This window comes from Cavia porcellus, unplaced genomic scaffold (assembly GCF_034190915.1).
Source record: "Cavia porcellus strain 051 isolate PalLab524CR breed Dunkin Hartley unplaced genomic scaffold, mCavPor4.1 scaffold_8, whole genome shotgun sequence".
Classification (NCBI taxonomy): Eukaryota; Metazoa; Chordata; class Mammalia; order Rodentia; family Caviidae; genus Cavia; species Cavia porcellus.
This window is the reverse complement of record NW_026947491.1, coordinates 48,173,522-48,245,610: the sequence shown is the minus strand read 5'-3', so window position 1 is coordinate 48,245,610 and position 72,089 is coordinate 48,173,522. Positions and strand designations below refer to the sequence as shown.

The following is a 72,089-nucleotide window of genomic DNA, read 5'->3' as shown; positions in this document are numbered from 1 at the left end:
ACTGTATCTTAAAGTTTTTGAAACATTGGTTGGAACACACTATATTGATAACATAGTCTCTAATGGATGGCAGTCCACAGTTGTGATTAGGGTTCCAGAACATACATGGAAGATGAGGATTTAGCTGAGGGGTGGAGTGCTTGCCTAGAATGCATGAGGCCCTGGGTTCAATTTCTAGCACAGAAAAACAAATTTAGCTGAAGATGTACCTCAGTGGTAGAGTGCCGTCTTAGTTGTATGAAGCCTTGGAGATCCTCACTGTTACCAAAGTTACACAGTGCCATAGATATCTACTGCTGTGGTTACCAACCTGGAGTCTTCAGAGAGTGGTTGATAATTCACATCTGCATCTGAGATCTTCAGGTGTCACAACCACAGAGAAGTAAATTCAGTGAAGTTGTGCACAGGGCACATACTTCCTCACTTGACTTCCCAAATTCTTAGAGTGAGATTTTAATCCAAAATATTTTTAGAGGTACATGAAAATTATAAGACCTCATAATGATAAAATAGTACAAAATTCATTCCACTTTTACATTGTCGGCCATGATAACCTGATTTGGGTTTCACAGAAACCCACAAAGTTTCAGGGCTTCTCTTGGTAAGGAGTCTTCCAATGGTCTGAGCTCAGTTTAGTTCTTAGTTTAATGAGAATTTGACATCTTTGGTTTTCAATTCATTCAGACTGGAGGTGACTAATAGTTTTTGGGCATGCTGCTTTTGAAAAGCAGAGTCATTAAGAAGAAGGCTAAACCCACTATGAGAAGCAGTGTAAATAGATTTTCCTAATCTAGGAGAAATGAAGCTGATGACCTCAAAAGACAGAACCACACGAACTCCCCTGTTCACCCTGGATTGTACTTCACTCAGAGTAACACAGGTTCCTATGTTCTAAGAAAATGCACTGGGGAATCAATTGTGAAAAAAACAACAACACAAGTTGCCTCAGGGACTTATTTAGAACAGACTAATGAATGTCCTTCGTTGGGAACACAAACAGCTAAGGCAAGAGGGTCCAGAGAGACTATGTTAGAGGTGGTTTAAGGATTAGGAGAGGCAGCAAGAGAGCAATAGGTGCAGAAAAGATGAAAAGTACAAGGTCATTATATTTTCTGTTCCCTGTGGGTAATCATAGCTTGTTTTAGCTATAGATGAGTGCATTAGGTGGAATAATTTGCCCATCATGAAAGTTCTGAAAAGCCACATTTTCTAAACTTCACCTGCATGATGTTAGTTGTCCACTCATGGACTACTAGTTAAAGGCCATAAGCAAGCATGGTGGCACATGTCTGTGATTCCAGCATTCAGGAGGCTGAAGCAGGAGAACCTCCTTAGGAGGTCAGTCTTTACTAGATAGAAGTTTAAGGTCAGCATGGATTACATAGTGAGACCTTGTCTCAAAAAAGGCCATAAGCAAGAGTTTTCACTGTTTTTGAAAGGTAAATGAACAAATTGGAGATAAAATGTAAAAGTAATATATTCACACTGAGCAAGGGAAAGGTCACATATTGTCCCGAGTTACTGATAAGAAATAATTAGCAAATCTCCATATCAGGCAGGAAAGAACTTGTCAAGACACACATATAATAACTAGAAGGCTGCCACATTGCAATATAAAGACATCATCATAGCAATTAATTGTTCAGGCTAATCACTAGCTTATTAATGGAACAAACATCATAAATCCAATGCCACCCTTGGAAATAAATGCATGAATTATGGAAAAAATATACACTGTAAAGATGTCTTACACATGACTTCCCAATATGATTTATTATAATTCTCACAAGGGAAACGCCAAGAGAAGGAACATAGTCAAACCAAATATAACCCAGGAATTAATCCCGTATTTTTAATTTAGAAATTAGTTTTACCTTGACACATAATACTTATAAATATAGATGATGTACCATGTGTTTTGATTTATGTATACATTGGGTAATGCTCAATTTAGGGAAACTGGTGTATATATCTCTTTAAACTTTTGTCCTTTCTATGTGGTAACTTTACATGTATTTTTTTCTGTACTTATTTTGAGATGCTGCATTGCCATAAACTATATTCACCCTGCTGTTTCATAGAATATCAGAACTTGCTCTTCCTGTCAAGTGCTTACTGTAACATTGTGTCTATTGCACAGATACTCCCTATCCTCACTTTGCCTACAGTCTCCAGGCTCTTGTACTCACTACCTCACACTCAGCTTCTTTAGGTCACTTTTTATAAACAAATTCATCTGAGGGTGTATTCATAATTTTGGATTGAGTCTTTGAATTTGGGGAATTTGATTTTTTTCAGTTCTTTAAATGTTCTATATTTAAATCCTTTGAGGGACAACTGGATATAATTTCCCCCCACTATGTGAGGTGTCTTTTCATGGGATTGATGGTTTATTTCTTTGTGCTAAAGATTTTTAATGACGTGAGAGCCCATGTGTTGATACTTTGCAGTCTGGATTTTCCTCATGAAATATCTGCCTATACCTACCTATTTTCTCTTCCAGTAAATTTAGTATTTCTATTTTTTTAAATGTTTGATTTATTTTGTCTTTATTTTTGTGCATGGTGATAGACATGGTTCTAGTTTTAGTCTTCAGCATTTGGAAATCCAGTTTTTCCAGCACCATTTATCTAAGAGCCTAACTTTCTTCCAGTGGACATGTTTGGCTCTTTTATCAAAGATAAGGTGGCTGAGTGTGTTGGGACTGAGTCATTAACATTTGCATTCTGCATTTTGACTTCATAGAACACTGTGCGCCAGTTTCCCAGGCCATGTTATCCTTATATAGCAGCAACAGCAACACTGTCCATTTTCAATGCAACCCCCCTTCCTTACAATGCAAGTTATATGCTGGGAATATAAGTTCACATTGAAATTATACAACTATTTTTCCTTCAATATACTTAAAAAATGAAGTAAAAAGGAATTATTTACAGAAAAATTCCTGACACAAGGTGAAATCATGTGGTTTTTAAAAATTCTGTGCTTGACATGTTTCACTTAATATGTGTTTCAGGTTCACTCATGCTTTCAAAAATGGTAAAACCTTGTGTCTATTTATGAAATGTAAACATATTGCATTTTATTCATTCATCCATTTATTGAAAGACCCTTGTGTTCATTCCATATCCTGCATCCTGAATGTTGTGATAGTTCTGAAAGAAACGTAGGAGTACACGTGTGTTTTTCATGTAATTTCAGTTTCTTTTTGTGTGTCCTGTTAGTAGTAGTGGAACTGTTAGAGCATATGATTTCAGTGTCATTCTGAATTGCACAAGAAACTTCACCTCTGTGAATCTCACTCCCTGTTCTGTAAAGTTGTTATCATAGTGTCCATTAAATAGAATTAGACTCGTTAACTGTGTTGGGCTGTACCTGAAACATAGTATATGTCGCATGAAATTTTCCTTTTTTCTCTTTTCTAGAGAGGGAACTACCATAAAACTGTATTTTGCAATACTACTTTGTTCTTTCAAATGTGTTTGTGTGGAAGAAAGTAAAAATTGTTACTAGAAACCATTTGATTCTGATTGTAAATTCTCTCTGCTTGCTTGAGGAAATGTCTTTACTTGTCTTTAATTCTTCATCTTTGATTCTTCCTAGGAAAAGGGAGGAAGGGATACCTAAGAACAAAATTGAGTTTTCTCATTTGAATTGATGGCTTGAATTAGTGCATCAGTCTCCAGCTACGTCTCTTCTGTAATAGAATCTTGGCAGAACAGAGTCTGCCCAGAATGTATACACACTTTAGGAAAAGAAAAATATCTTCAGATTTGGAGAGTCCTCTGCCATGGAACCTAACATGGAAGACATGAAGGTGGATGTTTGATATCACAAGTTTTACTTCTGCACCTGTAATGTAAGCCTATTTTCATTATTAACTTCATGATCCTAAATTCTCAAATCATTGTTTAATCTTGCTTGGGGTAAAATGGACAAGGAACAACTGTTTCCTTCTGCCTTTTTGTTGACACAAGATATACTGAAACGCTAATCTGTCCTTAAGAGTAGTGAGTGGAAGTATTTGTTAATATTTATTTAGCACTGCTCCTAAATAATGAGAGGTACTACTTCGAATAGTTGGTTGCTTGTTCTGTACTGTGTTGGAGACACTAATACACAGCTTTGGGGACCACAAATTCACAGTGACTGGTTTTGTGTATTTTCCTGTGTTATGGAAGGAAAGATTAGGATTGTTGATACCACCTATCTGGGATTTCCCATTGACTCTTTTAAGCATATGATCATATATGCCTTCTTAAATCATTACAAGATTATACTCAGGTCAAAATACTTCAAACATAAGATTATCTACACCCTCTGGACTAGGAGTCTTTGGATAAATTGTAACCCTTACTAGCCCCACCTATCACTATGTAGAATAAATAAATAATGGCTGTTTTGGGAATGGAGGGAGTCAGAATCAGAAACATTGACTTTCCAGCCATTGTTAAAATATGAGACCTGTCTCTGTTTCTTTTATTTTCATCACAATATTCTAGAGATAGATAATCTGGATTCTTGGCTGACTTTCCAATATTTACAATCAGGACTCTTGGCTGGCTTTTCAATATTGGCAATCATGACTCTTGACCAGCTCCCAAAACATAGCAAAGGCCAATAGGTACTGGTCCTTTACCTAAGCAAGGACTTGGTTGTTTGTCTCATCCTTCTTAACTTTCAATTTTCTGAACTAGAACAATTCTTATTTGAAGAAGTACTTTGGGGGCCACACCCAGTGAACCCCAAGCAGCAAGCAGGGCCCGGAATCCAGTCCCAGGCTCTGACCTCATGCATGGGTTGAAACCCAGTGCACAGGGAAACCTTGGAACTTTGCTCCCAGGTGGTAAGACCCACCCTGTGTCCGAAATCACCTTAAGATGCACTATACCTGTGGGCCTACTAGGGCCATGCCTAGTAAACTATAAGCATCAAGCAGGGCCAGAAATCCAGTCCTCAGCCCTGACAGTACATGGGTTGAATTTCAGTGCATCAGAAAGCCTTAGGTCTTTGCTCCCAGGCAATAAGACCATGCTCTTGTCTGAAATCACCAGAGGACACAGGGAGTCCCTGTGGGCCCAACTGGCCCACACCCAGTGAGTTCCAAGTGCCAAGCAGTTGCCAGCAGCCTTCCCTGGGAGCCAAAAGTGGGCCAGGTGACTCACAGTACACTGAGGAAGCTTTGAAGCATTGCTCTATAGTGCTTGTGTTGGCTGAGGCCCTACAGTGTCCCTATTGTGTGCCTGGAAATAGGTGCAACTCTAGCCTGCACTGAGGAATGCCACATTGCCCTGGGACTGTGGCCAATGCCGAACAGATGCCTGGACCAGGACATCTGCTGGCCCCCTGGGGACACTCCCTACCTCCTGGATCTTATAATGCGGTTGATCTTCAGTTCCTTACCTTTCTCCCAGGACACTGGGCTATAGTAGATTAACTGTGCTAGCTTAAAGGAAGATTCAGTAACTGACTCACCCAAACAGAGCATTTCAGCAGGCTCCAGTCAGTGTGGTAAGTATGCCCCTAAAATAGAGGTGTACAGTGGGTAAATAGGGCCAGCAGTAAAGCTCCCTCCAACTAACTGTAAGACCTTGGTGAGTCTGGCAAGAGTGTGGGTGACCCTTCCTGCACACAGAAAATATCAGAAAGGGTGAGGAGTGCACCAATAAGGACTCCCCCAACTTGGAGAAAATCAAAAGGGCTTATGAAACACACAGGCACACAATAGGGACACTGTAGGGCCTCAGCCAACACAAACACTATAGACAGGGATATTTGGTGACCTGGAATAACCTGAAGATAAAGTAATAGCAGGAACTAAAAGTTGACCTTCATCAATACTACTAGGCTTGTCAACCCGGGAAGAATACAGGACTCACCCAAAAGGCTCTGCAGGAGGAATTTAGGTGACTGGCCCACCTCTTCACTGTGGACCCTAGCAACTGGACAAACGTCAACCTTAAGTTAGGACCCTGAGATACACACTACCAACAGTTGACACTAGTCAGGGTTGAAGGACCAAATATTAACTTAAAAGGGGAAAATGGCAAAATGAAAAAAAAAAAACACAATCTCAAACATCTAGTCCACCAAGTGCAAGTACAGGAGACATTGAAACAGAGGCTTCAAAAGTAGCACTCTGAAAAGATAGTGAGTGAAATAAAAAACAATTCTATGAGGCCATAGAGGAAATCAAATTAGAAGTGCTCTCTCATGTAAACATAGAAATAACAATCTTAGTAAAGGAGTTGCTGAGCACAACTAAAGAAGAAATAGAGGAAAAAGTACAGGAGCATGGGAAACTTATTGAAGCCTTGAAATAACAACATAGAAAACAAGCAGAATTCATGAAACAAACTCAAAGAGACAAAAAGAAATAAAAAAATTCTATCCAAAGCTGGCAAAGCCATGTAAATAAAGCTGAGGATAGAATTTCTGACCTTGAGCACAGGATTGCAATTAGTGATCATGAAAGGACAGAACTTTTAAAAATAACAAAGCAGCATGAAATAACAACCCAGAAGCTTCATGATGATGCCAACAACAACAACAATTTAAGATTAATAGGCATCAGTGAAGATGCAGGAGTCAATGCAAATGACATAACTAAAATATTCACAGAAGTAATAGCAGAACATCTGCAAAACATGGGGAAAAATCTGATATGCAGATAAGTGAGGCATGTAGAACATCAAACATCACAACCAATGTAAGTCTACACCCAGACATATAATAACTCAGATCCCAGACATACAGCATAAAAACAGAATACTAAAAGCTGTTAGAGAAAATACACAACTCACCTATCAAGGAAAAGCCCATTAGAATCACAGCAGACTTTTCAGCACAAACTCTCAAGTCAAGATGAGCTTGGAATGAGGTATTTCAAGCCCAGAAAGAAAACAAATTTCAACCCAGACTGAGGCACCCAGAAAAACTGTCATTCAAACTTAATGAAGAAAGAAAATACTTCCATGACAAAGAACTGAAGAAATTGATGTCCCCAAATCAACCCTAGAAAGAATATTGAAAGACATACTACATAGAGATAAAAATGACCAAATCCCCAGAAAAACAACAGAAAGAAACCATCAGGTTGGACAAGCAATTATACAAGGGGGAAAAGCAGAAAACAAACAACTGGAACATAATGTGGCAAAGTCGATTCACTACATGTCAGTGATATCCATAAATGTAAATGGCTTCAATTCACCTATCAAAAGACATAGGTTGACAGAATGGATCAAGAAACAGGATCCCACAATATGCTGTATACAAGAAACACATCTGACTCAAAAGGAAAATCATAGATTAAAAGTCAAAGGATGGAAAACAGTATTCCATGCAACAGGAACCCAGAAAAAAGCAGGGGTAACTATTCTATTTGCATAGAACATGAACTTCAAATCTAAAAATGATTAAAAGAGATAAAAAATGTAACTACATACTCATTAGTGGAAAAATTCAAGAGGAAGAAGTAACAATCATAAATATATATGCACCAAATACAGGAGCACTCAACTATACAAGACAGATACTAATAGACACAAACCCCAAATACACATGAACATAATCATAACAGGGAACCTTAACAGCCTATTGTCACAATGAGATAGATCAACTAGACAAAAACTCAGCAAAGAAATAATAGAACTCTATCATACCTGTGAGCAATTGGACTTAGTATACATTTACACAGTGTTCCACCCAACCACATCAGAATACACATTCTTCTCAGCTGCACATGGGACATTCTCCAAAATAGACCATATATTATCCCATAAAACATTTGTAAGTATATGCACAGGCATTGAAATTATCCCACGCATGATATCTGGGCATAGGCCACTCAAATTGGAAATTAGTGGCAAAAGAAATAGCAAAACTTGCATAAATAATGGAACTTAAATAATAACCTCTGAACAATCAGTGAGCTGATATTCTAGAAGAAATAAAGAATACCTACAATTCAATGGAAATGCAGAAACGTAATACTGTAATCTGTGGGAGGTGGTGAAAATGGTCATATGGGGGATTGTGTAACAATAAATTTGTGATATCAAGAAAACAGGATGACCACAAACAAAAAACTTAATGCTTTATCTCAAGCTTCTAGAAAAAGAAAAAGTTAAACCCAAAGCTCATAGAAGGGATGATGTTGTAAAGATTAGAGCAGAAATCAAAGCAATGAAACTTAAAAAGCAGTACAAAGAATTAATGAACCAGAAAGCTGTTTTTATGAGAGAATAAACAAAATTGACAAACCTGTAGCTGACCTTATCAAGAAAAAGAAAGAAAAAACCCAAATTTAGGCAATAAGGACTGAAAAGAGAGAAATTACTACAGATCTTATTGAAATTCAAAAGATCATGAATACCTACTTTGAAAATCTCTACTAACACAGATTGGAAAACACAGAGGAAATGGACAGATTTCTAGAAACATATGAACTACCAAAGCTTAACCAAGAAGATATAGGAATTTTGAATAACCCAATATCAGCTATTGAAATTAAAAATGTAATTAAAAACATACCAACAAAGAAAAGCCCAGGTTCTGATGGACTCACAACAGTTCTACAAGAAATTTAGAGATTTATTGCCAATACTCCTTAAACTCTTCAATGAAATTGAAAAGGAGTCAATCCTCCCTAAATCATTCCTGAAGGCAAGTATTACTCGGATACCAAAACCAGAGAAAGACCCAACCAAAAAGGAAAATTACAGGCCAATCTCACTAATGAACATTGATGCAAAGGTTCTCAGTAAAATACTGGCAAATAGAATGTAGCAAATCACCCAGAAGATTATACATCATGACCAAGTGGGATTTATTCTGGTAATGCAGGGATGGTTTAACATATACATATCAATAAATGTAATACAACACATCAACAGAGCTAAAAACGAAAACCACATGGTCATCTCAAATAGATCCAGAAAAAGCTTTCTATAAAGTCCAACATATGTTCAAGATAAAAAACCTTCAGAAATTTGGAATACATGATGTCTATCTCAATCTTATAAAGGCCATCTATAACAAACCAGCAGCCAACATTATAGTATAAGGACAAAAACTGAAAACTTTCACTTTAAGATCAGGAACATGACAAGGATGTCCACTATTACCACTTGTATTAAATATAGCTCTGAAAACACTAGCTAGGGCAATCATATAAAAGAGAAATAAAAGAATAAAGATAGGAATGGAAAGAGTTAAATTATTACTATTTTCAGATGAAATGACACTCTATATAGAAGATCAAGGAGCTCCATTAAAAGACTACTAGGGCTAATAAACAAATTCAGCAGTGTAGTTGGATACTAAATCAACACTCACAAATCAATAGCATTCCCATACACAAACAACTCACTGAGAGAGAAATTATGTAAATATTACCCTTCACAATAGCATCTAAAAAAATAAAATACTTAGGAACCAACCTAAGAATGTAAAATACCTATATGATGAAAATTATGCTACCCTAAAAAAAGACATTGAAGAGGATATTAGAAAATGGAAGAATATTCCTTGATTTTGGCTAGGAAGAACTAACACTGTGAAAATAGCCATATTTTCTAAATTTTTATACAGATTTAACACAATCCCAATCAAAATGCTATTAACATACCTTGCAGATCTAGAGAAAATGCTCCTTAAATTCATTTGTAAACATGAATAGCAAAGGAATTCTGGGCAACAAAGGCAAAGCATGAGACTTCTCAATTCCTGACTTGAAACTTACTACAAAGGCACAGTGAGAAACTCAGCATAGTACTGGCAAAAAAAAAATAAACCTGAGGATCTATGAAACTGATTAGAAGATGCACACACAACTACAAAGACACTCAGCCACCTGGTATCTGACAAAAGGGCTAAACATGTTCACTGGAAGAAGGACAGCCTCTTTAATATTTGGTGTTGGAAAAATTGGCTCTCCACATCCTGAAGACTGAAACTAAGTCCATGCATATCACCGTGCACAAAACTAAAGTCAAAATGGATCAAAGACATAAATATTAAAACAGAAACACTAAATCTACAGGAATACATGGTAGGTAGAAGTCTTGGAGACATAGGTGTAGGCAGAGAATTCATGAATAAAATGCAAACTGTACTGGAAACATTTCACAGAATCAATACCTGGGACCTCATATTATTGAAAAGTTTCTGCACTTCAAAAGAAATCACCAACAGAGTGAAAAGAAAACCCACAGAATGGCAAAGGATTTTAGCCCAAAACCCCTCAGACAAAGGACTTATATTCAGAACATATAAAGAATTGAAAAATACGAAGCCCCCATACTCAAAGACCCTCTCCAAAAATGGGCATCTGAGATGAACACACAGTTTTCAGACAAAGATGCCAAATAAATACATGAAGAAATGATTACCATCACTGGTCAATCAAGAATTGCAAATTAATACAGCATTGAGATTTCACCTCACTCTGGAAAGATTAGCTGCCATCAAGAAATCAACTAATAACAAATGTTGGCAAGGCTGCAGGGAAAAAGGAACACTGCTCCACTGTTGTTGGTAGTGGTGTAGACTGGTGCAAGCACTATGGAAATCAGTATGGAGAATTCTCAGAAGACTAGGATTGGAAGTTCCATTCAACCTCATGGATTGAGAATTCTGCTCATGGATATTTTCCCAGAAAAACTGAAAATGTCATCTCACAGTGATATATGTGCACCCATGTTCATAGCAGCACAATTTGTAATAGCCAAATCTTAGAAATAACCAAGATGCCCATCAACTACAGAGTGGATGAGAGGTGGTATTTTTATACAATGGACTATTACTCAGTTATAAAAAGGATGATCTTTAGGCCTTTATAGGCAAATGGAGACAACTTGAGGTTATTCTCATTAGTGAAATAAATAAGAATCATATTTATAAATATCACATTGTGTTTGTAGTACAGAAAGTAATAAGGACTGTAAGAGTAATAAAACCCAAAATGTGTGATTGGTATTGGAAAAAAGATAGGAAAAGAAAGTGCTCTAAAGGATATAACTTCATGTATGTTTAAATGTGTAAGATTGGTAGCCATATTACTAAATTTTTGTTGGATCATTGAACAGAATTGTCACTTTAAATCTTCACTTTGTATGCTTTACTTTTGTGACTTGCACAACTATTTCTAAGAGGGCAATATGTATTTTATCAACTAGTGATTTCTTACTATTTTTTGAAGTTATGTATTATTTCTACCTTTTTCTGTTTTTTCTTTATAATTTTTTAATAAAGGATTTTATTTAAAGAGAAAAAAGCAAAACAGAAAAAAAGGGTAAAATACAGAATTTCAAAAAAACAGTAAGAAATCACTAGTTGATAGATTACATATTGTCATCTTAGAAGTCGCTGTTCAAGTTAAAAAATTAAAGCATACAAAGTGGACATTTAAACTGTAATACTGCAAACAGTTCTGTTCAATGATCCAACAAAAACAGTAATATGGTTATCTGTTTTACACACTGAAACATACATGCAGTTATATCCTTTAGAGCACTTTCTTTTCCTCTCTTTTTTATAATAACAATAACACATTTTAGTTTTATTACTCCTACCATTCTTATTACTTTGTTTGAAGAGAATAAAACCAAATGTGACAAATCAAAATGGAGTCAGTTGAAACAAGAATAGACATAGTATATGATGTCAAAACAAAGTACAAGGTGATTAACAATGGCTACTATAATGCCTCTTGCTATCTTCAAAAGAATTGCCCATATCTTAAAGAAGGTTAGATTAAACATACCAAAACAGAACAAAGCAGATCGTAAGGAAACAATTTTAAGAAACACTGTTTTAAAAGCAGGTCCACTGGAGATCTTCACTGTCTGTCTTACTGTCTCTAGTTTTCTTCCAAATAGTTTTCCCCATCTTCACACATAGTAAACACATACTGAATATTATAGAACTAATCTGATCATAACAGGGTAATGAAAGCTTTTTAGGTCTTCAAGACCTGACATTGGGGAAGTCAATAGTGACTGCCATAATGTCCCTCATTCTCTTCATAGTAGCTGTCCTTATGTTTACATATGCTGAAACTGAACATAAGAGACAAGACTAGTATCACTCTGAATAGTGAATAATAGTTTTTCTAGATTTTATATCATAATGTTACAAAATTAGCACTGGGTTTCTTAGTGTCTCTTCTTCTTCAGAGTATCTGTTCATTATATCATGCATTTTATAATCTGTTTCTATAAACTGTTTAGAAATTCTCCCCATGTGTGAATCTCTACATATCTATCTTTTCTGTATTATAGGGAAAAACAGATCATAACAAAACAAAAAACCAAATTCTTAGAAAAACATGAAATAAAAAAGACATATAAAACCACATTATTAGGTGATCTACAGTAGTTATTATGCTTTCTCTTGTTATTTTCAATAGAGTTGTCCACATCTCAGACATATAATTGAACATAGCATTACATAGTTATTTTAATAAAAACACAACTTTGGAGACATTGTAGGACTTCAAAAACAGTTAATAATCAAACCAGAATGGGTATGTTATTACATCTTGTCATCTGCAGAGTGGTTGCCTCTACTCTTAGACTTGATATTATCAAGCATACCAAGTTTGAATAAAATCAGTCAAGGCAAAACAGCAGTTTAACAAACCAGCTTCAAATAAGATCAGTCATGGTAAGACAATGTAAGTAATACACGTCTTCATTTTAAGTTGATAGGAAATTAAGGATAATTACCATGGTATAGCTTGCTATTTGGGGGATGGCTATCTATGCCCTCAAATCTAGTATGAGTAGACTGATCCAAACAAAATAAAACCAAACTAAGCAGAGTGATAAGATTACTGTGGCTTTTAAATCCTGATACACTATTAACAATGTTCTCTGCCTTCCTGTTTTAGGCAGTTCCTCACCTTTCCCTTTCTCAGGATGCTTTGTACATTTTGGGTTCCACTAACTCCTTTAGTTTTTAGATTAAGGGGGCAACCCGTTATCTAAGTGGTGTTAAACCTTTTTTACTCCTGAGCTTGATCTTGAGCTGTACTCTTTTACTTACCAAAGTCACAAGGTTTTCCTTCCTCCTAGCTTTGTTGTTCTACACTGCACAAAAGTGTCATAACTTTCCAACCTATCTGCGACTGCTGGAGGATTGTCCCTATTTGTCTCTGGTTCCCTGTCGCTTAGAGATTCCTTTTCTCATCTTTGACTTTCAGTTTATTAAGCCTCCTTGAGGTTGAGTATATTTCCTATTCAGAGCATCTCGATGGATCCTGCTTCCTAATCTACTCTGCCTTTGTTTTTGTTAGTGCATCAAGGCTATGTATGTTAAAAATTATAGCCCACTTTCTCTGCCTCAGCTCTGCTATTCTATTTTTCTGCTATTATTTGTCTATTTTTTTCCTTCATTCTACCGTCCTCCTTGTTCACTGAGGCCTTTCTGCCACTGTTGCTGGAATCCTGGTATTTTCTCTCTCTCTCTCTCTCTCTCTCTCTCTCTCTCTCTGTCTCTCTCTCTGTCTCTCTCTGTCTCTCTCTCGCTCATCCCCTTCAATATTTTCTGTAGGGTTGGGTTTGTGACCATGAACTCCCACAGTTCCTCTTTGTCTTGGAAATATCTTGTTTCTCCATTAATTTTGTGAGAGAGGTTTTCAGGGTACATTAATCTTGGTTGGAGTTTATTTTCTTTCAGGGCTTGGACTATTTCCACCCAGGCTCTTCTCGATTTAATAGTTTGTGTTGATAAGTCTGTCATTATTTTGATGATTTTTCCTTTGTAGGTGATTTGCTTCTTTTCTCTGGCCATTTAAAATATTTTGTTCTTGTGGTGGATTTCTGGAATCTTGATTATTATATGTCTCTGTGTAGATCTGTTTTGGTTGTAGTTGGCAGGAGTTCTGTATGCCTCATTAGAATTTCAGTTTGAAGTTTATCTATGATGTCACAAAGGTATTTCTTTATGTTCATTGGTTCTGTGTTCAGTATTGCATGTTTGCTGCCCTTAATCTCTTCTGTTTTTACCTCTCCTGCACTTATTTTCCCTGAGTCAGTGGCTGGAAGCTTTTTCTTGTTTCTGTCTCTTGTCATGTTTCTGGTTTCTTTCAGACAGGTGTGTGGTGGAGGTCTCAGGCCCTTTCCGTATTGCTTATATTTTTTTCTGAAGCATGTTGGCTAGGTAATTGCTGACTTCTCCAGGTTACTGTTGCTCTGTGAGATGCACACAGGATGATGTGGGCTGGCCCTTCTCCTCTGAGTGAGCCAACCAGTGAGTGCCTTCAGCACATTAGTCTGTGCTGTATGGATGTCACAGGTTAGGGATAGTTTCACCCCTGGCTATTGGGTCCTGACCAGGGGCATGCCCCAGCCCAAGCTGATCCCACCATTCTTCTTTGGGCCAGAGTCAATCAACTGATGCCACTGCAATTCCCGCTTCAGGCCCATCCTACCCAATTCCAATATGTCATCCAGTTTTGGTCACTCCCTCCATGGGACCAAATTCCTAGCACTCACCACAGGTTAGTGCAGCTCTCCACGTTGGTTCCACTTTCCATTGCACTGCATCCTCCTGCCAAGGGCTTTGGGGCTCACCAACCCCTGAGTTTGGTGCTTCTGTGACTTCAGCATAACCATGAGTCATCTGACTCCAAGGCATGTCCAGCACAGTGGGAGACCAGCTCCTGTGAGAGTGTGGCTGGTTCCAGCCTTTTGTCCATGTTTTTCCTTCCTTCCTTTTTTTTTCTTTTTCTTTTTCCTCAGTTTCTTCCTGGGTCATAAGAATCCCTCTCCTTTCATTTAGTCTTCTCCATGGTGTTAAATTCTAGTGTCTGAATTATTTTTCTCAGAGAGGCTCTCTATCCTTCTACCTGTCAATCCCTCATTTTCCTTGAGACTCATATTTATCCCTCTTGTATGATTGCTCTGGCTAATATTCCAGAACTACATTGAATAGGAGTGGTGATAGTAGACAACATTGTCGTGTTCCTGATTTTAGAGTTAAGGCTTTCATTTTTTTGTCCATTTAGTATAATGTTGGCTGCTAGTTTGTCATAGATGGCCTTTATGAGATCGAGGTACCTTCTGGTTGTTTTGAGTATCTGTAGGATTTTTATAATGAAAAGATGTTGGACTTTATCAAGAGCTTTTTCTGCATCTATTGAGATGATCATGTGATTTTTATTTTTGGCTCTGTTCATGTGGTGTATTACATTTATTGATTTGCATGTGTTGAACCATCTCTGCATTCCTGGAATAAATACCACTTGGTGAATAATCTTCTTGATCATTTGCTGAACTCTATTTGCCAATATTTTATTGAGAATTTTTGCATCTATGTTTATTATTGAGATTGGTCTATAGTTCTTTTTGGTATGGTCTTTCTCTGGTTTTGGTATCAGAGTAAGATTTGCCTCCCAGAATAAGTTAGGAAGGACTGCTTCTCCTTTAATGTCATTGAAGAGTTTAGGGAGTATTGGCATTAAATCTTCTCTAAATTTCTTATAGAATTCAGCCATGAATCCATCAGGACCTGGGCTTTTCTTTGTTGGTAAGTTTTTAGTCACATTTTTCATTTCAATAGCTGATAATTGGGTTGTTCAAAATTGCTATATCTTCTTTTGAGCTTTGGTAGTTCATATGTTCCTAGGAATCTGTCCATTTCCTCTGTGTTTTCCACCCTATGTGAGTAGAGATTTTCAAAGTAGGTGTTCATGATCTTTTGAATTTCCATGGAATCTGTAGTAATTTTCTTCTTTTCAGTCCTCAATGGGTGGATTTGGTTTTTCTTTCTTTTTCTTGATAAGGTTGGCCAGGGGTTTATCAATTTTGTTTATTCTCTCAGAAAACCAGCTCTTTGATTCATTAATTCTTTGTATTTTTCTTTTAGTTTCAATTGCATTAATTTCTGCTCTAATTTTGATAATTTCCTATCTTGTATGAACTTTGGGTTTGACTTGCTCTTCCTTTTCTAGAAGTTTGATATGTAGCATTAGGTTATTTATTTGTATTCATTGCATTTTCTTGATGTGACTATTTATTGGTATGTATTTGACTCTTAAGACTGCTTTCATTAAATCCGATGCATTACAGTATGTTTTATCTGCATTTTCACTGTATTGTAGGTACTGTTTTATTTCTTCTTTAAGGTCACCTGTAATTCACTGGTTATCCAGAAGGTTGTTATTTAATTTCTATATATTTATGCAAGTTTTGTAGGTTTTTTGCCATTGATTTCTAATTTTAGTGCACTATGATCACATATTATGCATTTAGTTAATAATGCTTTATAGGTTAATATATAATCTATTTTGGAGAATGTACCACGTGCAGAAGAATGAGTATTCTCACATGGTTGGGTGGAACACTAAACATTCACTAAATCCATTTGCTCAAAGATATAATTCAGTTCTGTTTTTACCTATCAATCTTATGTTTTTTCTTTGCATCATCTTACAGTTGTTGAATTGTTATTTCTGGATTCTTTGTTATCTTTAAGAGATCTTTATTTTCCTGTTCACTAGGTGCAATCTTGTCTTCAAGGTCTGAAATTCTATCTTCACTTTCATTGAGGCTGCTTTTACAGCTTTCATTGGAAGTTTTGATTTCCTATATATCTCTGTGCATCTGCTTTGTGTATTCTGTTTGTTTCTTATATTGCTCATCTAGGGATTCTATCTTTTTGTTTAGTTCCTCCAATTTTTAAACTGTGTTTTCATTAGGTATGTTCAGCTTCTCTTTCATTTTTTTAATCATTTCTTCTTTTACCTGTTAGATTATTTCTAGTTTGAATACCTTTGAAGCTTCCTGGAGTTGCTTGTTTATTTCAGTTGCTTTTATGCCCAATATTTGATGTGTACAGTATATATTTTCTTCTATATACATCACTCTTAAGGTTTCTTTGGATGGGCTTGAGGTTTGAGATTGTAATTTGGCCTTTCATTTTGTCATTTTCCTATATTTCTGTGTTCAAGTGTTTCAAGTGTTATTTGAAAGCTTCCTCAGGGTCTGTTGGAAATCTACGTGTATGCCTGCAGCTCCTGGGACTCTGGCACCCAGTTTTCCCCAGCTGTTGGGCCTCTGGAACTGGTGGCGCTCGCCTGCTTGCTTAGGACTCCACAGTCCCAAATAAGCTGGGCTCCCAGGAAAGTGGGCACCTGCCTGCTTGCCTAGAACTCCACAGTTTTCGAAGCACAGCCCAAACAGGGAGGTGGATGCAGCTGCCTCAGACCCAACTAGCTGTTCCAGTGCACCCAGAAAGCTTGAGGGCCCCAAACAAGCTGGGCTTGGGGAAAAGTGCACGGGGCACTTACATCAGGACTTTGGGCCTCTGGAACCAGTGTCGCTTGCCTGCTTGCTTAGAACTCCACAGTCCTCCAAGCACACGGGGAGGCGAATGCAGATGCACCAGACCCGCCTAGCTGTTCCACTGCACCCAGATGGTGTGAGGGTCCCAAACAAGCTGGGCTCTGGGGAAAGTGGGCACCTGCCTGCTTGCATAGAACTCCACAGTTCTCCAAGCACAGCCAGAATGGTGAGGCAGATACAGGCTCCTATTTCTGTCTTTTCGTAAGACATTATCACTAATTTGATTGCCTCTATAGCCTCATGCATTTGTTTTTACTTCATTTGCTATCTTTTCAGAGATTCTGGTGTATCCTTTTAAAGTCCTCTATTTCAATGTCACCTGTATTTACTCTTGATGGACTAGATGTTTGAGATTGCATTTTGCCTTTTCATTTTGTCATTTTCACATTTTGGGTAAATATTTTGTCTTTCAATCTCGACAGTCTCAACTTTCTGTAGTGTGAATTTTAGGGTCCTACTGTGTGGTTGATGTTTGTCCAGTTGCTGGTTACTACAGTGTAGAAGAGAGCCAGTCACCTGAATTCTACCTACAGGGCCTGTTGGTTGAGTCCTATATTCTTTCTGGGCTAACTAGCTAGAAGTATTGATGTAGGTCAACTCTGAGTTCATGCTGTTACTATGTCTTCAGGTTGTTGCAGAAATATTTTTCTCTAATTTTTATTGCTCTTCATTTCTTGGAAGTTTTGTACTCTAAAGTTCTGTTTGCATGTTATAGCTGGGGTCCTACTGTGTCACTGAGTGTCTCATAAGGTCTTTTAATTTTCTCCAAGTTGGTGGAGGCCTTATTGGTGCACTCCTCAACCTGTCTGATGTTCTCTGTATGGAGGAGGGGATTACCCATTCCCTTGCCAGGTTCCTCTAGATCTTACAATTGGAGGGAGTTTTACTTTTGAACCTATATACTCACTGCAGACCTCTGTTTTAGGGGCAAACTCACCACACTGACTGGAGCCTGCTGAGGTATTGTTTTGGTGAGGGCTTTCTGAGTCTCCCATCCAGCCAGCATGGTAATTCACTGTAGTCCAAGTTTCTTGGAGAAGGGATTGGATCCAAAGATTAACTGCAGTACTAGGTCTAGGAGGTGGGTGGCTACCCCAAGGGAAGGGCCCATGGCAACAGTCTGAGGTGTCTCAGTTGTGCTGCAGGTGTCCCAGGTGTTCCCATGGTGGGGCAAGTCCAGTGGTGGCAGTCTGAGGTGGCTAGATTGTGCCGGGGCATCCCAGGTGTTCAATGCCAAGGGGTGGGCCCAGCAGCTGCAGTCTTAGGTGACCTAGGCCTCCTGGGCAGCCTACATGTTCCTGCAGTGGAGTGGGTCCAGTGGTGGCAGTGCCTGGTGGCTAGGTCATGCTGGAGTGGCTCTGGTGTTCCTGTGGAAAGGCAGGCCCAGCAGTCAGAGGCAGCTACGTCATGCTGGGGTGTCCCAGGTGTTCACAGATGAGGGCAAGAAATATTTTCCTCTAATTTTTACTGCTCTTCATTTCTTGGAATTTTTGTACTCTAACATTCTCTTTGCATGTCATAGGATTGTCAAAGCCACAGGTGATTTCTTGGTTATTAGAAGGGAGTGACTATCTTCATTTTTTGTGTTTTTACACATTTCTCTGCACCATCTCATGGCATCACTGCTTAAATACAACTATTGTTAAGCAAAGTAAGATTGACATTGTGGGAAAGATCTTGATCCAGAAGTTCCTGGGTTAAAATTTACCTTTTGAGCTCTATCTATGCAGGCGGCAGTTTCTCTACTCCTACTTATCACTTTTTATGATGCAAACATTTTAAGTGTACTTGTTGATCTGAAATGTATAAAAAGCTATTAAGAATACTCATTACTCTGTCCAATAGATCTGAAAAGAAATCTCATTCTTCCTGTCTGTCCATAGGTTTGTTCCCTTAGACCAACACCTCTTTGGCATGCTCCACTCTCTCATAACCAGCATCTTATTTTGTGCTTCTGTGATTTCTATTTTTTTTTTAAAACAGGGTTGCACTATGTACTTCAGGCTGGCCTTGAGCTCATTTTGTAGGTCAAACTGGTCTCGAACTCACAACAATCTATTGTTTTAGATTCTATGTATGAGAACATGCAGCATTTGTCTTTCTGGGTCTGCCTTATTTTACTTAATGTAGAGTTCCACAGTTTCATAGACATTGTCACAAATGATGTAATTGCTCTTACTGAGTGCAGAACATTTTCTGTGGTGTGTGTATATAGAACATTTTCTTCATTCATTTATCTATGGTGGACACAGGTTGAATCTATAACTTGGCTATTGCAAGAGTGCTGCAATGAATGCAGGTGTACAAGGTTTACTTTAGCACATTGGTTTTGTATCTTTTTTAAAAAATAAGTTTATTGGTACATTTATATATACATAATGATCATACTCATCATAGGAAAGTTGTACTTGGATATTAAACATTTTGATTCATATTTTAAATGCAATCCCTTCTCCCCATCAACTCATCTTTTCCTCCCTATTTACAAAGCTTTGTTTTCATTTTAACCTTTTTCCTTTTAATTGTTTTTTCTTTTTCCCTTCCTTCCTTTTCCCATTTACCCATCCTATTTCTTTTATCCTTTTGAACAATTTCTTTTCATTTCACAATATCTATCATACATTTTGGCCCTTATTTATTCAGTTTTTCTCATTAGGGAAACAATGTGATATTTACAGATGTGAGCTGATTTATTTCACTTATAAGTATGGTCTCAAGGTGCATCTATTTACCTAGAAATACCTCAAATTTCCTTTTAATGGCAGAATAGCACTCCATTGTGCAAAAAAAAAAAAACCCCACATTATCTTTATCCATTCCTTAGTTGATGGGCATTTCTAAGATTTAGCTGTTACAAATTATGCTACAATAAACTTGGGTGTGCATATATCACTCTGTGTGTTGTTTTTGATTCTTTTGGGAAGATACCCAGAAGGGGAATAGCTGGGTCAAATGGGATCTCTGATCCTAGTTTTTGAGGAATCTTCATAATCATATCCTTGGCGATTGTACAAGCCTACATTTTTGTCAATAGTGGAGAAAAATTTCTTTTTCCCTATAGCTTTACTGGTATTTTCTATTGGTTGATTTCTTGATTATAACCATTCTTTTTGGAGTGAGATGGAATCTGTTGTTTAATTTTCATTTCTCCAATAACCAGTTATTTTGAACTTTTTTTTGCTTATATATAAGTATATCTAGGTCTTATGATAATTCTACTTTTAGTTTTCCATGGAAAGTCCAGATTGCTTTCTACAATGGATGTGCTAATTTACATTCCTAAAAAATAGCGTGCAACTGTTGAATTATCTTTGCATCCTCACCAAAGTTTTTCTTTCTTTCTATCTTTCTTTCTTTCTTCTTTTTTGGTATCAGGGTACTAACAGTTATGCAATAGTACCTCATTTTGGATTTATTTTGCATTTTTCCAATAATGAGGGCTGTGGAGCATTTCTTCATATACCTACTAGTCATTTGTATGGCTTACTTTGAGAAATGTCTACTCATGTCCTTTACTCATTTTTAATTAGATTATTAGTTTTTCCATTATTGAAGCCTGATATAAGCCTCTTTGTTTCTTTTTCTTAGCCATTTTCAGAAATCTCAGATATGTCTGTTTCCTCAATAATATTTTCTTTATGATTATTCTCCATTTTGTTTGGTTTCACTGTCCTGTGTAGGTTTCTAAAGGACAATTGAGCCCTCCAAAAATCTGCTATCATTTATGGAAAACTACTTGTAGGTTCTTTGTTGGAGGAGAAGGCTTGTGTTCCATATTCTGCTATGTTATCTTTTAAATGTAAATTATTTTTTTATTTAAAAGAGAAAAGCATAGAAAAGAAAAACAGAAAGAGACAAATAACAACAACAAAACCCCAAAATAATAACAATATAGGCTTTCAAAGCAATATGATAGAAATTTAACAATGGTTGTTATATTGCATATTGTTGCCTTCAAAAGAGTCACTTTGATTACCAGATATGGACATGCAAAATTGATCTGATCATATGAGCATTAACTATTCTTTTCCAAGAACTAATGGAACTAGTAGCACAGTCATCTTAGCTAATTTATGTATAGACATATGAATTTATATATTTTTCCTTTTCCTTTCCCCATAAGGGTGTTGCCTTCACCGCTATGATGCGCATGTTTTCTAAACTTTTAGCTCTGGTTGAGGATACAGATTTTCTTTTTTCTTTGACCTTTACCTTTTAAAATGACATTTTATATGGTTGTATGAATTATATTATCATTTTACTGTTTCATATGATCTAAATCATTATTTTAAGGGTTATGTATTCTCTTATTTTCTTTAAAAACTTGTTTCCAACTAGAAGTTAGACTCTTGGAAAAGGGAAAGGAGATGAAGGAGAGGACAAGACAAGGCAAAAGAGTAAAATATCATTGTGAAAATGATCATGATTTGCTGTATACATGTGTCGGTTTCTACAAATGATCATCATCACTATTCTGTATTATAAACATGCACCAATTTAAAATCTTATTTACAAATGTATTGGGGGGTGTACACTGAGGGGAAGTACACGATACTCTTCTATGTAGAGTATTACGCCTTCTGCAAATAATGATAATTTAACTTTTTTCTTTTCTTTCTTTTATTATTATTGGCTAATTACTCTGGTTAATGTTTTCAGAACTATACTGAATGGAAGTGGTGAAAATGTGCAACGTTTTCCAGTTGCTTCACTCTAGTGAGTTAACTAATGGTCAACTTGTAACATCCAGCTGAGCTGCATCAGCATGGTTCTCAGCGTGGAAGGCCCACCTGAGGATTGTTGCTAACAGCATGGAAGGAGGACTGGAGGGTAAGATGGTATGCTATTGATTCTCCTGGAGAAGCTTGTCATGCTGCTTTTCCTGATATGAATTCAGCTGTTCTCCTTGGAGGAACTTTCATCCTAGCTGTTGCTGAAGATGGCTGTGGTTATCTCTGGAGGAGCTCTGGTCCTTACCTTACCAGCCACTTCTTGGTCTTAGTGAAGATTCCTCAGACTGCTGGCACAGATCCTTTCTCCTGCTGGCACAGATCCTTTCTCCTGCTGGCACAAAATTTCTAGCTTCCACTGCTAAGCTTTGGACCTTCCCACTGCAGATCCTTGATATAAACTTGCATGAGACATTGTTGTGGACTTTAGGACTCTAGCTGGACTCATGGAAGATATTTCCATGGGCTCTATGTCTTCAGCTAGATTTATGCAGAACATTGTGATGGAATCCAGGCCCTCAGCTGAATTCTTGTGGTCTCCAGTGTGTGGGCAGATCTCCTGCATTCTTTCACATTGACCTTTTGGGTGAATATTATAAAATAATCCTATACATTATGTGTCCTGTATTAAATCTATTTTCTTACAAACCCTGACTGCAAAATCCATCAAAGAACTAGATCTATTTAATTTTTTTAATTTTAGAGAGTATAACACAAAATAAAAACAATCAAAACAAACCAATGAAAGAGATACAGGACTTCAAAACATTACAATATCAACAGTAGTTACCCTAATGCCTTTCGATATATTCAAAATAGCTGCAGATAATTTTGGACATAGTAGAAATCAAACAGAATAGAATACAATAGAATTAATAAAAACAAAACAATGAATGTGATAAAGGATTTCAAAACAAGCCAATAGTAAATCCAAAATTGCTACCATAATTATCTGCTATCTTTGATATAGCTGCTTCTTCCATTGAACTTAACATAATCAAACAAAACAAAAGAGAATACAACCCAACCCAACAAAGAAATGGAGATGATATAGGACTTCAAAACAAGATCATAGAAAATCAACAGTGGCTACAACACTCAGAAGGAGATCTCTAGATGCCACACTGCATACTGCTATCCTCTGAATCTATGATCAGACCACTAGCCCTAGATCTACAATGTTAGTGTAAGTAAACACCAAAGCATTAGAGGCATCCAATCACAGTTCACCTTGATAGCTATCATCACAGCTTGTGTTTCTCCAGATAAGCCAGTCACTTATGGGGGGTTGATTGGCATTTCTTGTTTGCTAGCTAGTGTACTGGAAAGGGCTAGGGTTTGGCTACTCCTGATTTGGCAACAGTCCACACATGGCACTGGTTCCCAGACTGGGCTTGCTTACTTATGTGACCTTGCACTCTCTTCCCCAGGTTTGTAAAGGCACTAACTCATGGGGAGAGGTTTGAATGTAGCTATTCCTGGTTTAATGGTGGCCTGTGCATAGCCATGCATAGCTGGTTACAAAGTCAACAACTCAAAATCAATACCCTTCTTGTACACAAATAAGAAACAGAAATTAGGAAAACCAGTCCTTCCACAATAGCATTAAGGAAAATGGAATACTTAGGGATCAGTCTAACAAAGTAAATAAAAGACCTTTACATTGAAAACTAGAGTACTCTGAAAAAGGAGAGGGAAGATGATATCATAAAATGGAAGGATTTCCCTTGCTTTTTTTGTAGGAAGCCTCAATAAAGTGAAGATGAGCAAACTTTCAAAATTACTATACAGGTTTAATGCAATCTCCATCAAAATACCTAGAGCATATTTCACAGAATTGGAAAAAAGAATCCCAAAATTTATTTAAATAAGAGACCTAGAACAGCAAAAGCATTTCTGGGCAGTAAGGCAAGGTGAGTGATACTGCAATCCCTGATCCTAATTATAGTACAGAGCTACTGTGATAAAAACAGCATGGTACTGGCAACCTCCCCCCCCCCCCAAAACTGAACCAAAACAAAACAGACCTGAAGATGAATGGAAGAGACTGGAAGATGTGGAAACCACTCCAAACACACACAACCATTTTATCTTTGACAGAGGAGCCAAAGTGAGAGAAAGCCTCTTTAATAAATGATGCTGGAGAAATTGACTTTCCAATGCCAAAGATTAAAATTAGAACCACATCTATCATCATGCACTAAACTAAAACCAAAATGGATCAAAAGTCTAAATATTGAAACAAAAACACTAAATATACTGGAAGAAAGAAAGGAGAATATGTGTAGGCAAAGACTTTATGAATAAAACCCTGATTGCACAGGAAATATTGAAGAGAATGAGCAAGTGGGGATCTACAAAGCTTTTCCTCAATAAAGGAGAACATCAAAAGAATGAAGAGACAACCTACAGAGTTGTACAAATTTTGCTAGTTGTTCTTCAGACAAAAGACTAATATCTAGACAATATCAAGAACAAAATATAATTTCCAAATTTAAAGACTCAATCCAAAATTGGGCATTCAAGATAGATACAAACTTCTCATATAAATAAATACAAATGGTGAATAAATATTTGAAAACCATTGAACATTGTTCTCATTCAAGGGATGCAATTCACTAAGATTCCATCTCACTCCAGAAAGAATAGGTATCTTGAAGAAATCATCTATTAACAAATGCTAGAGGGACTGTGGGTAAAATCTCACTGTCAGTGGCAGTATAGTGTAGTGCAACCATTGTAGAAATTAGCATGGAACTTTCTCAAAAACTAAAACTAGAGATTATATTTGATTCATGTATTCTTTGTATCTTCTCCAGTGTGTTAAAAGCACACTACAGTGATACATGTGCAGCCATGATTATAGCAGTACAGTTTATAATAGCTTCTTCTTGGAAACCACCCAAATGCCCATCCATGGATGAGTGTATAAAGAGAATGTGGCCTATTTTTATACAATAGTGTAAGAGATTATGTGTTTTAAAGAAATTTATACTTGTTCAAAATTCTATCATATATTGTCCAGCACAATTTTGTTGCCTTCTTATGGAGGACTATTCTTCAGATAAATTGTGAGGTTTGTTTCAGAGCACATCATCCCAGTGTATCCTCAGCTGTGCTCCCTGGTGAAGCATATGAATAGATACTTAAGCCTGGATTTGTGACCTTCTGGGTAAATTTATAGAAATTGATGAAGATTACATCAAATTTCAGAGCTTATTATTAAGAATTGTAATTAACCATCTCTTCACTATGCTTTACTTGGGTACTTTAAATTTTTTTCTTTTGAATTTTTTTTATTAAATTCTTCACAAAAATTGTTATAGGGAAGACTACTCTAGGTTTGGAATCCATAATTTACATGCTCTAGAACCAGAAAGGAGAGATAATGGAATAATGATCAAATGTGCATGTGTGGCAAGTTATTTCATCCTCATTTTCATAATCTCTTCACCCTGACACTACTCTGATATGTCCTGATATTGGGTAACTAAATCTGTTTCATGTCTACAGTAGTGAGGGAGAAATAAAACTCGCCAACTCATATATATTGAATATTCTCATAGCTCAGCCTTAGAATAATTTCTTTTGCTTTTCTATTATTGAGATTATATTTCAAACATGTAAAGTCATTTTAGAACAGTTCTAGAAGAGTATGACTTGTAGTTTTTGCACAAGATCATTTAAAAGGTGATATTTTCCTTCTTAAATCATTTCTGAATGTTATAAATACAAAGTCTGAGTGAAGACCTGCCTAGTGATCTTAAATTGTGACTTGGGTAAAAAAAAACCCTCCCTTTATCCTATAGTATCTTCATATATCCCTGTTCCTCACAGCTACAGAGGTGCACATGGTTGATGTCAACCTGTGTTGGTTAATTTTCTTTCATTGCTGAGGCAAAATAGTTGATGCTGAAAATGAAAGAAGGAAAAGTTTGTCCAGCTTACAGTTTGGGACAGTCTCACTTCATATACAGCTGGCTCCAAGGCAGGGTGACATGGCTACGTGGCAACCATTCATGGCAACTACAAGCAGCAAGAACAAAAAGGGAAGAGCATGCCTCCTCCTCTTCCTCATATTGTATGCTGGCTACCTGTCCCTGGGTGGGAGCAGCACTCTCATTGCTAATTCCAGTGCTAGACAATGTTCCAATCTCAAATGCTAGACTCAGCCACCTTTGAAAGATCTGCACCTCATGACTGCATGAGGCTTCAGGAGGACATTAAAACACAAACCATAACATTCCACCCCTAGATCCCCAAAGACTCATGCACATCCTTTATGAAAAAGACATTTAGTCCATCTCCAAAGAATTGCCAAAGTCTTAACAGTAGCATCATTGCTGAAAAGTCCAAGTCCCAAGTTTCCTAAGATCTAAGGCAAACTCTTAGCTGTGAGTTTCTGGACAAATGAAAATTTAAACACTTCCAATATTCAATGGCATGGGATAAACATTACCATTCAAAAAGGTACAAATGGGGGATAAAAAGGATTGGAATCAAAATGAGTCCAAACTCAGCAGAGCAAACATTAAGTTCTGAAGTTCCATGTTCAGCATCTGAAGCAATGTAGTTGTGAGCTCAAAAATGCTTGCGTGACTCCACTCCTATGGCACTTCTGGTGGTTGTAGCTCCTATGGTTTCTCTCTTAGACTCACTTTACTTCCTCCCTGCAGATTTTCTTTGATAATCCATGCTCCTGGATTTTCCAAAGTCCTGAGTTCTCCACTGCACCTTTGTCTTCACACACTGCCCTCTCAGGAGCACCCTGCCTCGCCTCCCAGGCCTTCTGAAATCAGAGATGAAACCTTTTAAACCTCAGAACTGCTGTATTCTGTATGCACTTAAAATAGTGGCACATGATGATGCCAGGGTCTGCTGTTAGCTGGAGCTGTAGCTAGGCTTTTTTCTCTCTTGGCTGTAGGGGTTGAGTGCCTAGGTCACTGGGCAGAATAAATCTGATTGTGAGGAACAAATTTTCTATGCTGCCACCATTGTGGATTCTGGTGTGGCTGTCACCATTTTGGAACCTCTTGTGGCTACTGCCACCATTTAGGAACATAGTGTGGCTGCTGCTATTTTGGAATATGGCACTCTGTAACTTTGTTCTCACTGTAAACCCTTTCACTTCTGCAGTTTTGAGGCTACAAAAGATGGAGACCCACTGCTTCTTCTGATGCTCTCAGATCAGCTTTTCTATTCTTCTATTCCTTCTCTAAAATTGAGATCTCTGCTCAATTTAACAGTCCATAGCTTTATTGGACCTTTTTTCCTGGCCAAACTCACAATGTTCTATATCATCCTGCTGGCACTTTGCTCTTCATTTGCAACACAAATCTGACTAAAAGCCCTCAGCAATAGTTATGCCACAGCCTCAATATTTGACTGTGTTGAAATATCTTTTGCTACATTAATTAGTATAATGCCCTTAATTTCAGTTTCAGGCAAAATCTCTGGACAAGAGAAAAATGCAGGCAAGCTTTCTGCTACATCGTAATACATAACACTTGGAGTCTAATAACCTCAATGCAGTTCTTCTTTTTAGTAGCAATTTCCTTGGCCAAGTCTTTACTGGTTTTCTAGTTTTCTGAGCTCTGACCAGAATCTCTCATAGAGAACAATCCAAGCTCTTCCAGAGCTATTGTTTTAGGTGACATTTCTGAAACTTTCCAAACTATTTCCACAAGGTCACTTCCAAAGACCCTTGAACCACATGGTCTGGTAGAGTCACAGCTATGATCCACTTCTCTGGTACCAAATTCTGTCTTGGTTACTTTTCTCTTGTTTCTGGGACAAAATGCCCAGTACACAAAATGAAGAAGGAAACGTTTATTTAGTTTACAGTTTGTGGAGGTCTCTGTCCATATTCAGTTGGCTCCAAAGCAGGATGGCAGTCATTCAGGGTTGCTGAAAGCAACAAGAGCCAAAAGGGAAGAATAAGCCTCCTTCCCTCCCTTATATTATATGCCCGCTGTTTGTTGGTGGGTGCCAATATCAACACTAGACAGGGAAAGACCTGTCCCTTATGACTGCATGAGGCTTTGGGGGGACATCCAAACACAAACCATAACATGACCCAATTCTAAAGCTTGCTGCTATGGACTCTGATTGCTTTATCTGAAATGTAGGCATAACCTTCACTTATTTGGCAGTCCAAGTCTGCAATAGAGCATGGAGGAAATGGAACTATGTTTGTCGTGATATAGAAGGATTTAAAATAGAATGGTAAGCATTCTGTATTCCAGAAATATTAAAGCAATTAATTTAACACTTAGTGTTCCCTGTTAAGGTACAGTCCCTAAAAAGATTATTGTTTGTAATTCTCACATGGTTTAAATGAATATCATTATAAACCATAAACAATAAACAATGGATTTCTTTTAATATACATATTACTTGATTAATACTCAAAATTATCTTCAAGACGGACACTATTGACCTGGAGGACTTTGCTGAGCCTGCAAGAGGACTAGTGAAACCTCATTCCACCTGGAGGAACTCAGGCAGGGCTGGCTGTAAGACATCCAGCGACAGCAGAACACCAGCTGGAGAGATAAAATTAAGCAAAATTTAAAGAACAAAAACATAAAGAAACCACCAGGTAGGGCAACAAATTAAACAGAAGGTAAAACCAAGGAGCCAACAACAGGAAAACAATATGACAAAGGTAAGCCAATATACATCAATTATAGCCATCAATGTAAGTATCCTCAATTCATCAATCAAAAGAAACAGATTGGCAGAATGGCTCAAGAAATAAGATCTAACAAAATGCTGTATACAAGAAATACATTTAACTTAAAAGGAAATTCATACAATAAAAGTCAAAGGATGGAAAACAATACTTCATGCATTGAGAACCCAGAAAAAAGTAAGGATAGACATTTTGTTTATGGACAGTGAGAATTTCAAAATGAAAATGATCAACAGACAAAAAAGATTGTCACTACATACTTATTAGGAGGAAAAGTCCAGAGGATGAAATAGCAATCATAAATATATATGCATCAAATACAGGAGCATACAACTATATAAGGCAAATATTAATAACATGAAAAATCAAATCAAATAAACAATAACATAATTTGTAATAGAGGAGCTAAAATTCCTTTGTCACAAGAGATAGATCAACTAGAAAAAAGTCAGAGATAGATCAACTAAAAAAAAATAAATAACAGAGCTGAATCAAACCAATTAACAAATGGATTTAATAGACATTTATACAGTGCCCAACCCAACAAAATGCAATTTCAAATGCCCTCCCATCTGGAATGAATACAGGAGATATCTAAATAGAGGAGAATGGAAGTCCTACACCTGAAAGAAACAAACTCATGAGGATATAGAACAGATCAGATTAGAGATAATCTCTCAGGTAAAGAAAGAAATGACAACATTAATGAAGAAATCGCTTAGCATAGCTAGAGAAGATATAGATAATGTACAGGAGCATGGGAAAAATGATGGAAACCTTGAATGAACAACATAGAAAAGAAATAGAATGCATGACACAATTTCAAGGAGATATTCAGGAAACTGAAAATTCTATTGAAAGCACCAGTCCCACCGCTCCATAGTGTATGCCCCAGAGGCTCTGTTCTGTCATTGGATGTCTCACAGTCCTGCCTACGTTCCTCCAGATGATGTAAATATCTTTTTGTCTCCCTAGTATAAAAACTGAAGGAGTAAAACCCAAAATATACCATAGACATTGCGAAAGTGAAAGAGGAAGAAACCGCTCAAAAGGAAAGAACAACTGGGATGGGGGAAAGGAGAAAAGAAAGAAGGGAAAAGATTATACATATGTATATGCACAACATAGATAATTATACTACTAATCTCTATTATGTTATCAAAAAGAAAAGTTTATGTTTTTATTATTTATTTTTTTCTTGCCTATATATTGTAGCCAGAGAAACTATTTTTAAGATTACAATATGCAACATATTAACCGTTGTTAATCTCCTATTATTTTATTTTGAAATTCTGTATCACCATTTTTATTTTTTTTTATTTTTAAAAATAAAGAAGTTCACATTTGAAGGTTGAGAAAGATGAGCATAAGGTCAAGCAACTATGATTCTGTTAGAAAATAATCTGAAATTTGAAAAAAGTCTTTTTTTAAAAAAAAGGAAATAATAGAAAATTTTTTCTTTCATTGGTATAGAGATGAGAAGTTTGAAACAAATTGTTGTCAGGTTTAATTTCTTCTAGGGGCACTGAGGGAGACTCTTGTTTATCTGTCCCTTGCATCTCTCGTATCTTCTGGTTGCTACAGGTAATCCTTGGTGTTTCTTGGCTTATAACTGCAAACCTCCAATCTCTGTATCATTTCCCATGGATACTCTTCCTCCGGGGACCCCATGTCTATATTTCTCTCTTATGAGGATATCAGTCATTGGATTTAGTACCCACCCTAATTGAGGATGACTTTAGTGTATTTTGAGAACATCTATAAAAATTCTGTCTGTAAAACAGTATCATATTTACATGTTACAAATGAGTGTGAAATTTGATTCCTCAAGGATACACTATTTTAATAGTTAAACTACAAACTTTGTCATAACTGCATATACGATTTTTACAAAACAACAGAGGGGCAGAGTTACGAGACAATGGCGTTGTGTGAATTTCAGTTCATCCCTTACTGAGTGTCGTATTTTGATCAAATTGCTTAGTCTTCCTTAAGTCTGTTTTCTTATTTATAAAATGGGATATGATAAAATAATAATAATAATAATAATAATAATAATAATAATAAAATTCTATCTCTAGGGTTATGAGGATGAAATAAGAGAATGTGTGCAAAGTGCTTAGCCCAGTGTTTGCCATTTACTAAGTGTTAACATTCATTTCTTTTTAAAAAAATAGTAGGTTAATAAGTATTTATTTGGTAACTAATGTACACAGATTATTTTATTTTCTGAAGTGTGTCTGAAGCATGTCAAGAGCTTCATTTTAGAACACCTTGATCTGCACTTCTCCATTATTTAAGGTTGTATGAGAGGCTGTGTTAAGGCTCCTTTTGCAGAAGAAAATATTTGTGCTGTTTGAAGGACTGTTTTCTTTGGCCTATTTGGAGGTAATTTTGGAATAAAAGTCATCTCCCTAATTTTTCTGGGCTTTCATAGTTTTTAAGAGTTTGAAAATATCTTCCCCAGAAGGAGAAAAAATGGCATAAGACAGCAAAGCTGTGAAGGTTTATGGATCACCTGACTGCATAAGGCCTGTGTTTTATACCACTATGTGATGTTGTTTCTGCTTCACTAAGGTTTTGGTAGAAATGTGGAGAAATTTAGTGATTTAGATGTAGCTATTTAAGAATATTTCTCTTTCCATCTAATTGAAATGAGTTGAATTTGGAATAAATTGAAAGTCAAAGTCATCATTAATCTCTAGCTAGCATTACATGAAATAATCTTTATCCAGAAATACTGTACATTTTCCAATAACTTCTGTGGGTCTGACAATGTGTTGTCCTGATTGTCCCAAGTGTTTGAGAAACACTGTTCAGCTCAACTATTACCATACATAAAGTATATGAGTATATTATGTTATGTTTTGCTAGTCACTCAAATGATAAACAGTATCCTATAATGTGTTAGGATGTCCTTAAACTATGTAAATTTGTTAAAAAAAGATCCTTACTTCCATTGAAACTGAGGTCCTACATTCATCTATTGAAATTCATGTTGTTACTTTGAATCTGTCTGTATTCTTGACACTGTAGTTTACTTCCAGTTGGTCTTCAATACTTAGGTAAATTCCTACATATAAAACTATGTTAATATTTTCTTTTCTTTTTATTTTACAAAACACTCACCCATAGTGTATATTAACAACAAAAGCAAAAAATCAAGGAAATGTTAAAAGAATGAAGCCAGATGACAGAATTTCTCCTTCCTAAATTTAATTAGTATAAACAAAGAGATGGAAATAAAATCATAATAAAAGGAGACTGGTTTTGATTCAAGTACAATGTTTGCATATATTGAAATATTACGAGGAAGCTATTAATGTGTAAAATTAAAACTAGTAATAAAAATGTCACCAGAAACTACCAAAGAGAGAAAGCAGGTTTCATACTATTAACTTAAAGAGGTATCAGCTAAGAAGGAAACAACAGATTGTAGGAGAGGCACAATAGATGAGGCTTCTATCACTAAGTGGGGAGTTTCATTCCTTCCTCTGGGAACCCCTGACAACCTTACATATGTAGGAATTGGATATGTAAGGTGACAAGATCTTGACAATTTTCTTACAATTTGAAGAAAAGTAGACTAAAGTAACATTCTTTTTTCTTTCCTTTTATGATAGCCTGGAAATTGTAATGGCTCAGTTGAAACCAAAATGTGAAAAGAAGAGCATTAAAACCACTAACACATTAATGGAAGTACTGTCTCCAGAGCTGGGTGCTGAGGAGCAGGGCCAAAACCACACACTTGAAACAGAGCTGATGCCATATGGCCTGTTTAGACACCTCTCTTGACTCACGGGTGTCCAGTTAACTTCGTATCTTGTAGCTGCACACTTTTATGTTCTAGCCTCTTTGTCCCTCTAAATCCTCATTCTACTCTCCTAAGTAAGGTATATGTATTGCTTCTTAAATTTCAAATCACTTCTGGAAAGCAGAGCTAATTTTTCCAACTTTTGATAGATTTCAATCCATACTTCTTCAATAACACTTACTATATAATTTTAATTTTTGTAAATTTATCATATAAATTTATAGTTTGTACAACTTACTTTTAGTAGATTCCTTGAAGTGAAGATCTGTTGTTTTCATACTTTATCCTCAAGGGCCAGTTTAGCACTTGAAATATTATGCTCATTTAAATGAAAGTATTTTTTGTTGAAATGTGTGCTATTTTTCCTTGTACTGGGGATTAAACTCACAATGTCACATTCATCAGGCAGGTGTTTGTGCTGCTGAGCTATATCCCCCACATGTGCTGTATTTTAAATCAGCACTTCACAATCTTTTTGACATTGTCTTTGAATGCTTGCTTCACTTGCTGATTTCTTAGTGTATAAATGAAAGGGTTCAGCAAGGGAGTAACTGAAGTAATGAGCACAGCTATTCCTTTGTTGAAAGCACCTCCTTCTTTTGCAGAGGGATTAATGTACATAAACATGCAACTTCCATAAGAAATGGAGATGACAATCATGTGAGAAGAACAAGTAGAAAAAGCCTTTGTTCTTTGCTGGGCAGAAGGAATCTTCAGAATGGTTCTGATGATGTATGTGTAAGAAAGTGTTACCAGCACCAGAGTAACCACTAGAGTTATCACAGCCAATAGGATGACCATTAATTCTAAGTAGCTTGTATCTGAACAGGCAAGCTCCATGAGTGGTCCATAGTCACAGTAATAGTGATTCAGAACATTGGAGGCACAGAAATCTACCTGGCTCATCAGGATGATTGGTGGCAAGATGGCTACAAATCCCCCCAGCCAAGAACAGAACACGAGTTGTACACAGATTCTGCTGCTCATAATGGTCAGATAATGCAGAGGTTTGCAGATGGCCACATAACGGTCATAGGACATGGAGGCCAGGAGGTAAAACTCTGTTGCCCCAAGAAATATAGCAAAAAAATACTGAGTCAAGCATCCAGCAAAGCTGATGATTTTATTTCCTGTTGTCATGCTGGTCAATAATCTAGGAATAAAAATAGATGTGAAAGAAATTTCTAAGAAGGAGAAATTCCGGAGGAAGAAATACATAGGAGTCTGAAGGTGAGAATCTAGTAAGGTGAGGATGATGATGGCCAGATTTCCCAGTACACTGAGCACATAGGTGAGGAACAGAAAGATGAATATCACCACCTGGAATTCAGGTTGACTTGTGAGGCCCAATAGAATAAACTCACTAAACATTGTCCTGTTTTTCATTGTTGACTTTCAGTACATCTAAAGGGAAAAGGTGAGACTCAAGAAAACTGAAGATTCTCTTTGAGTCACAGAGACAAAGCTTATTTTAGCAAGAAGAATGGAGTCACATATTACTCTGTGTCCTACTAGCCAAAATTAATGTTTTATTGAGTGCACTTGGCTTCACTGAAGTCCCATGTGCTTTCCTAAAGTCTTTGAAGTTTTTCAAGTTGCTTTGTTCCTAGCAAAATGTGTTACAGAGAATACTATATTGCTTTCAGAATTCTTCAAAAAATTCTTTTCAATGCCTTATGATCTCAGGTTTGGAATGTTCCCAAAGTGGAACATGATGCAACATAGTCTCTTCAAATTCCTTTTCCTTGAATTTTTCTAGGTAACATACGAATTTAATGCAAAAATTCAAAAATTTCATTTTTTGGCATGAAAGGTTAAATGTATACATGTGGAAATGTTATATAATATAGATAATGAAGATGACAAATGAACTTTTAGGCAGACTTAGTGCCACTGCTCACACAGTCAGACGTGGTACAAGGGAAGGTAAATAGTGTATGGTGTCTTGTATTCATTTCCCTAATTCCTTCAGAAGAATACATTGCTGAAATTATTCTTCCCTCTGAAAGTATTTATGAAATAGCCACATTTAAAGTGCTCTCCTCTGATTTCTTTAATCCCTCCTTTTTTTATGTTCTTGTTAGAAATATCTCCACATGACCCTCTTTTTGTGCTTTACTGCTTCATCTGTCTGAACTATTTGATGCTTCACTAGATATTTGTTATCGATACTCACCTCAATTAATGTCCAAATATCTGATATCCATATTTCAGAACAAGTAAGAACTTCTCCACAAGACAATGCTGAAGAAAATCTTATTTTCACTGTGAGACTTTTCCTCTCCATAAATGAGACTCAAGCTTTAGAAAGTCATATTATTTAGCATTTTCTAATGTTTATTTTTTTACCTTTAGTATTTCCAGGATATTGAGTTGAAATATATCTTTGAGAACGAAGATCTTGAGAAATTTGTAAGCAGCATGGTAGAGTGGATTTTGCTCTTTTAAAGCATCCTCAGTGGCAACTAAGGATGAAAATTTATCATGCTCAGTTGTCCTGCCCTCTATTCTTGGTGTTCATAACCAGGAAGTTTTGATAAGTTCTTAGTAGATAAATCGGCAATTCCTAGAGAAGAAAACTTTGTGTAAGTATCCTAAATGCATCTTTAGATTTTTCTGAGAAAGGAGCAAAAAAAGTAAAAATGTTCCTTCAATTGCATGCATAAATTTAGAAAAACCATACCATAATTATCCTTGTTAATCTCTCTAGTTTTCCTTTCATCTTTCATAGATAGTGGGTGACATTGTGACCTGGATCCCCTGTAGTCCCTCCTTTCCTATTTTTACTAACCTGTGGTTTTTGGCAAGTATTGCATTTTCTTCTAGATTTTCACAGATTGATGCATTCCATCATTCACACTTAAAAATAGTTTTATCAGTGATTTAAAAACATAATGCACACCCTGTACACAATCTGAATATCTTCAGAATATCTTGTTTCCCTTAAATACATGCCATGTGTACCTTGGAGGAGGCTAAAATTTGTCATATTTTCCATGCATATGCTTCTTTAGCTTTTGCTTAATAGAAATATCCAGGCTGTAGGTTTAACTAGGAAAGAAGTGTACTATCTTTCATTTCAAGACTACAAAGCAGAATCAAATCACAGTTTCAGACAAAGACTAGCCCTGTCATAACAAAGAAAAACAAACAGCATTCCCATGGTTATAGAATTAGAAGAGAAGACTTTGAGAGCCTGAAATTGTTTTATATTTCTGTTGTAAGAGAAATCATGTGTAAGTCCTCAGAAGGTGGGCAGTGTGCTTCTTTACAGCTTCTGTAGTACCTAGAATGATACAGGTTTTATCTGCTCTTTTTAACTGCTCCTTCCCAGGGGAATCAGTTTCCTGAAGAAGGTAAGATGCCCAGTGGACCCAAGTTCAAAAGGTGGTAATGAACCTTGATTGTTGAAAACCTTTGGCTAGGGAGAAAGGCTCCAGAGAGACCACGAGGTAAGAGTTCTGTGGGAGAATCTGCTTCAGCTATGAAGTTTGTGAAGAAGTTACAAATTTACCTGTTGGGACTGGGCCATTGCTTCCCACAGAATTCAAGATCAGAATAATTACTGGACATTATCAAACAGCTAAAGAATGAGCAATACTTGAGGCAGCAAGGAATCAGCTTCTTATTTTCATCAGCCATCTACTATTTTAAAGTGGGATCAACACTGACTGCTTTTATTTGTCTTTCATAAGCAATGTATTCCTAATTTAAAAGTTTTATTTAAGCCCCGGTGCCATTACTGACTAATCACCCAATAATAAAAGATTCTAGAATTTGTCTATACTGCAATATAGCAGACATTTCCATTATGCTTCCCAGAGACTCCTTCACTGTAGAGGCTTTAACATTCTCTTTTCATTCCTTCTGAATCTCTGGATCTGGCATGATGAGCATAAATTGTTCAGGGACTTTATCTGCAGGCGACTATTTTCCTTAATTCGACCTTATACATCATTATGGTGCTGGCTGCATACGAAGGCCTTCTGAAGATAAAGCTAACATTATTAATACTCACCAGGAAATATGTAGGATACTAAGTACACATCAGTTAACAGCCAATGTTTTTGGTACTCTCTGAATGCAGTATTTTGAAGTTTCATGTCCCATATTAAAGCCTTTAATTCAATAATTCAATTAATTTTTTATTTTTTCAAATGGTTAATACATTTTGTATTATTTTCAAAGTAGTAGCTCAGATTAAAAGCTGTAAGCATAAAATGGATCTAAGAATATAGGCACAAACCTTTCTTTTCAATGAATTAATAAAAATTAGTAGTATAACTATCTTAACTTATCATATATAGTGATATGTATATGCATTTTTCCTTTTCTGTTCCTTTTTTTCTCTTTTACCCAATCTCAACTTCATCTTTCCTTTCGAACAGATTCTTCTCATTTTACATTTTGAATCTTATTTGTTCAGATTTCTATACTGGGGAGACAATATAATGCTTCGCATGTGTGTCTGATTTATTTCACTTTTGAATATGATCTCAAATTGCATCCATTTAACTGTAAAAGTCTCAAGTTTATCCTTCTTTATGTCTTAGTAGTACTCCATTGTACAAAAACATCAAATCTCTTTATATGCACCACTTGGTTTATGGGCATTTGGGTTGTTTCCAAGATTTAGCTATTACAAATTGTGAAGCTACAAACATGGGTGCACATATACTGCTGTAGTATGATGATTTTTAATTTTTCTGGGAAAATACCCAAAAGGGAAATAGCTGGGTTGACTGAGAACTCTAATCCTAGTTTTTTTAGGTCTCCACACTGATTTCCACAGTGGTTGTATCAGTATACACTCTGACAAACAGTGGAGAAGCGTTTATTTTCCCCTAGAATTCCAATTGAATTTGTTATTGAAGTTGATTTTTATTTATTTTTCAAAGGTAATGAATTGGTATATGTATTTGTCATACATAGCATGAACATATTTGAAACATTGTGGAATGGTTAAATTAACAATTGTATTATTCACATAGTTTTGTGATTAGAACATTTACTCTCCACTTTCTTTGCATTTTACAATATGAAAATATGTCATTAACTATAGATACCATATTATACAGTAATCTTCTCATCGTATTCTCCTTGTCCAACTGATATTTTGTATCCTTGACTAGTCTCACTTCCACTGACTCCAACTATCCATCCCTGACATTTATATACTGTTTCTGGTATGTGAGATAAATTGTTTTAGATTCCACATGTAATTGAAATCATACTGTTAAAATTTCTGTGTGGCTTTTATCACTTAGCATAATGTCCTCTAGGTTTATATATATTGTTGGAAATAACTGAATTTTTTATTTCTATAGGTAAACAATATTTCATTATGCACATACTACAGCTTATTTATCTATTCATACACTGATATTTATATGGATTCAACACCTTGATTATTGTTAATAATGTTTTAATTAGGGTAGATATATCTTTGACATACTGCTTTAGATATATATTTGCTTTGGATATGTTCCCAGTAGTAGGATTTTTAGGTCATATTGTAATTCTATTTTTAATTTTTGATGAAACTTCTATCTGTTTTATATAATGGCTGTGCTAGTTTATTATTTTTAATAGATTAAAAGTTCCCTTTTACACATTCTTGCCAAAATATTTTATATATATTTTTTGTTAATAGCCATTCTAACTGGAGTGAAGTAATTGTGGTCTTAATTTACATTTTCCTGAAATTTAAGGATGTCAAACATTTACTCATATAGTTAGCTATTTGTGTATCTTATTTGGAGAAATATCTAACTAGCCTCCTTGACTATATTTTTATGTGATCATATATTTTTGTTATTGAGTTATTTTAATATCTTATATATTTTGAATAGTAATCCCTTACTAGATGCATAGTATATATTTCCTCCTGATCTGTGAGTTGTTCCTAAATTCTGTTTATTGCTTCCTTGGTGCAGGAATTTTTAATTTATTATATTCTCATTTGTTTATTTTGCTTTTGTTGTCTGTGGTTTTGAAGTGCATATTTAAAAATTATTGCCTGGAGTAATATCATGGAGCTTTTCCCCATCATTTTCCCATCAGAGGAACCCAGATACCAGGCCCATTTACCTACACTGCAGAGGGACAGCCAACATGGGAACTGGTTTGTTGGGAGAAACCCAGGAAAATGTCAAGATGAAGGAGCAAAAGGAAATCTCAGAAGTCCAGCCCACACAGAACAAGTCTGAGAGATATAGACATGGAAGAAAATGAGTCACACACTTGAAATCTCTCAAAGGATAGCAACTGAAGTAAAGAAACAAATTCATGCAATTGAAAAAGTAATCAAATCAGAAATATTTCAGGTAAATGAATAAATCACAAACATAATGAAAGAATTGCTGAATACATCTAAAGACATAGCTAAAAAGGAAGAGCATAAGAAAATGATGGAAACCTTGAATGAACAATATAGGATGGAATTACAATGCATGAAACAGATTCAAAAAGATATCTAGGTAAAACAACAAAGAACTAGGAAATAACAATTCTATGGCTGCAAGACAATACAAAGAAAAATAATTTAAGAGTGATAGCCATCCATAAAAAAGCAGCAGTCAACACAAATGACATGAAGAGACTATTTACAGAAGTAATAGCAGAGAACTTCCCAAGCATGGGAAAAGGACCTGACATACAAATAAGTGAGGCATGTAGAACTCCAGCTAGCCCTAACCAAAATAAGTCTACACCCAGATATATAATAATCAAGATCCCAGAAATTCAGCACAAGAACAAAATATTAGAAGCTATTGGAGAAAAGAAACAGCTCACCTATAAAAGGAAATCCATCAGAATCACATCAGACTTCTCAATTCAAGCCATCAAGTCAAGAAATGTTTGGGATGAATTCTGAGAGCATCTGAGAGTTGGCTTGGTAGCTTGTAGGCTCTGTAGAATGAGTGTCCGCAGCTGAGCCCTTCTCCATCAGTGACCCTGGAGAATTAAAAAAACATACAAAGTCTGAACCCAAACCCTGCCTCCATCATAAGCCTTACAATTGTTGTGAAAATCAATAAATCATGGCATCTAAGAAATTTGATGTTGAAGAAGTCTGTTTGCTATTAAAAGAAACCACTGAGTTAAAAGTTAAGGAGTACTTGGAAGTCTATAAACAGCACAAGCCATCAAATATAGAATTCATGGATCAAGTCCCTTGGCCTTAAAAGATTTGACTGGCCTCACTTTCTGACTGATACCAAAGCAAAGGAACAAAGCAACTTTCCAAGGGTTTTCTTCTAGATGTGATGTATTTTGTTTCTGGCTCAGTCAGTACTGATTCCCAGCCAGCCTTTCCTTTAGCCTCCCTTGACTGATGAGTGAAAGAATCTACATGCTTAAACTTCCAGCCTGCCTCCCAGGTTGTGGATATCAGATCACTGCCTATTTCCCCAAGAGGGGATTTCACGTTTGCTGCACTGAAAGCTCACAGACTACCAAACTCCATGTATTCCCTGAATAATTTGTGGTTTGTGTTACTCAGCTTTCAGTCAATCCTGATATTTTTGCAAATCAAAATGAAGAATTGTGTGAAAAGAACTGAAACAAAAAGCATCTCAAGCAAATCATAGATCCACAAGGCCACTCTGGGAACATCTAGTGACTCAAAGATTGCACTGGTAGCAAGAACGAGTGATCGCAATCAGATGTAATTCAGTACCTCGTCAGAAGCCATGGGAAAAGTCGAGGATTACAGGAGGCTGTGAAGAGTCACTGGAAGTTTCTGTTCAAAAACTGGGAAATGTGAATCAGAATCAAGCAGAAGACACTAGCAGCCAGCAAAAACCTCATCCAAGGGGAGCAGTTAAAGGCAAGGCTTCTAAGCAGGAACTCTATCTATAGCTGTGAGTCAGCATCACCAGGTCCAAAGCAAAGTCTGCAGGTGGCCAAAGCACAACAGAAACACAGGAACATGGCTCTGCAGAAGACTATGACCACCACTAAAGAGTTTCTCTTGGAAGGAATAGATTAGTCTAGGGCAAAATAATAGTGGAAAAAAGCAGTTGTCAGTGTTTTGCCAACTTTAGAGATGTCAGATCTGGGGTTACTTTTGAAACAAGATTTGGCAAAATCCATGTCTAAGGAAGAGTTGCATGTTTTGGAAAATCTTTCTTCCAGACAGCCTATGAAAAGTAACCTAGTGAAGGTACAGTAAATCAGCTCAGCCACAAATGCTGGGAGATGGTCTACAACTCAGGGCAATCTAACCAAAAGAGGAAAGAAATCACAAAGGATTGCAAAGGTGTAGTTGAGGGTATAGAAACCAATCCGTGAAAAGAGATCTACATGTTTAGATGCTGAAATAGAAAAGGAATTAATTAGAATGATTATCATAAATAATAAATATGTATTGTATTAGGGCTTGCTTTCAAGCAGTCACTTCCAGGAGACTATATGGTAGTTCTGATAATGTTGCTGCTTTCTTGTTATATTTAATAACTGCCTTCAAAAATTATTTTATGACAAAGAAACATTCACCTTGCCAAGGAGGATACCATTTATGCAAGGACTTCATGGAGAATGAATCATGTGCCGTTTCTTGACACATTACTGTGCAGACCTTGCGATGGATCCTATAAGGACAGTGACATGGTGCTACAGTTCTGTGGTTGAGGTACAGTTGATCCTAATGTAATCTTCAGTGTAAAGATTAATTCATTCTTTACCTCTGGCACCAGGAATATTGGAAGTACTTATGCATCATTTCTTGGTCTTGCAAATTAGCTTGGAGAGATGTTTGGAATTAGCTTGGAATAATGCTCCACATATTTGTGGGCTCTCTGGCATATTTTCTAGTTCTTTCTTACTTCTAACCTTGTTTATCAGTTTAACATCTCCTGAAATCAGGATGGGCTTTGGCAACCAAAAGAGTTGTTTGAGTTGGTAGTAATAAAAAACCAGAATATAACTTGAACTTTTAAACTCCTGATACAGCACACATTTCCCTAAGGTATCAGATAAAAATAGAAAACTCTTAGGAAAGAGAGAAGTATTGTGGAAGAGGTGCTAAATTAAAAAAGCAAAACAGAGGTCTCAAAAATTTAGATTCTTTATTTGTTGGCTAATGTAAGTTCGTCTTATTGAAACTGGATTTTCATGCTACAAAATGTTTATAAATGTTTAAAATAATCTAAGAATCTGGAAAACCAGTTTATTGGATAGTTTGGGTTAAAAAAATCACAATATAAGTATGAATTGTCATTTATATTGTCCATTACATTAATCTCTGGAAGTCTATTAAATTGGTATTCTAAGAAAGGCAACAAATACACATCAGTACACACATACATATAGTAATACAAAATCCTATTTATGCAGAGTTAGGAATTTAATACAAACGTTTTAAAGCAAATGTAATAAAAGAAAAATTTGTTTACATTTATACCTGCCTGAAAAGTGGGAGAGGTAGAAGAGTGAATTTTAACATATAAGGTCCTTGCAAAGTCGTTACTGCAGACATAACTCATGATTGCTGACATTCTTTGAAAAATTGAGACTCAAATCAGGACATATTAGTCAGTTCAAGAGGAATGGTTGAAAACTAGCAAAATAGCTGACAGTGTCTGAATTTCTTAGCTCTGTCAGAAATAAGAGGTGTGTTATATATATTTGATGAACTTCCATGTATTTCTGGAAATAGATTAAGTTAAAAAAAGATTAGTTACTATCTATCTTGGAATAGTGGATTCCAGATACAACAGAATGGGGTTTAAATGTATTAAAATTAAGTCCAATGTACAAGCTGGTGTAAGTAAAAGAGATAAGAAATTCTTTTATAATTTGTTGTGCTTAGAAGTCCTTATTTCTTTGTGATAGAGGCAATTTGTCTGATCATGTCTTTGAAAACTTGTATTATTTGCTTTTTCCTCAGAGAATAAATGAAGGAATTCAGAACTTACCACTGAAGTGGCGAGTACAGACAATATCTTAAGAGCTACCCCTTCTTTTGTAGATGGTTTAATATAGATAAAAATGCAGCTTCCATTAGAGATATAAACCACAATTATATGAGAAGAACAAGTAGAAAAAGATTTTTCCTCTGCTGGGTGGGAGGGAATCTGAGAATAGTCTTGATGATGTATGTGTAGGACAAAACCACATATATTAATGTGAACAGGAGTGTCAACACAGCCAAGAGCAAGACAAATTGCTCTATAATCTTTGTGTCAGAGCAGGTAATCTTCAGGATGGGAGCAGCATCACAGCCAAAGTGAGTTACGACACTGGAGTCACAAAACTTGAGCTCAAAGCCCTTGCCAAATGGTAGGATAATGATGACTAGAGCAATCATATAACAGTCAATAAGGAACTTGATGCCGACTTTGGTGTCTGCATCACTATCCATGATGGTGGTGTAATGAAGGAGTGTGCAGACATAGCTGTCAGGAGGAAAAACTCTGTCACTCCTGAGACAATAACAAAAAACAATTGAGTGGTATATGCATTATAGATAACAGTGTTGTCCCCAGATGCCATTGCTTAGAGGAATCCAGGAATGCTGTGGAAAATGAGACTTTCAAAATGGAGAAGCGGTAGAGGAAAAAAGTACAAGGGTGTTTTAGGGTGGGAGTCCACCAAAGTGAGAGTAATGATGGTTAGAGTGTCAACAACACTCAATGAATAGGTTAAAAACAAAAAGATAAAAAGCATAATCTGCATGTTTAAGTTATCTGTTAGTCCCACCAGAATGAATGTTATTGCTGTATAATTTTTCATTGCTTTGTGTGTAAAAATGACAAAGAAATTAGACGACAGCAGGGATTTTCAGCATGAGTTAGTTAAGGTAAGGTTTGGTGAAAATATTAACTATTTTTTTGTTAGCTGTTTAAAAAAGTGCTATTGGTAATACTACTGGAATATGATTGCTGAGTGGTGTAATACCTAGTTAGAGACAAGACTAAAGGCTCTTATTGAAGATTCTTATTACTAATTTGACATAGTATCAAATTTCATAGCCAAAGTATTCTTTGATTAACAACTTCATGGAAAAGAAGTCGCTTTACACAATCTGTGGGAATGAAAATAAAGCATTATCCTAAAACAGGTATAGGTCATAATTTAATGAAAATATTAGCATTAGGCATGCTCATCATTTTGGTTTTATGTGAGGTAAATAGCAACAACTACAGTTGCAGTTGCGAAGGTAAAAAATAAATAAACTATGCTTTCAGAATTGCTTTGGTAATCCACATTGTTATAAAGTACCTCATAAATTTCTGCTTTCTCTTTTTTTCTAAAGCATAAAACCACTCTTATAAACCCATTCTAAAGGCAGAGTAACCTGTAAAACCATGTAGGAAATCTAGTTTTGTTCTTATGCACTTCTTAAAAATCTGACTTTAAAATCTTTATTAGTACACGTTTGCAGTACAGAGCAATTATATTCATTGTGAAGAATTGGTACATGCGTATAATACATCTCAATCTCCCCTCCCTCACTGTCTACTGTTATTTTGCTGGCATCCTATTTAAAGCCACTCAACGTAGGTTGATTTCCCTTGGAACAAAATTTAAACTCTTCTTGTGGTATAAAGTTCCACTATATGATGCTCCTAATTCATTTTCTGCCTGTCCAGTTGTACAAGTCTTCACTTTGAAGATACTAAAATTCTTTTCAGCTTCAGGGATTTTGCATCCTGAAATGCTCTGTTTGCATTCTTTCACGGGTGAATCCTTTCTTTTTTTTTTTTTTTGGCTTCCAATTAGGTATAACTCCATCAAAAATATTTTCCTGGAAAGTTATCTGTGTTTTAACTACTCCTAGAATTATAAAGGCTCTGCTGTTTATTTATTTTAAAATATTTATTATACCTTGCAGTTAAATGTTTGTTTTCTTTTTATTTTCATCTTCTACTCTCTAGTAAGATTTGTGGAAACATAGACCATATCTGTTTTATAAAACATCAGAAATTCAGGAAAATTTTTTCACTGAACATAATAGGTACTTAAGAAATTGTTGCTGAATGGATAAGATCAGTTCTTGATGATTAATTGACTGATAATATTTTACATTATCAGTCCTTTACATTTCGAGCTTTAAGGTATCAATAAGTATCTCAAATACTGAGACAGTTTTCTGAATTAGATAGTCACTTTTAATCCAATCTCCTCAGATTACACTAGGCTATTCATATGAGAGCAAGAGTAAATTAAAATTAATCATCATGAATGTTACCTGAGTTTAACAGTGACATCATGGAGGGGGAATTGTGGGTGGAAAATAGTAGTTTAGAAGCAAGGATTCCTGTTGTGTTCATCTGTTTACCCTTTTTTTTTTCTTTGAAAGAAGTGTGACAAAGCCTGCTCAAACCTACTCATTGAATTTCCTCTGAGTGAGCCTATTCAGGCAGGTTATAAGTGGTAGTGGCTAATAGTGTGGGTGGAGCGGATTAGGTTTTGAGATCTAGGCCAGCCATTTAACGACTATGAAACCTTGGAATATTCAGCAATAGGTTCCATTTTCTGGTCTGTGAAATGCAAATACTAATCAAATATTTTTTACAATTAATGTAATGTGCAGTTTCTTCATGGGTTATTTTACATATTAACAAACTATTCTTTTTGTGTATCTCTCGTACTGAGTATTGAATGCAGGCATTTTACACTGAACTAAATCCCCAATATTTTTTATCTTTTATTTTGAGTCAGGGTCTCACTAAGTCACTAAATTACTCAGTCTGCTCTTGTTCTTGCGATCGTTCTGCTTTGCGTTTCCAGAGAATGGGACTGCAGGTTTTCACCATCATACCTAGCTACAAAATTGTTTAAGTCATTAGCATCATGCCTGCTACAGAATAGATATTATATAAAGTCTATTTACTCTTTTTTAATTCTTCTTCCTGGCCTTGCTTCCTCTTATCCTATGAGCAGAGTTTGCATGTTATACTCTCTCTTACCTTATCTCTGGATTTGCCTATTTTACTATAATTTATTTTACATACTTTAACTTTTCTGCTATTCTTAATATTAATACAAAATTATAAGGATATCTTAAATTATACAAAGACAGTATATATTGATAGTGTATTCCAAGTATATACAAATAATTTATTTTTAATGCTCCATTTTTTAATTAAAAAAGATTAAGATAAAAGAGGACATAACAAAACAGGTCAGAACAGAACAGTTCAAGCAACATAGTGTTTGACCACAAGACAACCCAACACAACAGTAGCTAGCATAGTGTCTCTTTCCTTGAAATAATTGAGTATACCTTCATATACTATAGTATCAAACATAAAAAGACACTATAAAACCATTCAAGAGAATGAAAGTATTACGGGGTATTCAGAATCAACTAACAGAAAACAAACAAAGGTTACTATATTATCTCCTTGTCTAAAAAATATTTTGCTTATACTAACCAATGGAGACAGAAGAATAAAAGCTTGGTGGGACTGAAAAACAAGATGATATTAAATCATCACTAGTTATTATAATGTTTTGTTTTCTTCAAAATAGCTGTTCATACCAACACAGACAATAAAATCAAACAACCTAGAATAAAACCATTCCAATTAATGAATGAAAATATTATGAGGCCTCAAAGCAATATAATGGGGAATCATGATTACCACATACTTTTATGTATTCTTACCACTTCTTACACTAGGGAAACTATTTGGTATTTAAACATGTGAGTTTGATTTATTTCCCTTATGAGTATATGGTCTCAAGCTGTGTCCATTTATTTATAAATATCTCAGTTTGGTCCTTCTTTATAGATGAGTAGTACTTCATTGTATAAAAGTACCACAACTTTTTTATCCATTCCTCAGTGGATGGAAACTTAGGTTGTTTTCAAGATCTGGCTATTATAAATTGTGCTGCTAGAAACATGGTTGCACATATATCACTGTGGTATGATGCTTTCAGTTCTTCTGGGAATATGCCTACAAGTGGAATAGCTGGAACAAAGGGGACCTCCAGTCCCAGCTTTCTGAGAAGTCTCCAGACTGACCTTCACAACAGTTGCACCAGTCTACACTCCCACCAACAGTGCAGGAGAGTTCCTTTTTCCCCACAGCCTCTCCAGCATTTGCTATTGGTGGTTTTCTTGATCCTGGCCATTCTTTCTGGAGTGAGATGGAATCTCAGTGTGGTTTTAATTTGCATTTCTCTCATGACTAATGATGATGAACATTTTTTTCATGTATTTATTTGCTATTTGTATTTCTTCATCTGAGAATTGTGTATTCATCTCAGATGCCCATTTTTGGATTGGATCTGTAAATTTTGGGGGCCTGATTTTAAAAAATTCTTTATATGTTTTAGACAGAAGACGTCTGAGGAACAGTTCACTAAGATTGTTTTCCAGTTTATAGGTTTTCTTTTTCATTATGCTTGAGATTTCTTTTGATATGCAGAAACTTTTTAATAAGGCATGATCCCAGTTGTTGATTCTGGCAAGTATTTCCTGTGCAGTTTGATTCCTGTTCATGAACTCTCCACCTACACCTATGTCCCCAAGGGTTTTACCCAACTTGTCTTCCAATAGATTTAGTGTTTCTGTTTTAATATTCAGATCTTTGATTCATTTAGATTTTAATTTATACATGGTTATAGGCATGGGTTTAGTCTTAGTTATCAACATATAGAGAGTCAGTTTTTCCAACACCATTTATTTATTTATTTAAGGAGAAAAAGAAAAAAACAGAAAAAAGGTACAAGTAATACAAAATTTAAAAAATAAATAGTAAGAAATCACTAGTTAATAGATTACAGATTCTCATCTTAGAAATAGTTGTTCAAGTTACAAAATTAAAGCATATAAAGTGGAGTTTCAAACAGTGAGAATGCAAACAGTTTTGTTCAATGATCCAAAAAACTCAGTAATATGGTTATCCATCTTATACACTCAAACATATATGCAGCTATAACCTTTAGAGTGCCTTCTTTTCTTTTCTTTTGTACAATGACAATTACACATTTTGGGTTTTATTACTTCCACAATTCTTATTACTTTTTTTTAAGAGAGTAAAACCAAATGTGACATAACAGAACAGAGTCAGTCAGATCAAAAGGATGGACATAATAGATAATGTAAAAACATAATACAAGGTGATCAACAATGGTTACCATACTGCCTCTTGATATCTTAAGAAGAATTGCCTATATCATCAGTTATAATAAAATTGAACAAAACAGTAGAGAATACAACCAAAACATTGGAGACTTTGCAGGACTTTAAAAGAAGATAATAGTCAATCAGAATGGGCATCATAATGGATCTTATTGTCTTCACAGTTGTTGCCTATACTTTCAAACTTGGTACTATCAAGCAAAGCAGAATAGCGGAAAATCAGTCAAAGCAAGATGGTGAGGGCAATACAGGGTTTCAAATCAAGTTAATAGAAAATCAAAGTAGTTACTATAATGTATCCTGCTATTTTTAAATTTATTTTTCCCTTAATTAAAAAGATAAAAATAAAGAAGTAAATAATTTTAAAAAAGAAAAAACAGGGGATTGAGATAAAAGAGGGCATAACAACAGAATAGTACAGGTCAAAACATAACCATTTAAGCAAAATAGTGTTTCACCTCAAGATATCCTGACATAAAAGTAGTTACCATAGTGACACTTTCCTTGAAATCTTTGAATATAACTTCATATACAGTAGCACCAAACAAATCAAGACATTGTAAAACTATTCAAGAGAATGACATTATTACAGGGTATTTAGAACCAGCTAACAGAAAATGAACAATGGTTTCTGTATAATCTCCTTGTCTATAAAAGTTTTTGCTTATATTATCACATATAATAAAATCCAATAAGATACAACCTGTTAAGACTGATGGAGACAAAAGAATACAAGCTTGATGGGACTTCAAAACAAGATGATACTTAATCAGCACTAGCTATTATGATGTCTTGTTTTCTCCAAAATAGCGCTTCCTATCATCTGATCTTCTCTGCTTCATTTCTGTTGTTTTTCTGTCATTTGTTGTCAGTTTGTTTTCTTCATTTCGCTTTCTGCTCCATTCATTGTGGCCTCTCTGCCATTATTTCTGGAATCTTGATATTTTCCTTTTTTAGAATATCTGCAGTATTCTCTGTAAAGTTGAATTGGGGGTTGTAAATTCCCCTAGTTCCTCTTTATCCTAGAAGCGCCTTGTTTTTCCATCAATTACCAGGGACAGTTGTGCAGGATATATCAATCTTGGTTGGAGGTTATTATCTTTCAAAGCTTGAATTATTTCCCCTCATGCTCTTTGTGATTTGACGGTTTGTGCTGAGAAGTCTGCTGTAATTCTGATGGGTGTTCCCTTGTAAGTGATCTGTTTCTTGTCTCTGACAGCTTTTAACATTCTGTTTTTATATTGGATTTCTGGAAGTTTGATTATTATATGCCTGTGTGTAGCTCTGTTTGGGTTGTAGGTGGCTGGGTCCTGTATGCCTCATACATCTGAGTATCTTTACCTTTTGCTAAATTAGGGAAATTCTCTTGGATTATTTCTGTGAATTGCTTTTGTAGTCCATTTGTGTCCCTATTTCTTGTTTTATGTTCTTACTTCCTAAGTTATAGATCCTCTTATCATCTTCTAGCCTTTGTATTGTTGCTGTTTGTTTTTTTGTTATTTTTAAGAAGTTTTTCATTTCATGCTCTCATATTATGAGTCTGCCCTCCAGTTCAGATAATCTATCCTTAGTTTCTTTCAATCTGTTATGCCAGCTTTCAATAGAGTTTTTGGTTTCCTGGTAATCTCTTTGAACCTGCTTCTAGTATTCTGTTTTCTCTATTTTCTCCATCAAATAACTCTCCCCTTTTTTCTGTTCTTCCATTTCACCATCTATTTTTTTCTTGGGTGGTGCTTAGCATTTCTCTAACTATTCTACTTATATCTTGCTTCAGGTCATTAATAACTTCATTCCTCAAGTCGTCTATGAGGCTCTGGAGATATTGCTTTATGTCTATTGGTGCTGTGTCTGCTATTGCATGTTTCTCAGGATTGGGGGCCAAGGACCCTTTCTTGTTGCTCCCTCTTCCCATATTTTTTTTGTTCCTGCTATACAAGTGTATATAAGAGGCCCAGTTTCTTTCTTTGTTGGTTATAGTTTGTTTGAATTGCACTGGCTAGGTGTTCCCACCCACTGTAGTGTACTAGGGAGACCTACTTTTCCTGTTCACTAACTTCAGTCTTGTCTTTGAGGTCTGAAATTCTATCTTCACTTTCACTGAGGTGGTTTTTACAACTTTCAATGTAATTTTTGATTTCCTGTATATCTCTTTGCATCTGCTTCATGTATTCTGTTTGTTTCTTGTATTGTTCATCCAGGGATTCTTTTTGTTTAATTCCTCCAATTTTTAAACTATCTCTTCTTTAGATATGTTCAGCATCTCTTTCATTTCTTTTATCATTTCTTCTTTTCCCTGGGAGATTATTTCTAGTTTGAATTCGTGTACAGCTTTCTGTAGTTGCTTCTTTATTTTAGTTGCTATTATTTCAGGTGTATGTCATGTTTTATTCTGTGTACATAGCTCCTAAGGTTTCTTGGGATAGGATGGAGGTTTGAGATTTTATTTTGGTCTTTCATTTTGTCTTTTTCCTATATTTCAGTGTTTCAAGTGTTATTACTAGGCTTCCCCTGACCCTGTGGAAATCCTCTTCTATGCTCTCAGTTTCTGGGACTCTGGCCGCCCAGTTCTTTTGATTGAGAGAGGGTCACTGGGGGTGGGACAGGCATGGCAAGCCCAGCTTTGCCTTCCTTCCTTTGCAGGAAGCTGCAAAGTTCCCTGGCTGGTGGGAGCAATGTTCTTAAAACTCCCTCCCAGGGGCTTGGAATGGTGCAGGGACACTCACTCCAGGCCTCCCAGTCTCCAGAGTTCAGGGAAAAGGCAGGCAGGCCCAATTTCCTGGACTGGCCAAGCACGGCAGGAAATTGGAAAGTTGGTGCAGACAGTCCAAGCCCTGCTGAGCCCAGGCCACCCAGTCAAGAGTTCAGCATGCAGGCAAGCAGGCCCAATTCATTGGAGCTGGCCGAGCATGGCAGGAAACTAATCTTCCATTTTTAATCTACATGTGCATTTGCTAAGGAGATTTTGCATGTTTAGGGTGGTATGGCCACACACATGCTTGCATATCTATGTCTATGATATAATTTCCTGCCAAAATTTTAAAATCAAACATTATCCCTTGGAATATTCATTCATCATTTCAGTAATTGTAGATTTCATATTCTTTCCATTCTTAAGACCTCTTGTCTGATTATACTGAGGTACTTTCCTTTAGTTTGCTCAATAACTTACCAAAAGTCTCTTTCACACTCTCTATCTATTGGTTTTTATCTTTGTCTATAATGATCATAAAGGAATAAGAAAGAAAACAATCTTAAACAAGTGAGTGCTAAGTTACTATAAATAAAGTGTTCAAGGACTTAAAAGAGCTACATACATTTTCAGGCATATACAGTTTTTCATCTTTTAAACATAGAATATATTAATGATCTATTCTGAAGTTTAAATATATGGCATAAAGGAAATATTTCCATGTAAATACATAAATTACTCCTAAGCTATTTTTTTATAGATGTAATGTATATCACAATATGGGACTTGTATTACTTTTATTCAAACTTCTATTATTGAATAGAATACAATAAAAATTCTATTGTACATTCAATTAACCTCTTTGTCACTATAAGAAATTCTTTGTTACATTTTTTTTGCTAGTATAAGCTGTTCTAAAATGAATGATTTTAAAGAAATATCAATTCATACATTTACACTTATATTTATTAAATAAATCTTCTAAAGTAGTATTCTTTGAAGATGAAAAGTCTAGATTTTGAATACATTTGAAAATTGATAGCTATTGCTATCTTAGCTACATTTCCATTGTTGCTGAGACAAAATACTCAACACCCAAATTTAAAGGTGTAAAGGTTTATTTAGCACATAGTTTAAAGGTTTCAGTCCATAATTCTCTGCAAGGCAGGGTGGCACAGGGTAGAGTGGCATCTTGGCAGTGGAACACAAAAGCAACAAGGGAGGAGGAAAGGCTCTTTGGACACTCCTTATTCATTCTAACTCTCTTCATTTAAGAAGAATTATGATTCTTCATAGAATCTTTCAAAATAGGAAGCAGTATTGAGTTTTGCTTATGTATATTGATTCAGATTGCCTGGGTTCAAACCTCAGTTTTTCTACCTATTAGTTGTGTGATCCGGGCTTTGTCTGTAATTCAAGAATTATAGTAGTGTAATTATTAATTTTTAATAATATGCTTTGGTAACAATAATATATAACTCACAAAATGTGTAGTGGTTCTGTTATTACCATTCATATTACTTAGAATAATTTCTGAAACATACTAAATAACATAACTCATTTTATTATTTCACTTGTATACAGAAATTTCTCTTCTGAACTGAAAACATTCATGGTGCTTCCTGATCATGGGGTACCTCCTGCATGCTATCTTGTCAAGTGTCTTTTATTGTTAACATTTCATGTTTGCATACTTTATGTATTGTTTTATTGCCCCGATGAAGATTTATTTTTTTAAATTTTCATACTACAAAACAAAAAATTGTATGTTCACTCAACTATTTATTAAATTGTGAAAAAATGTGCTGAAGGCCACAGGCTTTCTAGGTTCACTTGTCAGGTGAAATGATTACAAAACTAACAAATACATTATCTTTTTGGAGGTTTTGTAATATCCAAATTGGTCCATTTCTTCTTACTTCAGAGCAGCCACTTTGGGATCAATTGTTCTAACAAACATGTTCCCTGGGGGTCATGGTATTGAGGGCTCATAAAAATCCTTTGTTGCCTCTTTCAAGAACAAAAGTTAAACAGATATTTAAGAGAACTCATCCCAGAGAGATTGGTGATAAAGTTGCTGTGGGAGCTTCAAATACAGGTCATCAGTCAGCTAAAGAGAAGAGCAGTAGAGATAAAATAATGAAACTGAACACCATCTGTGCATCCAGTGATCTACAAAAGAGATATTTTAAATGTTCTTTCAAATCTGTCATTAGGTTACCACAGTTGTTTCTTATCATTGAAAAAGTAGTTGTAATTTAAATTGAAGATTGCATTTATTTTTTGGTAGACTTTTTTAAATAAAAAGAAAATTTTATATTACAGGACAACTGAGAAGATAACACAAAGGATGTCCCATACCCTTTGTTCAATTTTCCTTATTATTAAAATCTTACAGTAGTGTAATGTATTAGTGAACCAATATTGGCGCATGATTATTAAATAAAACCCATGATTTAGTGAGACTTTTAAAGCTTTTGCCTAAAACTTTTTCTATTCCAGAACTCCATGTAGGATACTACACTACACTGATCTGTTATGCAGCTTTAGGATCCTCTTCATTATGAGAGATTCTGACTTTATTTTTTGTATTAGTATATGTTTGCTGTGCATAATGTATACCTTCATTGTGGGTAGTTCACACACATCTATGACACATCTTAATTCTTTTCACATCCCTTTCCCCTCCTTTATTTCCCCTCTCACATCTATCATCTATAAAAGATAGATAATAAAAAATAGTGACATAGATCCCTTGCAAAAGGAGAGGGGACCAAGAGATGGAGGGGAGAGGCAAGAGATGAAAAAATGATACAGTTGTGTTATATATATATGTACCAACTTCATGTGAGGAATTTAGTCCTTATATACTGCAAACATGTACTAATAAAAAATTTGAAAAACATCTTTTATGTGTGTATGGGGAACTGAACCAAGGGCCTTGAAATCATTAAGCAAACACTCTACCACTGAGGTACCTTCCCAGCTTTTTGTTTGTTATTTTGAGTTAAGTTTTAGTAAGTTACCCAAGCCTGATTCAAATTTGCCTTCTTCTTGCCTCATCGCTTGAGTAGCTGGCATTTCATATATGTACTACTGAATCTAGCAGATGTAGTGCATCTTCAGTCAGCCATGAGCATAATTCTAGTTGAGAGCTTAAAATTTTAAGATTCTAATATCACAGCAGAATTATGAGTCACAAGCATGAATTTTTGTTAGCAGAACTGGTAATGCTGAGAGTGATTTAGGGGATCTAGCAGACAGAACTGAGAACAGAGTGCTACAAGTATATACATTTTGTACATATGTGGAAAAATTTTAGTGCTTCCACATTAAAATTTCTCTAATATGCATATAAAATCAAGCTCCACATAGTTCTAAATACTTTCATTGACCAAACTTTGTGGAGTTGAAAGCCATGATCAATTTTAATAATTTTTGGATCATTTTTAGAAGCCAAATTTTATCCACCAGTGACCTTGTTTATCTAATGCACTGGTTCCTGCTCCATGCCAAGGCTCTAATGACTTAATGCTGCTATTTGTATTTCTTCCTAGTCAGTAGATAAAGATAAGGAGAATGTCTCATTACTCACAATAGAGCATATAGTTATCCTTTCTGAGCATATTTCATTTCAAATATTGGTCCCACTCAGATGTACTTTTTTCTTGAATAGTGAGTTAGGCAGGATTTTAGAAAAATCTTTAGGAGATTCTTAACCATCACTATCATCATTAAAAGCAAAAAATGAGGTTAATAGACATAAACTGTGCATGTTAACAAGTCTCAATTCACATGAAGTTATTAATCCATCTACTGAGTTAATACATACATCATTAACTATATGTTTAAATTAACTAACAGAAGAGAAGCTAGAGAACATTTAATCATTGGTTTTTTGGTGTACGTGTTTTAGAAATTTAAGAAGAAAGACCTTAGGAAATAAGCCTTATTGCTTCCAAGCATTTTTGAAATATAAAAGAAATCCATGACCTTATATAAACAAAATTATGATAAAATTTAATACAAGGCTTGAAGAATATTGGCAGTAGTTGTATATATACTAGGAGTACCAAACTTTATTTTCACAATAAAAAATCATGCAAACAACAAAAAACTGAAAAAAAATCACTTAATAGGGAGTGTTCCAATTATTTGGTTCATGTTAACTGAATGACTATTGCTTGTTTTTATTTTTCTTCTCTGGACTCATGTAGAACTGCCTTAGTTGTGTATAATGGCTGCCTTCATGTCCTGAGTCAAGAAGAAAATTAACCTTTCATGTTCAGCTTGATTTGGCATGAGTCAGAAGTCATATGGTACCAGTTTTTATGGTACCATATGTTTTCTGTTTTTATGAGCCTATCTCTCCATTGGATGGCATTTGACAGCAACATTCACTGTATTTTTTAAAAACCATATTTCATAAAAAGTCATGAAAGATGACTTCTACAACAGCTTCACAAGGTGTCAAGAATGATGAGTTAAGTGTGTTATAAACAAGGAAGAGTATTTTGAAGAGAATTAATGGCATTATCACTGGAATAATTTTTAAAAATGTAAACACAGGGATTAAATATTTTGATCAGCTCTTGTATGTTTTTATACTATACATGGATCTTATAGTCTTCAGCAGTCAGCCTATGCCAGGTCACAAAATGTACCTTACAATGTTTTTCTCAAATTAGAAACTTTTATAATATAGTCATAAATCATGGTAAACTTTAACATTCTTCCTAAGACTAGAGATGAATTAATTCAATAGTTAGAGAATGTACCTAACCATGATTTTTACCCTGCCTCTAAATGAGGTCTTGTTCTCTGGGAATCTATGTCTAAGAGTCTTCAGTGACAATAACTGCAGAAGACATTTAACACTTGGTAGTCTTATTTACTCTTTGGTAGTCATGCAATGTCCCAAGATGCAGTATTCACAAATAATTCCCAGAAAGGCTAACGGAAGTGTTTTTGTGGATATTAGTTAGAAAGGAAGAATAATTACCTTCACTAATTTTGAAGTTGTTCCATTAACATCTTTTACATATTACTGAGAAGGATATGGTTGAGTAAGAAAAATCTCTGGAGTGTACTATTTTGTGTTATACCCTTTTAAACTTCACTGAAAGATCTTTAATTATTCTTGAGCAACTGGGGCTAGATACTGAAGTGCTTCCAGGAAGTGAAAAGTGATCTATGGGTGTGTAGACTGCACATCCTGAGAAGGTCATATGGCCAGAGATATGACCTAGTTTCATTTGCATTTCCTTTTATTTTGCATTTCTTTTTATGATATTGGATATTGTGGGGATCTAATCTCTATAGCATACTATAATTGAAGAAAATATGCTGAATAAAATTAAACTTTAAAAAGATGAAATAAATTGTTTGATATTAATTTTTGGATTATAAGAGAAACATGCTAATGGGAGAAGATTAGTTTGATGAATCTGCAAAATAGGAGGAAACCATATATGTGTCAAATTCATGAAGGTTCTCATGGTTTTTCAGTTTGAAATTTCCATTGGGTTAGCCTAAAAACATTAGTAGGCTCTGTCTTAGTTACTTTTTACTTGTTGCTGAGATAAAATACCTGATGCCCAAAGTTGGGAATGGTTTATTTCTTACAGTTTTTGGAGGTTTCAGTCCACACTCAATTGGCTTCAAGGCAGGGTGTCATGGTGGGGCTACAGCTAATGGCGGCTGCAAACAGCAAGGCATAAACTGGTAAAAGAGCAAGACATACTTTATTCCTGCCATTACATTGTATGCTGCCTCCACCCCTATGTGGGTGTAGCACAGACACCATCAATTCAGGCACAAGACAATGAACCAATCACAAGTGCATAATGCAAAATGCATGAGGCCTGGGGGCCACTGACATAAACCATGGCAAGCTCTTACTTCCTTGTAAGAAACACAATTCATTTTACTGTCTTTGAAAGCTTCTTTTTGTATCATAGCAATACCTGTAACTTGGCCTTACTGTATATGTGTTTTCCCCTTCCCCCTGGGGATGACCTAATTGATATGTTAATCAACACTCCTCTATAAAGAATTGTAAAATCTTACCTTACTGATATGTTAACCATTGTTGCCCTCTACAAATAACAGATGTGGTGCTAAAGTAAGGTAACTAAGGTTGTTAACTGCTGTTAGACTTCTCTATTCTTTGCTAAGGAAAACAAGATTTCTTCTTATCTAATCTTGCTTGTATGCAGGGAGACTTGCTTGTTAGCACAACCTGAAAGGGCTGTTGACCAGACCGGACACTGTAGCCAGAAAAAGCCTCAGCCGGAATTAGGGAGCTCCTGTCTCCCCCGCACCTAAAGATTTACCTGTAACCCTATACCCCCCCACCCTTTGGAATCTGCCCTGGCGCCAAACATGTGCCAATGAAATACCTGTGCATCCCTAATGGCCTTAGGGCACTGCCCTAAGCTTAGGCTACTTATATTCCCCCACGCCATGTGTCCATGTGAGAGAGATCGCCAGATTTCAGTGGCCAGTGTGCCAGTCCTCTCTCTCCGTGTTCCCAGAATAAAGGCCTCTTTTGATTTATACTCCTCATCTTTTGGGAATATTTTTCATCTTCTGGAAATAATCTTATCATTGGTGATGTGTGACTTGATTGGCAGGCGATTGACTCTTTGGATACACATGCCCAGTTGGGTCCCTGGCTGATTCATGAACCGGTAACATCCTGGCTTGATTCTGCGCTTTTCCTTCTGCTGAGACACATTTCCCCTCACGCCAGCTGCCTCCACGCACCACCAACCAGATTGATTTAAGGTGAGCATGCTCTGGAAGACTCGTGGCACTGGGCCGGGCCCCAGTGTACTGGTCTCCCCTGTTTTCGTGGGTCTCTAGCATTTTCACGTCCCTAGGACAGCCCTGAGCAGGGTTTTTTTCTGGGCTAGCCTGTGTCCACACTAAAATTTCTCACGTTCTTTGGGTTCTGATAGCCCAAAGCAGAAATTTTTGGACTGCCCACACTGAAAAATACCTCACTTTCCATAAAAGCCTCGTGCTTTCACTGGCAAAGCTGCTATTGACCTTGTGCAAACTCCGCTCATACATTTCTCAGTGATGACTGGAATATGTGAGTTTTGGAAACTTAGTCCCACCACGTGGTGCCACAGAATCGGTGACAGCTTTTTCTCTGGGCCACCGGTTTTTACTTGCCTTAATCAACAATGGGAAATTTATTTCCTAACTCCCAAAAAACACCATTACAATGCTTGATTTCCAATTTACGTACCTTAAAAATTAAAAGTACCATAAAAACCAAATTATTAACTTTTTACTGCCAGGAAGTTTGGCCTACGTATCCACTTCTTGGCAAGCGCTGGCCTAGGGAGGGGACATTTGATGTTTCCATTCTTCAAACACTTCATGATTTCTGTCAAGCCAGTGACAGAATCATAGAGCTCCTGTACATTGAAGTGTTTTTGTTTTTGAGAACACATCCGTCTCTCATTAAGTCCTGTACTTCCACTCAAATACCCCTAGCTAGCTTTCCTGGGACGCAACCTGTTTCATCCTGTCCCCAAGATATGCTTGAGGATGTTCCGCCGATTTATCCTCGAGTTCTATCATACTCCCAAATTAATTTTTCACCCTTATCTTGCTCACCACTGCGGCCCCCTCCCCCTGCTTCTGATCCCTCTGCACCGGAATTACCTCTCACTGTGTGATCCTCTCTCCCTCCACCTTCCGCGATACAGGCCTCTCCCAGCAGCTCTGTTCTGCTCTCTGATACCTTCTCACAGCCTGCCTACCACACTAGGTCACGTTCATTGTGCCCTTCCGGCAAACAGCATGATATTTCTAGCTTGCGCCATAAACAGCTGCCATGCTTCCCTTGTTCAGGCAGCTGCAGTGATAACTCAGTGCCGCCATGTTCTGGAAGTTCAGACAGGTTACGTGGTGATGGGGTGCCACCATGTTCAGATAGTTGCTATGGCAATGGGGCACCACCATGCTCAGAGGGGTCACGTGGGGCACCGCCATGTTTGGTTGGTTTCCATGGCGACAGGGTGCCACCATGTTCCTTCGGGTCTTGCAGTCAATGGACGCCCCCTTGTGGCTCCTCTTATGAACAGCAACAGCCACCTTGTTGCGGTCTACTTGGTGACGGCCCACAACAATCCTCTTCTTTCAAGGCACACAGTGCAATGCCATCTACCTGTATTTCCTTGTCCCAGGGTGAGCGGTGGCTGGTCTATAGCCGCTCTTCAGATAATTACTCACATGCATCTACCGGGCGGATAGCTGCCCAATGGCACTCTTCTCCACATTCTTCTCCTCAGGCTCTGCTGCCACTTTGGGAGCAAGCTGGCCCCGAAGGCCTTGTTAATATCCATGTGCCATTTTCTCTTTTGATCTGTCTCAGATTACCCATAAATTAGGCAGCTTTTCTGTTGACCCACAGAATTATATCAGGCAATTTGAATTTATCACCAATTGTTATGATTTACATTTTAAAGATGTTTATGTGATTTTAAATACCATCCTTAGCTCACAAGAGTGAAATCAGCTGTGGCAAGCAGCTCGAGAAGAAGTTGACTGCAGGCACAGGGCAAATACTACTGACAATGACCCTGGGCCTGTAGCTGTGTCAGACCAAGACCCTAACTGGAACTATCAAAATGGACAAGGTTCAACAAAATTTACATAAGATGATTGAGTGTCTGATTGTGGACCTTAATAAGATTGCTCAAAAACACACTAATTATAACAAGCTTTTAGAACAGGTCCAGGAGGCTAATGAAAACCTGGCTGTGTTTCTAAATCGGCTTCGGGAAACCTTAATTAAATATACCAATGTAAACCCAGACTCTCATGAAGGGATGATTGTTGTGAACTCCTATTTTATCTCACAGTCTGCTCCTGATATTCGTGCAAAATTACTAAAGGTTGAACATGGCCCTCAAACTCCACAAGGAGATCTACTTAAATTAGCCTTCCATATCTTCAATAATAGAGAAAAGCTTCAGAAAGAGGAAAAACAAGCTCAAAAGTTAAAGTTTGCTAAATATCAGTCTGACCTCTTAGCAGTGGCACTTGGAGCTCCCAAGACAAAAAATCCACAACAAGGTGTGGCTGCCCGAGTCCCGCCTGGACCATGCTTCAAATGCAGCAAACAAGAACATTGAGCATGAGACTGCTCCAACCCTGGCATTCCTCCTGGGCCCTGCCCATACTGCAAAGTTAAGGGCATTAGAAAAGCAATTGTCTTAAGTGCCAGCGAGCAACTAGGTCATCCTCTAATCCCTTGCCCTCACAGGAGACTTTGTCAATGCCAGATTTTTCGCTGACTGACCTGCTCGGACTTGCTGTGGAAGATTGATGGGGCTCAGGGCTCACAGCCCCCACTCCAGTCACCTTGACAGAGCCCCGGGTCTCACTGGAAGTCTCAGGCAAAATAATATATCTGCTTGTGGATATGGGGGTGACCTATAGTGTACTTCCTGAATTTTTAGGACCCTGTATTAAGTCTCTGATTTCTGTTGTGGGCATTGACGGCCAGCTGAATCAACCTTTGCAGACTGGGCCTATGTCATGTAGATTCCAGACTCTTTTCTTTACCCATAGCTTCCTAGTAATTCCAACATGTCCCATACCCCTTTTAGGTAGAGACCTTCTTCAAAAGCTCAATTTTTCCTTTACTTTCTCTCTCTCCACAGCCCTAATCCTCCAAACAGCCTCACAATGCATCACAAAGTGATTCCCCCCTCTTTCTCCTTCTCTGATTGACTCCATGGTTTGGGACACATCCAGTCCCACTCTGGCTACACATGCCATGCCTGTTTTAATCCATCTCAAGGATCCCTCAATTTTTTCCGGCCTTCCCCAATACTCCATAGCTCCCCAATATTTAAGGGGACTTAAACCCATCATTAAGCAGCTTTTAGACAATGGTTTTCTTAATCCTACCCACTCACTCCAAAATACTCCCATACTCCTGGTACTCAAGACTGATGGGTCCTATCACCTGGTAAAGGACCTTAGGGTTATTAACAGTGCTATTACCCTAACTTATCCAGTGGTACCAAATCCTTATACCATGCTCTCTCATATCCCTCCCTCCACTACTCACTTTACAGTTATAGATCTTAAAGATGCCTTCTTCACTATCCCCCAAAACCCTGATTGCCAGAACCTCTTTGCATTTACATGGACTGACCCAGACACTCTCAGGTCTCAACAACTTACTTGGACAGTGCTCCCTCAGGGGTTCAGGAATAGTCCCCATTTCTTTAGTCAGGCTCTTGTTACTGACCTCACAGAACTTGATCTCAAACCTAGTGTTCTTCTTCAATACATAGACAGCCTCCTATTATGTTCTCCATCCCATATGTTAGCCATACACCACTCAGCCAGTCTTCTTAATTTCCTTGCTAGTCGTGGATACAGGGTGTCTCCCACCAAAGCCCAAATAGCCTCCCCAAAAGTCAAATACCTAGGTATTGCTCTCACTCCCACCATTCACTCCATCACCTCAGATCATAAGGCAATTCTTTGTGATCTCCAGGTGCCCACAACTAAACAGCAGGTTACATCTTTCCTAGGTTTAGCTAATTTCTTTCATCTCTGGATTCCTAACTTTGCAGCCTTAGCTCAACCCCTCTATAAGTCTGCTGAGGGTCCCTTATCAGAACCCCTGGACCCTACTAGGCCCATACATGCCTCTTTTCAAAAATTAAAAGAGACTCTCCTAAAAGCTTCAGCTCTTACCCTTCCTGATCCCACCCAACCTTTCATCCTATACACTACTTGTCAGGGCCACAATGCTATAGGTATACTAGGACAAAAAGGGACCTTCTTTTCAAGCAGTAGCTTACTTGTCAAAACAGTTAGATCACACAGTAAAAGGATGGGCTCCTTGTCTCCAAGCTCTTGCAGCTGCAGCCCTCCTGACACAGGAAGCTAAAAAGTGTACATTAGGACAATCTATTACAGTACACTCACCTCATCACCTACGTGACCTTATCTCACACAAGGTGCTCCCTGCCCTAATGACCCCTTCTTGCCTTCAACAGGTACACTTAGCTCTCTCTCAAGACCCTTGCATCTCTGTTGCAACTAGTGGTCTTCTTAGTATAGCGACCTTACTTTCCACCTCAGAGGGCCATCCTCACCATGACTGTATAGAGTTTTTACAGATGACTCCCACTCCTTTCGCTCACATCAGTAGCACACCTCTCTCCTTGGCCTTTGACACATGGTTCATAGATGGTAGTTCAACAAACACAGACAACCAAAAGAAGGCAGGATATGTAATAGTTAACCAGTCCAAAGTTATAGAGGCAAATCCATTGCCATCTGGGACCTCTTCCCAGAGGGCAGAACTTATTGCCCTTACAAGGGCCCTTACACTAGCAAAAGACAAGATTATAAATATATATACTGACTCAAAGTATACATTTGGCATTTTACACTCTCATGCCTCTATCTGGCAAGAATGAGGTTTTATTTCCACTCAGGGAACCCCCATTATTAATGCTCCCCTTATCCTTAAGCTTTTAGAGGCAGCCCAGCTTCCAAAGCAGGCAGCAGTTATTCATTGCAGAGGACACCAAAACTCTACAGATCCTATTGCTCAAGGCAATGCCTTTGCAGACTCACAAGCCAAGTTAGCTGCACAAGGGCCCTGCCCTTCTCATCTTCTCCCATTAGTCCCAAACAGTCTACCTCAGCCCAATTATTCACCAGAGCAGTTACAGCTACTTCATAAACCAGGTTACACACAAAACACTCAGGGATGGATTTTTCAGGGATCTAAACTTGTTCTCCCACATCAACAGGCCTCAGCCATCATCACTGACTTACACAACTGTTTTCATATAGGATCACAGGCCCTATACAAACTCTTAGCCCCAATAGTCACACACCCTTCTCTAAAAGCTATCATTCTTAAGATTACTCACACCTGTGATCTCTGTGCCAGGACCTCTCCTCAGGGATGCATGGCACCCCCTTCCTTTCCTACCCATCAATTTCGGGGACACACCCCTGGTCAGGACTTGCAGATAGATATTACACACAAGCCCCACCACAAGACTCAAATATCTTCTCACCTTTGTTTGTACTTTTTCAGGATGGATAGAAGCTTTTCCCACAACCAGGGAAACTGCTGATGTAGTTACCAAAATCATATTACAAGAAATCATTCTGAGGTTTGGTCTACCTCAGAGTATTCAGTCAGATAATGGTCCTGCCTTTATTTCTCAGATCACTCAACAGGTATTCTTGAGCTTACACATCACCTGGCACCTACACATCCCATACCATCTGCTATCCTCAGGAAAAGTAGAAAAGGCAAATAGCCTCATAAAGACACACCTTACAAAACTCACTTTAGAACTACAACAACCTTGGCCTCAACTTTTGCCCTTAGCCTTAGCCAAGCTCAGGGCACTTCCCTGGGCTCCTACTTTCTTAAGTCTTTTTGAACTTATGTATGGCAGGCCATTCTTACTCCACAATCTTCCTGCTTCCCAAAATCTCCCTCCCCTGGCTGACTATGTCCCAGTCCTCTCCTTCCTCCAACACTTGTTGCGACAACATGCTGATCTCTGCCTTCCTCAAGCCTCTGGAGAGGCCAAACCAGATCCTCCCATATCCCCAGGAGATCTAATTTATCTCAAATGTTCTAAATCCACAGGACTACAACCAAGGTGGAGTGGCCCTTACCTGGTCTACTTGGCTATCCCTACAGTGGTCAAAGTTGCTGGACTCCCATCCTGGTTTCACATCACTCAGGCTAAGAGGTGCTCTCCCAGCCCTAAATCTGATCATTCTGAGTGGTCATCTCATCTTCTGTCACCCACCCGTCTCCATTTCTCGAAGGCCTCACAGCCACAGTTAACTGGCTAAGTCATGTTTTGTTATCCAATTTGGTTCCTAATCTCTTACATTCTATTAATGACCATTTTTACAGCAGGACTCTTGACAGTCTTTCCTAGAGACTCCCACATCATGTGTAAGATCATCTTCATAATGTTCTATGTGATAACTGTCATGGTTCTTTCTACCCTCAGCTGTCTGGTTAAACGTGACATCCCTGAAAGCCTAAGACCTTACCTTCCCTATACTGGTACAGCCACCATCTCCCCTACTCCTCCTGTTTTTTCCAGCTCAACTCCTAGACCAGAGACATGTTTTACACACCTACCTTCCTAACTTTTATGCTTTCAGATGGGGGAGTAACCACCTCTCATAATTTCACTCCTTCTAACCTCACACTTATTTTTCAAAATTCTACTTCACCATGATAATGATCCTACCTCAACGTCATCCTGATAAAATAACATGTCTAAATCAAAGGCACCTTCCTCTCTACCTCACTTGGGTCCTTAAATATGACAGTGTCATGTCTCCTAATAGCATCATGTCTCTTTGTTTTTCCAGTCTGACATATGTACATTCACCAGTGAAGTTGTCCTGGCTAAAACACCTGGCATCAGCATCTACCTGGGCATCAACCATCATTCTGTCAACTCCCCTAGGCTCCAGTACAGCACCCCCTGCCAGCAGGAAGTAGTTAAAGAGAGAAATCTTCACCCCTTTTCCTAATAATCATAAGACGGGATATGAAAGGGTTGTTGACCCAGACCGGACACTGTAGCCAGAAAAAGCCTCAGCTGGAATTAGGGAGCTCCTGTTTTCCCCGCCCCTAGAGATTTACCTGTAACCCTATTACCCCCCACCCTTCGGAATCTGCCCCTGGCACCAAACGTGTGCCAATGAAATACCTGTGCATCTCTAATGGCCTTAGGGCACTGCCCTAAGCTTGGGCTACTTATATTCTCCCATGCCACATGTCTGTATGAGAGAGGTCGCCAGATTTCAGTGGCCAGCGTGCCAGTCCTCTCTCTCCATGTTCCCAGAATAAAGGCCTCTTTTGATTTATACTCCTCATCTTTGGGGATTATTTTTCATCTTCTGAAAATAATCCTATCACAACCCTTACCTGATCCTGCTCTTCCCAAGACATGTAATCACCCGTGTTTCTGTTTTGTAGTGCGCCACACCCCGTTCCCCTCCTTACATTGTGTGACCAGCAGCTGTTTGTGGATTTACAAGATAAAAGCCCTGACTTTTAGCTGTCAGACACACAGTCTCCAAATTGGCTCCTGGAAGCTGTGTCACCAGGCCTGGCCTAAAATAAAGCCTTTGCTCCCTAAATTTAAAAAAAAAAAGAAAAAAGAAAAGAAAAACAAACAAACAAACAAAAAGAAAGCTTCTTTCACTTGTTTGTTTCAAAGTGTGTAAATGAACAGGTTAAGCAAAGGGGAAACTGAAGTACTGAGCACTGACTGACACCTCTTTGTTAATGGCTACTCTTTCTTTTGCTGACGGTTTAATGTAGATGAAGAGGCAGCTATCATAGGTAATGGAAACCACAATCATATGGGAAGATCAGGTAGAAAAGGCTGTCATCCTTTGTTGAGCAGAAGGGAGTTTTAGAATAGTCTTGATGATATATGTGTAGGAGAGAACAACACAGACTAGTGTAACAATGAGTGTAAGGATGGCAAAACTCAAGACAGTTTTTTTCTATGAACACTGTAGCTGAGCAGGTTATCTGCAGAATGGGAGAGGCATCACAGCCAAAATGATCAATCACATGGGAGTCACAGAATTCCAATTGAAGGCCTATATCAAGAGGGGGAGGATAATCAACAGGTCAGCAAACCAGCAGCAGAGAACAAGTATAGGGCAGACTTTAATGCTCATGATGGTCATGTAATGCAGTGGCTTACAGATGGCCACATAGTGGTCATAGGACATGGTAGCAAGGAGAAAAAATTCTGTTGCTCCAAAGAAGACCACAAAAAATAATTGTGTGGCACAAGCATTGTAACTAACAGTATTATCTCCACTTGCTATAGTGTACAGAAATCTGGGAATACAGACAGTGATAAGTGATAATTCCAAAAACAAAAATTACGGAGAAAAAAATACATGAGAGTTTTAAGATGGAAACCAAAAGTGTGAGGGTAATAATGGTGAGGTTCCTGGCCACACTCAACATGTAGGTGAGAAACAATAATACAAAAATTAGAACTTGTAGTTTTGGATCATCTGTCAGTCCTAGAAGGATGACTGTTGTTACTGCTGGATGATTTCTCATCACTATCTTGTTGCAAGTCACAAGGGATTGGACCTGAAAAGAAGTGCCATGAAAAGTTGACATTGGAATCTGACTGGAGATATCCCAGCCAGCTCATGTGCACCTAATTTTACTTTACTTAATAATAAATTTTTTAACATAGATTTTATTGACATCACTCTAGGAGGCAATTGCAGGAAATACCTAATATAGATCTAATGCTTAGAGTTTTCTGATTAGAGGTCATATTTATGAAGATGTCAAAACCAAGCAATATATAAATAGTATGTCCAGTATATGTTTTCTTAACAATATTGCCTTGAGGTGTGGATTTTATTTCTTCTTATCCTACAAGAAATTATGACATTTTTGAAGTTCTTTTCTCTCCAAGTTTTTTTGTTTTTTCCCACCCTGCTAAATATCCCATTTTAAAAATCAAGACATCTGTTAATGAGACATCATCTCTCATGATGAATTGTAATGATAGCATATTCCTCTCAACGTGTTAATTTTATTCTGTGAACTACAAATTGTCTCCAAATAAAGAGGTTAAAAGTTTAAAATACTGGGGTATGTCTTTGTTTTGTTTTTCCTGCATGGAATCTCCTGAATGAAGATTTCTGAGCTGGTTTTAGGACTGCTAGGCAGAGGGTTTTCTGAACCCTCTGAAGTTGGGTAGAGAAGCATTTCTCAGAAGCTGAGCACAAGCTGATTTAGTCCTATTGTGAGGTTTTGGGTCAAGCAAGAGTCCAGTGGGAATGAGATGTGGAACTGCTTCCTTACCAGTCTGATCAATTCTGTGCTCTTAGTAGTGTTCAGTAGAGCTGGCTGGGATATCTGCAGTCTCTCTGAATTCTTTCAATAATTTCTGCTGCTTCTCCTCTCAAATCACTCTCCTCACTAATTTATCAACAATATCCCTAGTCCTTCTATGTTCTATATAGGTTTTTGATGCATGTAATTTATTCAAGTAATATCTAGGAACAAAGGGACCCAAAACGAATCTGATTATGAAGTTAAAAAATACCCTGCCTTTCTCTTTGGCTTTTTATTACTGTCCATTCCAGCACTTCCCATCAGTTTCAAGCATCCTTTTATTCAAATTTGTATAGTTTTTAGGACTCAGGTACAAGCTCAAAGAATTCTCCTTTTATTTGTATCCAAACAGAACCCTCAATTAATTCCTATTTTAAGCAGGTGCTGTCAGATCTCCACCTTGTAAAAGAAAATGTGATTAATTCTCACAAGGATGTCAGTAATTAATAACAGTATTTTACTTTATAATATGTCTTTGTGTTATTAAGGGAAAGTCATTGTTAGAGTAGTTTTAGGTATAGCCAAAGGTTTTATGGAAAAACCCTGAAAACTTCTTTATGAGTGAAAAAAACATTTTCTTGTGCATTTAAACAACTGTTCCATTGTACCCAATTATATATGGACCCAACTGAGAATCAAAGATATTTTAGGTATCTCTTCTTTTTTACTGTTAACTAAAGGATCAACATTCATTCATTCATTCAAATAAATATTTAATGACCATTTATTATTCACAGAACGTAACATCAAAGAACAAATCCATGTATAAACAAGTCAGACCTTAAAGCAACTTTCAGGCCATCAGTGGCAGATAGTATTTCACTTAGTGAAGTTTTAGTGACACAGTAATACAAGACAACCATGAAAATTTAACTTTGGATTTGAGGCAACAAGTAGTCCATGCTTATTCTTCAGACAAATGTTCTCAATGATACTAGTAACTTTTCATTCCAATGCTCTAGGCACTTTTCTTTCTACTGTAGTTGCAAGTTTAAACTGTTACCAAAAGCTGAGTTAGTAAGGTACACTGCTCAGAGTGCACAGGTATGGTTTTGGAATAAGAAAAACCCCTCTGTGGCTAATGGGAGAAAAATTCACTGGAGAGAGAGAGAGTATCTTGCTGTGTATTTGCCAAGGGAAGACGGAGCAATCAGTGATAGGTCAGATTCATTTCTGCAGTCTTGATTTCCCTATTTCCCTCTTTTGTTCCTATCTTCCACTGTAGACGGCTTTAAGTCTCTGTAACAGCCTTTGGTAATCTCACTTCAGCTGCTCTTCTCTTATGATATTTTAAGTTCTAAAACTATTTCCTTTTTATTCTGTTTCTTTTGCAGTATATTGTTAGGCTAAACTGGTGAACTTAAACATAGTAACACTCAAATGCTTATTAATTTAATGTTTAATGTGTCTAATACAACAACCCGATAGAGTTCAGAAACTTTCTTGTGTTGTAATTCATGAAGCTCTCTTCTGGTTTTTGTTTGTTTGTTTGTACCAGAAATCAAACTCCTGACCTCATGCTTGCCAAGCAGATTCTGTGCTGCTAATCTATATCCCCAGTTGAAGTTTCTTAGATAAATGCAGGTAACAATGCTGTTAAGCCTGGTGGAAGATCATTTAAATGTAGCATTGCCTCATTTTTGACTTTTATCTACCAGCAACACCACCAATAGTCCATCCTACATTGGGAAATATTTCTGGGAGCCTCAGTGTTATTTATTTTTTGACTTTGGACCAATTAAAGTTTGAAACAATTTTATTAAACATATAATAAAATTTTCTCTCTTCCCCCTATAAGTAATACTTTCAGTTAATGTTAACTTGGTTACATAACCTATGCAAAACTACCTATCATCAATCATTTTGGTAGTTACAAGTAAGACTCAAGTTTTTTCTTCATAGACTCTTTTTTCTTCTTTTTTATTACATAAAGAATGCATTCATTATAGGTAGTTGGTATATTAGTAAATTGTTTATTTGTACCAGGGATCAAACTCATGACCATGTATTTGCCACACGGGTGCTTATACCCCCGAGCTGAATGCCTGGCCTGAATTTTAAGATATATTTCAGACCTTTTGATTTACTTTTTGGGCCAAAGCTGATTCACTCTTTTTTTGGGATAGAGACTACTCAATGACTGGATGGTTTAGGTTCAAGAAGAGATTAAAACTTGTATGTACCTAAAATTGGAAAAAAGATTTAAGTAATTTATTGATAATTTAAATTAAGTAATTTAATTTAAGTAATTTATTGGCTTTTGGTAAAGCCAAAACAGTAAATGCAGTAAAAGGACTTTGAAACAAGCCACTAATAAATCCAAAATGGCTACCATGATATGTCTTATTATCTTTCAAATAGCTGCTCCTGCCATCACATTTAACTAATCAAACAAAACAAAAGAGAATAAAACCCAATCTAACAAAACGATATGGTTTTCCGGCCAGGATGGCTTCCAGGTGAGGCCTGAATCTTTCCCCTAGTGCAGTCCTGGAATGGTGCTGACTCATTGAGAGAGGATTGTGTGTGGCTGTCCCCACCCCGGTGCACATGGCTTTGCTTTCTAGGTGAAGATCACCTCATGCCCACTACTTTCAGTTTTTGAAACAACAGAGTTTTGCATCCTTAAGAACTGAATAAAAAATTGCTTGGTCCCAGGATATGTTCCGGTTTTGCTTTGATTTATCCCAACTCAGTGAATGTGAGAATTGCTTTTTCTTTGACTGTCTCTGCGTCACTGATGAATATTTTACTTCCTGTTGCTCATGCGGATCCTGTCAAATGGTGGAGCAGCCACTAAGAGGTGTGATCCCATCATCTCCTCTGGGGCAGGTGTTTCTGGTATCCCTTTGCTCACATGTTGTCCTCGTCACGTCACTCAGTCTTGCTCTTCTGTTGTTTCTCAAACTGACTAGCTATGTTCTCACTCCTGTCACTCCCCAGTTGTCGACAGTGATTGAAAAGTGACTGTGGCAGAGGAGACAGACAGGATACAAAGGAAATGTCTCTCTATTAAGTAGAGTTTTGAAAAATATTTCTTACATGTTAAGACAGACTCCTAATTTCCTACCTTGCATTCTTTTAAAAATATTCGTAGTAACTGAATACTAGTTTTGTTGAGGATGGTGAAGTACTCAGATAAAATATTACTCAGGCTTCCTTATAGCAGGTGTGGCTGTCAGAGTAGGATTATGGACAATGACATACCACAAAGTTATTATTTAACTATAGTTTTATTGCAGTAAGTTAGATATCCAGAATTTATAATCTTGCTTAATCAAACTTTCTACCCCTTGACCAACATCTTCCCAGTTTTTAGACTTCACAGTCTCTGTTCTGTAACCCATTGCAATCTCTGTTTTAGTCTCTAGTCCCTTGAGTTTGTCTATTTTATATTCTACATATGTGAGATTAAGCAATGATCTTTTGCAGTGTCTAGTTCATTTAAGTTAGTGTAATTTCCTCCAGGTTCATTTATGTTGCAAAAAAAACCTGACAAGGTTTCTTTAATTTTTTAAGGAGAAATTTCCCTTTCTTCTTCCCTCCCTTTTTTCTCCTCCCTTTGTCTTTCTTTTCCTTCTTTTTGATTCTTCATTCATCCGTTCATCTATCCATCCATGAATCACCTTTTCTTTTTTCTATAATTCATTGACAGATATTTAGGTTGGATTGATATTGTGGTTATTATGAAAATGCTGAAATATGTGAATATGGGTGTGTAGAGTTTTTGATACTGACCTCCGTTTCTGTGAATATATCTAGAAATGTGGATTGCTGGAGAGTAGGATAGTTCTATTTTTAATCTTTTGACGAAACCAATCCAGTTTTCCATGAAGGTTGAGCCAATTTACGTTCCCAATAGTGTATAATGATTCTCTTTTATTCAAATGCTCTCCAAGACTTGTTATCACTGGTCTTTCAGAGAGTACCATCCGGGAAAGTATGGAGTGTTATATTATTGTAGTTTTGATTTTAATTTCCCAGGTACTCAGTAAAGTTGTACACCACTCCATGTATGTGTTGATCATTTGTATATCTTCTTTGAAAAAATTTATGTTGCTGGTATTTTGTCAAGCTATGTTCATTAAGACAAGTTTTTTTTTAAACATTGGGTTACATAAGATCCTTTTACATTTCAGATATTAACTTTTTCTTAGATTAATGTTTTGTAATTGTTTTCTCCCATTCCATAGGTCATCTTCTCCTTCTGTTGATTGCTTTCTTCACTGTGCAGAATATTTTTATTTTGATGCATTTCCATTTGTCCATTTTTGCATCTGTTGCCTGTACTTTTGCCATCATACCAGAAACTCTTTGTCAATGCCAATATTAAGGGACTTGTCTATATTTTCATCTAGGTGTTTTATGGTACAAGGACTTAATATTTAAGTGTTTAATCCATGTTTTAAAGTTTTAATGAATCCACGTGCCTTATTGCAATAACCTCTGTACAAAGCAGCAGCTGTAATCCTCAAGGTTAAAATATTTTCTTCTTTTTTTTTTGTCTTTTTCATTTTTATCGGTACCAGGGATCGAACTCAGGATCACACACTTGCAAGGAAGGTGCTTATGCCGCTGAGCTAAATCCCAGCCCCAAGGTTAAAACATTTTTAAAAAGCATTTTTGTGACAGTCATAGTAAAACATTATCAAAATACTACATTTTCAAACTTAGTAGATAATCTTCCACAAAAGCTCAAATCTTTAAATTATTTCCATAGACTTAAAAAATGTAATGTCAGAAAGCAATATAGAAGGAGGGTAACAGGAACCTTAAATACAAAGAAAATAATGTAACCAATAAATATTTGATTTAATTAACTGTAAATCATCTTACCGCTAATGTTCACATTTTTCACCTATAGGAATGATTAACTCAAATGCCATTATGTAATTATTTATTTCCAAGTTGTCACCAATGATTAGAATTAAAAACCTGGCATTAAAATAATAAAAATTTGGCATAAAGTTGAATTAATAGTTTTAATACTAGCTAGCATCTTTCAGCATTAAATTTTTGGACTACTAAAAATAATCTTGAAAATATTTGCTATGGTATCTAGTGCTAAGTGCAAGTAATGCATTTTTTAAAGTGAAAAGTTTCTTCCATTATTTCACAAACAATATCATGCTCCCTTCATTATGTATATTTAGATATATTTATGTACTTTTTGCACACATGTATGATTCATAACATTTGATTCCTGTAGTACATATCACAATGATGTTTTCCTGAATGGAAAAAAATTGTTAAATAACAATAAAAAAGGAAGTGTACCTGTGCACATTTCAAGATAGCAGCACTCAGTCCATTCCCTACTAACCATTTAAAAATTCACACAAGATACTCTTTACTGAATAACACACGTGATACTCTTTACTGAATAATTCTTTTCCCCTCAACACTTCAAAACCTGCAATTATAAATGGCACAATGTTGTGAGTTACAACGTAGGAAAAGATTTAGAAAAATCAGTTACTTCATTTCTTAATATTTTGAATTAAAATGAGATCTCCCATTATGCAGCAAAACTACTGCAATGCTGAAAAATAATTTTTATAGATTTCCATCAAGATGCATGAGAATCTATAAAATTCTCCATCAGTAAACTTATAAGTGAATTATTAACAATGATTTTAGATGAGATGCTTTTCATTTTGTAATGGGTGATAGTTGTAGAAATTACACTCTGGCCTTCAAAGGACTTTGATCTCCATGAAATCTGTAATCTCATGATCTGATTTTAAACATGTTTACAAAAATAAAATAAAAAT

At 36.6% G+C, this 72,089-nt stretch overlaps 1 protein-coding gene and 3 pseudogenes across 1 annotated transcript; 1 reads left to right on the top strand and 3 right to left on the bottom strand.

The window, feature by feature from the left end:
• Positions 1–33,045: 33,045 nt before the first annotated feature.
• On the bottom strand, positions 33,046–33,975 carry LOC100727706 (olfactory receptor 6C4). Its single transcript, XM_003475988.4, has one exon. It carries the CDS (start codon positions 33,973–33,975, stop codon positions 33,046–33,048), a length of 930 nt encoding a protein of 309 aa, XP_003476036.2.
• Positions 33,976–39,632: 5,657 nt separating this feature from the next.
• On the top strand, positions 39,633–40,765 carry LOC100727983 (protein SLX4IP-like; annotated as a pseudogene).
• Positions 40,766–42,409: 1,644 nt separating this feature from the next.
• LOC134477471 (olfactory receptor 6C2-like) lies at positions 42,410–43,326 on the bottom strand (annotated as a pseudogene).
• A 14,882-nt stretch (positions 43,327–58,208) lies between these two features.
• On the bottom strand, positions 58,209–65,520 carry LOC100728270 (olfactory receptor 6C2-like; annotated as a pseudogene).
• Between the last annotated feature and the right edge of the window lie 6,569 nt (positions 65,521–72,089).

Excerpts from the sequence above, each read along its gene's own strand:
- LOC100727706 (XM_003475988.4), bottom strand. The coding sequence starts at position 33,975 with ATGAAAAACAGGACAATGTTTAGTGAGTTTATTCTATTGGGCCTCACA.